Source organism: Salmo salar, chromosome 27 (assembly GCF_965601325.2).
Source record: "Salmo salar chromosome 27, fSalSal1, whole genome shotgun sequence".
Taxonomy (NCBI): domain Eukaryota; kingdom Metazoa; phylum Chordata; class Actinopteri; order Salmoniformes; family Salmonidae; genus Salmo; species Salmo salar.
The window spans coordinates 29,037,027-29,109,115 of NC_138317.1; positions in this window are offsets into that span (position 1 = coordinate 29,037,027).

Here is a 72,089-nt window from a genome sequence, read left to right on the forward strand (position 1 = left end):
TCGATCACGTGGACTGGGATATGTTCCGGATAGCGTTGAACAACAACATTGATGTATACGCTGATTCGGTGAGCGAGTTTATTAGCAAGTGCTCGGTGATGTTGTACACACGGCGACTATTTAAACCTTCCCCAACCAGAAACTGTGGATTGATGGCAGCATTCGCGCAAAACTGAAAGCGTGAACCACTGCTTTTAATCAGGGCAAGGCGACCGGAAACATGATCGAATACAAACAGTGTAGCGATTCCCTCCGCAAGGCAATCAATCAAGCTAAGCGTCAGTATAGAGAAAAAGTAGAGTCACAATTCAACAGCTCAGACACGAGAGGTATGTGGCAGGGTCTACAGTCAATCACGGACTACAAAAAGAAAACCAGCCCTGTCACAGACCCCGATGTCCTGCTCCCAGACAAACTAAACAGCTTCTTTGCTCGCTTTGAGGACAATACAGTGCCACTGACATGGCCCGCTATCAAAACCTGCAGGCTCTCCTTCACCGCAGCCAACGTGAGTAAAACATTTAAATGTGTTAACCCTCGCAAGGCTTGCAGCCCAGACGGCATCCCTAGCCGCATCCTCAAAGCATGCGCAGACCAGATGGCTGGTGTGTTTAAGGACATATTCATTCAATCCCTATCCCACTCTGCTGTTCCCACATGTTTCAAGAGGGCCACCACTGACCATTGTTCTTGTTCCCAAGAAAGCTAAGGTAACTGAGCAAAATGATTACCGCCCGTAGCACTCACTTCCGCCATCATGAAGTGCTTTGAGAGAGTAGTCAAGGATCATATCACCTCCACCCAACCTGACACCCTAGACCCACTCCAATTTGCTTACCGCCCCAATAGGTCTACAGACGACGCAATCACAATCACACTGCACACTGCCCTAACCCATCTGGACAAGAGGAATACCTATGTAAGAATGCTGTTCATCAACTACAGCTCAGCATTTAACACCATAGTACCCTCCAAACTCGTCATTAAGCTCGAGACCCTGGGTCTCGACCCTGCCCTGTGCAACTGGGTCCTGGACTTTCTGATGGTCCGCCCCCAGGTGGTGAGAGGTAGGAAACAACATCTCCACCTCGCTGATCCTCAACATTGGGGTTCTCAGCCCTCTCCTGTATTCCCTGTTCACCCATGACTGCGTGGCCATGCACGTCTCCAACTCAATCATCAAGTTTGCAGACGACACTACAGTGGTAGGCTTGATTACCAACAACAACGAGACGGCCTACAGGGAGGAGGTGAGGGCCCTCGGAGTGTGGTGTCAGGAAAATAACCTCACACTCAACATCAACAAAACAAAGGAGATCGTGGACTTCAGGAAACAGCAGAGGGAACACCCCCTATCCACATTGACAGGACAGTAGTGGAGAAGGTGGAAAGTTTTAAGTTCCTCTGCGTTCACATCACGGACAAACTGAAAAGGTCCACCCACACAGACAGCGTGGTGAAGAAGGTGCAAAAGCCTCTCTTCAACCTCAGGAGGCTGAAGAAATTTGGCTTGTCACCAAAAACACTCACAAACTTTTACAGATGCACAATCGAGAGCATCCTGTCGGGCTGTATCACCGCCTGGTACGGCAACTGCTCTGCCCACAGCCGTAAGGCTCTCCAGTGGGTAGTGAGGTCTGCACAACACATCACCTGGGGCAAACTACCTGCCCTCCAGGACACCTACACCCCCCGATGTCACAGGAAGGCCAAAAAGATCATCAAGGACAACAACCACCCGAGCCACTGCCTGTTCACCCCGCTATCATCCAGAAGGCGATGTCAGTACAAGTGCATCGAAGCTGGGACCGTTAGACTGAAAAACAGCTTCTATCTCAAGGCCATCAGACTGTTAAACAGCCATCACTAACATTGAGTGGCTGCTGCCAACATACTGACTCAAATCTCTAGCAACTTATTAACCTGTTGGGGCTAGGGGGCAGTATTTGCACGGCCGGATAAAAAACGTACCCGATTTAATCTGGTTACTACTCCTGCCCAGTAACTAGAATATGCATATAATTATTGGCTTTGGATAGAAAACACCCTAACGTTTCTAAAACTGTTTGAATGGTGTCTGTGAGTATAACAGAACTCATTTGGCAGGCCAAAACCTGAGAAGATTCCTTACAGGAAGTGGCCTGTCTGACCATTTCTTGCCCTCCTTGATCATCTCTAACAAATACAGGGGATCTCTGGCATGACGTGACACTTCCTACGGCTCCCATGGGCTCTCAGAAGGCGGGAAAAAGCTGAACGATGTAATTCCATCCCCAGGCTGAAACACATTAGCGCGTTTGGCAAGTGCTCTATCAGAGGGCCATTAGACTGAGGCTCGTGCATGAGGGGATAGCATGCTTTTACTTTCACTCTCTTTGTAATAAAAAACGATTTCCCGGTCGGAATATTATCGCTTTTTTACGAGAAAAATGGCATACAAATTGATTTTAAACAGCGGTTGACATGCTTTGAAGTATGGTAATGGAATATTTCGGAATATTTGTCACGAAATGCGCCGTGCTCGTAACCCTTCTTTACCCTTTCGGATAGTGTCTTGAACGCACGAACAAAACGCCGCTCTTTGAATATAACAATGGATTATTTGGGACCAAACCAACATTTGTTATTGAAGTAGAAGTCCTGGGAGTGCATTCTGACGAAGACAGCAAAGGTAATAACATTTTTCTTATAGTAAATCTGACTTTGGTGAATGCTAAACTTGCTGGGTGTCTAAATAGCTAGCCCTGTGATGCCGGGCTATCTACTGAGAATATTGCAAAATGTGCTTTCACCGAAAAGCTATTTTAAAATCGGACATAGCGAGTGCATAGAGGAGTTCTGTATCTATAATTCTTAAAATAATTGTTATGTTTTTTGTGAATGTTTATCGTGAGTAATTTAGTAAATTCACCGGCAGTGTTCGGTGGGAATGCTAGTCACATGCTAGTCACATGCTAATGTAAAAAGCTGGTTTTTGATATAAATATGAACTTGATTGAACAAAACATGCATGTATTGTATAACATAATGTCCTAGGGTTGTCATCTGATGAAGATCATCAAAGGTTAGTGCTGCATTTAGCTGTGGTTTGGGTTTATGTGACATTATATGCTAGCTTGAAAAATGGGTGTCTGATTATTTCTGGCTGGGTACTCTGCTGACATAATCTAATGTTTTGCTTTCGTTGTAAAGCCTTTTTGAAATCGGACAGTGTGGTTAGATTAACGAGAGTCTTGTCTTTAAAATGGTGTAAAATAGTCATATGTTTGAAAAATTGAAGTTTTTGCATTTTTGAGGTATTTGAATATCGCGCCATGGGATTACACTGGCTGTTGAGTAGGTGGGACGCAAGCGTCCCACCTAGCCCATAGAGGTTAATAAAAAATTGGATGTAATAAATGTATCGATAGTCAGTTATATAATGTTTACATACCCTACATTACTCATCTCACATGTATATACTGTACTCTATACCATCTACTGCATCTTGCCTATTCGGTTCGGCCATCGCTCATCCATATATTTATATGTACATATTCTTATTCATTCCTTTACACTTGTGTGTATCAGGTAATTGTTGTGAAATTGTTAGATTACTTGTTAAATATTACTGCGTGGTCGGAACTAGAAGCACAAGCATTTTGCTACACTCGCATTAACATCGGCTAACCATGTGTATGTGACCAATAAAATTTGATTTGATTTGAAATAGTACTTTAAAGTATTTTTAACTTAAGTACTTTACACCACTGCGTATGATAGTTAATCACGTTCTACATTCTTTCTCATCCTATTCTAACTATTTTCCCCATATTTTTCTCTACCGTCAGTATATCACTATATCTCCAGAAGGATACCACAATTTACTTAAATCAGTCCTTTCTGTCACTGTCACGACTTCCGCCGAAGTTGGTGCCTCTCCTTGTTCGGGCGGCGTTCGGCGGTTGACGTCACCGGCTTTCTAGCCTCCACCGATCTACATTTATTTTTCCATTTGTTTTGTCTGTATTGTACACACCTGGTTCCCATTTCATTTTAATTATTTCCCTATTTAACCCTCTGGAGCCATCATGGTTTTGTGCGTGTTTATTGTTGTTCTGTTGTCTCGTTTATGTGATTCTGGATTTTCGTTCTCCTTGTTGGAGGATTATTTTTGAGTAAACTTACTAATATTACTTATCTCTGTGTCCTGCGCCTGACTCCGCCTTACCCACATCACCTAGACTCTGACAGTCACATCTCTCCTGCATTACCCTCTACTAATCATCCTGTGTCTCCTTGACCTGCCGCCACTCCCCCAGTACTGTCTTCCTCTCCCTCTCTCTCTCTCTCTCTCTCTCGTGTGATTGTCTGGGCGGAGACAGGTGTGCTGGAGTCAGAGCAGATGCCCACCAGCTGCAACCTGTTCCATAATCAAGACCTCTACAAATACTCAGCCCTGCCACTTTCACGCTGCCAGATAGTAATCTCTGCTCAGTCAGTCTGTGTTTCTAGCCGTTTGTTACGATCCGGTTATCCTGTTTTCCTTGCCTGCTGCCGTTTTCCTCTCCGCTACAGTTCTGCCTGCTCTGACTCTGGTCCCTGTCTCCAGTCCCACATCTTGTCATCCTGTTACTCTGTCCTGGATTCCCCACTCTACTACTCCCTTGGACCCACTTACCCTGTCTGAACCCCTCTCGTTCCAGCCTCCACCCTTGGTTTCCAGCAACCTGCCCAAGCTTCCCCTGACTTGCTCTCTATCTCCACGCTGTGTTTTAATAAATACCTTGGTTTCTTCATCCCAGTCTCCTCGTGAGTCTGCTCCTGGGTTCCCTTGTTCCACTCCGCGTAACACTTTCTCTCCAACTGTCACTAACAATGGCCACAATCCCCAAGGGGTGTCGACCTGTCTGTTTTTTTTCTGTCTACTTCTGTGTCCATCTGTCTGTCTACTTGTCTCTCTGTTTGCAACTGTCACAGTAAGTATTTCCATGTTTCTTTGGTTTCCTGTTGTTGACACACACCCCAAAATATGGACTAACGGAATAGTAAACGGTGTAAAACACATACATCAAGGTAAACATAAACACACATCTTCCTAAACTTGGACACACAAATACTGTGCATTCACAGACACACAGAGAACATTAACATGCAAGCAGGGGAAGCACAAACGCACAGACATATTACTGGTTATCATGTCTTTTTTGACTGAGGAAATCACTTTATCATTCAGGTGTTTTTTGTGAGATGTATCATTATCTCCCATTAAACAACAAAGCAACTGCTTGAATAGACACAGAGTTCTGTAAGTAAATCACATTATTCTGAATCAATAAACTATTTTCCTTACAACCTATCTATATCCTGACTCATACTGGCAGAAAGATGTCTGAGAAAGAGTGGAGGAAATAGAGAGATAGAGAAAATGAAAAAGAGTGGCAGGGTGTGAGAAGGATTGTCCAAAAGGAGGGAGGGCTTAAGAGGAGGGCAGATAAAGAGGAAAATAACACCCCCCCCCAAAAAAAGAGAGAGAGAGAGAGAGTGATAGAAAGAGAAAAGACATGGACAGTGTCCATCAAAGTCACAGCCACCACTGTGCACAGCATCTCAACACACAGAGGAGATGGAGCCGGGAAACAACAGCAGAAAACAACAACAGAGAAGCAATGAAAAAAAGTAAAGGGATACAAAAAAAACACTGACTTTCCTTTTTTGTCGGCCAGAGGAGAGTGAATGATCCGTATCTCAATTTTACATCATCAGGTAATGAGCATGAGGACAAGTGGACCTCTCCTGTCTCCTCTCCTCCACCCCTCCTGTCTTTCTTTCCTCTTCTCTCTCTTTCTCTCTCTCTTCTGTTCTCTCACCCGCAGGCTGCTGTGGTAATTGGCTGTCCAACAGAGCTGGAGTGGAAATGTGTAGGGGTTGAAATTGTGTGTGTTTGTCTGTGTGTGTGCGTGCGTGCGTGCATGCATGTGTTTGTGATTAACATCTACGAGTGCATATTGTATCTTTATGACTATTGATGACGAAGATGGAGATTATTTAAGAGGAAAAAATGTAGAAATGTCCATGGTTGCTATAGGTCTCCACTAAACTATGTTTTGATTGCAACCAAACATGTACAGTTGAAGTCGGAAGTTTACATACACCTTAGCCAAATACATTTACACTCAGTTTAAATCCTGACATTTAATCCTAGTAAAAATTCACTGTCTTAGGTCAGTTAGGATCACCACTTTATTTTAAGAATGTGAAATGTCAGAATAATAGTAGGGAGATTGATTTATTTCAGCTTACATTTCTTTCATCACATTCCCAGTGGGTCAGAAGTTTACATACACTCAATTAGTATTTGGTACCATTGCTTCTAAAATGTTTATCTTGGGACAAACGTTTCGGGTAGCCTTCCACAAGCTCCCACAATAAGTTGAGTGAATTTTGGCCCATTCCTCCTGACAGAGCTGGTGTAGCTGAGTCAGGTTTGTAGGCCTCCTTGCTCGCACATGCTTTTTCAGTTCTGCCCACAAATGTTCTATAGGATGAGGTCAAGGCTTTCTGATGGCCAATCCAATACCTTGACTTTGTTGTCCTTAACCTCTATGGGCTAGGTGGGACGCTTGCTAGTTCTGAACGTCACATGCTAATGTAAAAAGCTGTTTTTTGATATAAATATGAACTTGATTGAACAAAACATGCATGTATTGTATAACATAATGTCCTAGGGTTGTCATCTGATGAAGATCATCAAAGGTTAGTGCTGCATTTAGCTGTCTTCTGGGTTTTTGTGACATTATATGCTAGCTTGAAAAATGGGTGTCTGATTATTTCTGGCTGGGTACTCTGCTGACATAATCTAATGTTTTGCTTTCACTGTAAAGCCTTTTTGAAATCGGACAGTGTGGTTAGATTAACGAGAGTCTTGTCTTTAAAATGCTGTAAAATAGTCACATGTTTGAAAAATGGAAGTTTTCGTATTTTAGAGGAATTTGTATTTCGCGCCACGCCCATCATTGGATATTGGAGCAGGTGTTCCGCTAGCGGAACGTCTAGATGTAAGAGGTTAAAATCAATTTTTATGCCATTTTTCTCGTAAAAAAGCGATAATATTCCGACCGGGAATCTGCAATTAGGTAAACAGCCGAAAGAAAATACAGCATGTGGTCGACTCGGGCATGCGCCTAATTCCTTTGTCCTCTGATCGGCCACTTGGCAAAGGCGATTATGTGTTTCAGCCTGGGGCTGCCTCGACATCGTTCACCTTTTTCCCGGGCTCTGAGAGCCTATTGGAGCCGTTGGAAGTGTCACGTTACAGCTAAGATCCTGACTCTTCAATAAACAGAGGCAAGAACAACAACACCTTGTCAGACAGGCCACTTCCTGCATGAAATCTTCTCAGGTTTTTGCCTGCCATATGAGTTCTGTTATACTCACAGACACCATTCAAACAGTTTTAGAAACTTTAGGGTGTTTTCTATCCAAAGCCAATAATTATATGCATATTCTTGTTACTGGGCAGGAGTAGTAACCAGATTAAATCGGGTATGTTTTTTATCCGGCCGTGTAAATACTGCCGCCTAGCCCTAACAGGTTAATCTAACCACACTGTCCGATTTCAAAAAGGCTTTACAACGAAAGCAAAACATTAGATTATGTCAGCAGAGTACCCAGCCAGAAATAATCAGACACCCATTTTTCAAGCTAGCATATAATGTCACATAAACCCAAACCACAGCTAAATGTAGCACTAACCTTTGATGATCTTCATCAGATGACAACCCTAGGACATTATATTATACAATACGTGCATATTTTGTTCAATCAAGTTCATATTTATATCAAAAACCAGCTTTTTACATTAGCATGTGACTAGCATGTGACTAGCATTCCCACCGAACACTGCCGGTGAATTTACTAAATTACTCACGATAAACGTTCACAAAAAGCATAACAATTATTTTAAGAATTATAGATACAGAACTCCTCTATGCACTCGATATGTCCGATTTTAAAATAGCTTTTCGGTGAAAGCACATTTTGCAATATTCTCAGTAGATAGCCCGGCATCACAGGGCTAGCTATTTAGACACCCAGCAAGTTTAGCACTCACCAAAGTCAGATTTACTATAAGAAAAATGTTATTACCTTTGCTGTCTTCGTCAGAATGCACTCCCAGGACTTCTACTTCAATAACAAATGTTGGTTTGGTTCAAAATAATCCATAGTTATATCCAAATAGCGGCGTTTTGTTTGTGCGTTCAAGACACTATCCGAAAGGGTAAATAAGGGTGACGAGCATGGCGCAATTCGTGACAAAAAAAATCTAAATATTCCATTACCGTACTTCGAAGCATGTCAACCGCTGTTTAAAATAAATGTTTATGCCATTTTTCTCATAAAAAAAGCGATAATATTCCGACCGGGAATCTGCGTTTAGGTAAACAGACGAAAGAAAATAAAGCATGGGGTCGACTCGGGCACGCGCCTAAGCCCATAGTACTCTGATTGGCCACTTGCCAAACGCGATAAAGTGTTTCAGCCAGAGGCTGCCTCGATATCGTTCAGCTTTTTCCCGGGCTCTGAGAGCGTATGGGAGCCGTAGGAAGTGTCACGTTATAGCAAAGATCCTCAGTCTTCAATAAAAAGAGCCAAGATGAAACACAACTTGTCAGACAGGCCACTTCCTGCATGGAATCTTCTCAGGTTTTGGCCTGCCATATGACTTCTGTTATACTCACAGACACCATTCAAACAGTTTTAGAAACTTTAGGGTGTTTTCTATCCAAAGCCAATAATTATATGCATATTGTAGTTACTGGGCAGGAGTAGTAACCAGATTAAATCGGGTAAATTTTTTATCCGGCCGTGTCAATACTGCCCCCTAGCCCTAACAGGTTAAGCCATTTTTCCACAACTTTGGAAGTATGCTTGGGGTCATTGTCCATTTGGAAGACCCATTTGCGACCAAGCTTTAACTTCCTGACTGATGTCTTGAGATGTAGCTTCAATATATCCACACAATTTTCCTGGCTCATGATTCAATCTATTTTGTGAAGTGCTCCAGTCCCTCCTGCAGCAAAGCACCCTCACAATATGATGTTGCCACCCCCATGCTTCACGGTTGGGATGGTATTCTTCGGCTTGCAAGTCTCAGCCTTTTTCCTCCAAACATATCGAAGGTAATTATGGCCAAACAGTTCTATTTTTGTTTCATCAGACCAGAGGACATTTCTCCAAAAAGTACGATCACCTTTGCAAACCATAGTCTGGCTTTTTTATGGCAGTTTTGGAGCAGTGGCTTCTTCCTTGCTGAGCGGCCTTTCAGGTTATGTCGATATAGGACTCGTTTTACTGTATTGATTTGCACCTTTCTCACCAAAGTACGTTCATCTCTAGGAGACAGAACTCATCTCCTTCCTGAGCAGTATGACGGCTGCTTTGTCCCATGGTGTTTATACTTGCGTACTATTGTTTGTACAGATGAACGTGGTACCTTCAGACGTTTAGAAATTGCTCCCAAGGATGAACCAGACTTGTTGAGGTCTACAATGTTTTTTTCTGAGGTCTTGGCTGATTTTATAGGTTTTCCCATGTTGTCAAGCAAAGAGGCACTGAGTTAGAAGGTAGGCCTTGAAATACATCCACAGGTATGCCTCCTATTGACTCAAATGATGTCAATTAGCGTATCAGAAGCTTTTTTAGACATGACATAATTTTCTGGAATTTTCCAAACTGTGTAATGGCATAGTCAACTCAGTGTATGTAAACTTCTGACCCACTGGAATTGTGATACAGTGAATTATAAGTGAAATAATCTGTCTGTAAACAATTGTTGGAAAAATTACTTGTGTCATGCACAAAGTAGATGCCCTAACCGACTTGCCAAAACTATAGTTTGTTGACAATACATTTGTGGACTGGTTGAAAAACGAGTTTAATTGGCTCCAACCTAAGTATATGTAAACTTCCGACTTCAACTGTATACTCATGTACATTTGCTGTGATACATGCCTATATCTGCTATGATGGTGATGCATTCCACTAGTAGGAGTTAGACCTATATGGTACAGCATGATGCCATTACTGTCTCTAAACCAAATAAGACATTCATAAACACACAGCAGCATATATAACATAATTCCTTGGCCTTAAAAAGCATGGGATCGATGACAGTTTATGATGTGGTTTTCCCTTGGTTCAATGGGAGAGACTTTATTAGGGTCAGTGCAGGCATGCATCACAGGCTCAGATGTCAAAGGTAATGGAGGTCATTTTTAAAGTGTTCAGTCGAATTTCCACACACTCAAATCAATACTTGCTCTCTAGTTCATGTCTCATTGCTCCATGTGATGCCAATTTGTCTTCAATTGCGGTGTGGTGTATAGTTGAAATACTTGTATTATCTGTCTTTCTAAGCATTATATGTTGCTTCTTGCTTTGTATGAAGTCAAAAGCAGTCATTATGTTAGCCCTGGTCAATGTTAATATGGGGTTGCGTGTGTCTAGAGAGGAGTTGTTTTCAGCCCAGTCTGTGAAAATGGCCACAATGTGTTTTCTTTTCACCTTTACTCTCTTCTTATTTATGAAAGATAACTCTTAGCGGCATCTGACACTTTGAGTTAATCTAAGACTTATTCACTGAGTGTTCAAAACACTACTATTGAGATGCACCCCCTTTTGCCCTGAAAACATCTTCAATTCGTCAAGACATTGTCATAAGATTCGATCATGCAGGAGGGGTGAAGTCAGGCGCAGGAGACTAAGCTACGTGGGAAAACACATTTTAATGAATACAGTCCAAAGTGCCGAAAAAAACAAGGCAGGGTACAGAACTCCAACGATAGGTAACAGCTCTAAATCGAGTCGGGACGCAGCCCAGCAAACCCTAATGCCTAATACGAAACGGCAGAGGAAAATCAAATCCCCAACCTCCAATAAAATGACACGAAACAATCCCGCACAATCCCAAACCAAAAACAGACAGACTAAATACCCTCACAAATGAACTAACTAAAAACAGGTGCTCACAAAAACAGACATCACCAAATGAAAAAGAAAAGGAGATCGGTGGCAGCTAGTAGGCCGGTGACGACGACCGCCGAGCGCCACCCGAACGGGGAGAGACGCCACCTTCTGTGGATGTTGTGACACTACCCCCCCTGATGCACGGCTCCCGCAGCGTGCCGACGCCGGCCTCGAGGACGACCCGGAGGGCGAGGCGCAGGGTGATCCGGATCGAGGCTGTGGAATTCCCGCAACAGTGATGGACCCAAGATGTCATCCACCGGTACCCAGCACCTCTCCTCCGAACCGTACCCCTACCAGTCCATGAGGTACTGCAGGCCCCCTACCAAACGCCTGGAGTCCAAGATGGACTGGACTGTGTACGCCGGGGCCCCCCCGATGTCCAGGGGGGGCGGAGGGACCTCCCGCACCTCAGCGTCCTGCAGAGGACCAGCAACCACCGGCCCGAGGAGAGACACAAGAAACGAGGGGTTAATACGTTAATACGAAGGGAGCTGCAACCTATAACACACCTCGTTTATTCTCCTCAGGACTTTAACCTGTTGGGGCTAGGGGGCATTATTGAGAATTTTGAAAAAAATATGTGCCCATTTTTAAATGCCTCCTACACCAACTCAGAAGCTAGAATATGCATATTATTGTTCCGGTTTGGATAGAAAACACTCTGAATTTTCTAAAACTGTTTGAATGGTGTCTGTAAGTATAACAGAACTCATATTGCAGTCAAAACCCTGAGACAAATTCTGACAGGAAGTGGATACCTGATGTGTTGAATTACCTTTAACCTCTTACATCTAGACGTTCTACTAGCGGAACACCTGCTCCAATATCCAATGATAGGCGTGGCGCGAATTACAAATTCCTCAAAAATACAAAAACTTCAATTTTTCAAACATATGACTATTTCACAGCATTTTAAAGACAAGACTCTCCTTTATCTAACCACACTGTCCGATTTCAAAAAGGCTTTACAGCGAAAGCAAAACATTAGATTATGTCAGCAGAGTACCCAGCCAGAAATAATCAGACACCCATTTTTCAAGCTAGCATATAATGTCACAAAAACCCAGAAGACAGCTAAATGCAGCACTAACCTTTGATGATCTTCATCAGATGACAACCCTAGGACATTATGTTATACAATACATGCATGTTTTGTTCAATCAAGTTCATATTTATATCAAAAAACAGCTTTTTACATTAGCATGTGACGTTCAGAACTAGCATACCCCCCGCAAACTTCCGGGGAATTTACTAACAATTTACTAAATTACTCACGATAAACGTTCACAAAAAGCATAACAATTATTTTAAGATTTATAGATACAGAACTCCTCTATGCACTCGATATGTCCGATTTTAAAATAGCTTTTCGGTGAAAGCACATTTTGCAATATTCTCAGTAGATAGCCCGGCATCACAGGGCTAGCTATTTAGACACCCAGCAAGTTTAGCACTCACCAAAGTCAGATTTACTATAAGAAAAATGTTATTACCTTTGCTGTCTTCGTCAGAATGCACTCCCAGGACTTCTACTTCAATAACAAATGTTGGTTTGGTTCAAAATAATCCATAGTTATATCCAAATAGCGGCGTTTTGTTTGTGCGTTCAAGACACTATCCGAAAGGGTAAATAAGGGTGACGAGCATGGCGCAATTCGTGACAAAAAAAAATCTAAATATTCCATTACCGTACTTCGAAGCATGTCAACCGCTGTTTAAAATAAATGTTTATGCCATTTTTCTCATAAAAAAAGCGATAATATTCCGACCGGGAATCTGCGTTTAGGTAAACAGACGAAAGAAAATAAAGCATGGGGTCGACTCGGGCACGCGCCTAAGCCCATAGTACTCTGATTGGCCACTTGCCAAACGCGATAAAGTGTTTCAGCCAGAGGCTGCCTCGATATCGTTCAGCTTTTTCCCGGGCTCTGAGAGCGTATGGGAGCCGTAGGAAGTGTCACGTTATAGCAAAGATCCTCAGTCTTCAATAAAAAGAGCCAAGATGAAACACAACTTGTCAGACAGGCCACTTCCTGCATGGAATCTTCTCAGGTTTTGGCCTGCCATATGACTTCTGTTATACTCACAGACACCATTCAAACAGTTTTAGAAACTTTAGGGTGTTTTCTATCCAAAGCCAATAATTATATGCATATTGTAGTTACTGGGCAGGAGTAGTAACCAGATTAAATCGGGTAAATTTTTTATCCGGCCGTGTCAATACTGCCCCCTAGCCCTAACAGGTTAAGCCATTTTTCCACAACTTTGGAAGTATGCTTGGGGTCATTGTCCATTTGGAAGACCCATTTGCGACCAAGCTTTAACTTCCTGACTGATGTCTTGAGATGTAGCTTCAATATATCCACACAATTTTCCTGGCTCATGATTCAATCTATTTTGTGAAGTGCTCCAGTCCCTCCTGCAGCAAAGCACCCTCACAATATGATGTTGCCACCCCCATGCTTCACGGTTGGGATGGTATTCTTCGGCTTGCAAGTCTCAGCCTTTTTCCTCCAAACATATCGAAGGTAATTATGGCCAAACAGTTCTATTTTTGTTTCATCAGACCAGAGGACATTTCTCCAAAAAGTACGATCACCTTTGCAAACCATAGTCTGGCTTTTTTATGGCAGTTTTGGAGCAGTGGCTTCTTCCTTGCTGAGCGGCCTTTCAGGTTATGTCGATATAGGACTCGTTTTACTGTATTGATTTGCACCTTTCTCACCAAAGTACGTTCATCTCTAGGAGACAGAACTCATCTCCTTCCTGAGCAGTATGACGGCTGCTTTGTCCCATGGTGTTTATACTTGCGTACTATTGTTTGTACAGATGAACGTGGTACCTTCAGACGTTTAGAAATTGCTCCCAAGGATGAACCAGACTTGTTGAGGTCTACAATGTTTTTTTTCTGAGGTCTTGGCTGATTTTATAGGTTTTCCCATGTTGTCAAGCAAAGAGGCACTGAGTTAGAAGGTAGGCCTTGAAATACATCCACAGGTATGCCTCCTATTGACTCAAATGATGTCAATTAGCATATCAGAAGCTTTTTTAGACATGACATAATTTTCTGGAATTTTCCAAACTGTGTAATGGCATAGTCAACTCAGTGTATGTAAACTTCTGACCCACTGGAATTGTGATACAGTGAATTATAAGTGAAATAATCTGTCTGTAAACAATTGTTGGAAAAATTACTTGTGTCATGCACAAAGTAGATGCCCTAACCGACTTGCCAAAACTATAGTTTGTTGACAATACATTTGTGGACTGGTTGAAAAACGAGTTTAATTGGCTCCAACCTAAGTATATGTAAACTTCCGACTTCAACTGTATACTCATGTACATTTGCTGTGATACATGCCTATATCTGCTATGATGGTGATGCATTCCACTAGTAGGAGTTAGACCTATATGGTACAGCATGATGCCATTACTGTCTCTAAACCAAATAAGACATTCATAAACACACAGCAGCATATATAACATAATTCCTTGGCCTTAAAAAGCATGGGATCGATGACAGTTTATGATGTGGTTTTCCCTTGGTTCAATGGGAGAGACTTTATTAGGGTCAGTGCAGGCATGCATCACAGGCTCAGATGTCAAAGGTAATGGAGGTCATTTTTAAAGTGTTCAGTCGAATTTCCACACACTCAAATCAATACTTGCTCTCTAGTTCATGTCTCATTGCTCCATGTGATGCCAATTTGTCTTCAATTGCGGTGTGGTGTATAGTTGAAATACTTGTATTATCTGTCTTTCTAAGCATTATATGTTGCTTCTTGCTTTGTATGAAGTCAAAAACAGTCATTATGTTAGCCCTGGTCAATGTTAATATGGGGTTGCGTGTGTCTAGAGAGGAGTTGTTTTCAGCCCAGTCTGTGAAAATGGCCACAATGTGTTTTCTTTTCACCTTTACTCTCTTCTTATTTATGAAAGATAACTCTTAGCGGCATCTGACACTTTGAGTTAATCTAAGACTTATTCACTGAGTGTTCCATACACTACTATTGAGATGCACCCCCTTTTGCCCTGAAAACATCTTCAATTCGTCAAGACATTGTCATAAGATTCGATCATGCAGGAGGGGTGAAGTCAGGCGCAGGAGACTAAGCTACGTGGGAAAACACATTTTAATGAATACAGTCCAAAGTGCTGAAAAAACAAGGCAGGGTACAGAACTCCAACGATAGGTAACAGCTCTAAATCGAGTCGGGACGCAGCCCAGCAAACCCTAATGCCTAATACGAAACGGCAGAGGAAAATCAAATCCCCAACCTCCAATAAAATGACACGAAACAATCCCGCACAATCCAAAACCAAAAACAGACAGACTAAATACCCTCACAAATGAACTAACTAAAAACAGGTGCTCACAAAAACAGACATCACCAAATGAAAAAGAAAAGGAGATCGGTGGCAGCTAGTAGGCCGGTGACGACGACCGCCGAGCGCCACCCGAACGGGGAGAGACGCCACCTTCTGTGGATGTTGTGACACTACCCCCCCCTGATGCACGGCTCCCGCAGCGTGCCGACGCCGGCCTCGAGGACGACCCGGAGGGCGAGGCGCAGGGTGATCCGGATCGAGGCTGTGGAATTCCCGCAACAGTGATGGATCCAAGATGTCCTCCACCGGTACCCAGCACCTCTCCTCCGAACCGTACCCCTACCAGTCCACGAGGTACTGCAGGCCCCCTACCAAACACCTGGAGTCCAAGATGGACTGGACTGTGTACGCCGGGGTCCCCCCGATGTCCAGGGGGGGCGGAGGGACCTCCCGCACCTCAGCGTCCTGCAGAGGACCAGCAACCACCGGCCCGAGGAGAGACACAAGAAACGAGGGGTTAATACGTTAATACGAAGGGAGCTGCAACCTATAACACACCTCGTTTATTCTCCTCAGGACTTTAACCTGTTGGGGCTAGGGGGCAGTATTGAGAATTTAAAAAAAAATATGTGCCCATTTTTAAATGCCTCCTACACCAACTCAGAAGCTAGAATATGCATATTATTGTTCCGGTTTGGATAGAAAACACTGAATTTTCTAAAACTGTTTGAATGGTGTCTGTAAGTATAACAGAACTCATATGGCAGTCAAAACCCTGAGACAAATTCTGACAGGAAGTGGATACCTGATGTGTTGAATTACCTTTAACCTCTTACATCTAGACGTTCTACTAGCGGAACACCTGCTCCAATATCCAATGATAGGCGTGGCGCGAATTACAAATTCCTCAAAAATACAAAAACTTCAATTTTTCAAACATATGACTATTTCACAGCATTTTAAAGACAAGACTCTCCTTTATCTAACCACACTGTCCGATTTCAAAAAGGCTTTACAGCGAAAGCAAAACATTAGATTATGTCAGCAGAGTACCCAGCCAGAAATAATCAGACACCCATTTTTCAAGCTAGCATATAATGTCACAAAAACCCAGAAGACAGCTAAATGCAGCATTAACCTGTTAGGGCTAGGGGGCAGCATTGACACGGCTGGATAAAAAACATACCCGATTTAATCTGGTTACCACTCCTACTCAGTAACTAGAATATGCATATACTTATTACATATGGATAGAAAACACCCTAAATTTTCTAAAACTGTTTGAATGGTGTCTGTGAGTATAACAGAACTCAAATGGCAGGTCAAAACCTGAGAGATTCCTTTACAGGAAGTGGCCTGTCTGACCATTTGTTGAACTTCTTTTCCATCTCTATCATTTACTAAGGATCTCTGCTCTAACGTGACACTTCCCACGTCTTCCATAGGCTCTCAGAGCCCGGGAAAAAACAGAATGTCGTCATTCCAGCCCCAGGCTGAAACACATTATCGCCTTTCTCAAGTGGCCCATCAAGAGACACTAGCTTATGCGCGTGACCCCGACCGCCCCCGCCTTTGGGATTTTTTCCTCTGTTTGCCGAAAAGGAGATTCCCTGTCGGAATATTATCGCTTTTCTACGAGAAAAATGTCGTAAAAATTGATTTTAAACAGCGGTTGACATGCTTCGAAGTACGGTAATGGAATACTTAGAATTTTATTGTCACGAATTGCGCCATGCGCGCGACACTTCTTTACTATTTCGGATAGTGTCTGGAACGCACGAACAAAACGCCGCTATTCGGATATAACGATGGATTATTTTGGACCAAACCAACATTTGTTATTGAAGTAGCTGTCCTGGGTGTGTATTCTGACGAAGACAACAAAAGGTAATGACATTTTTATAATAGTAAATATAATTATGGTGAGTGCTAAACTTGCCGGGTGTCTAAATAGCGAGCCCGTGATGCCTGGGCTATGTACTTAGAATATTGCAAAATGTGCTTTCACCAAAAAGCTATTTTAAAATCGGACATATCGAGTGCATAGAGGAGGTCTGTATCTATAATTCTTAAAATAATTGTTATGCTTTTTGTGAACGTTTATCGTGAGTAATTTAGTAAAATGTTAGCGAATTCCCCGGAAGTTTGCGGGGGGTATGCTAGTTCTGAACGTCACATGCTAATGTAAAAAGCTGGTTTTTGATATAAATATGAACTTGATTGAACAAAACATGCATGTATTGTATAACATAATGTCCTAGGGTTGTCATCTGATGAAGATCATCAAAGGTGAGTGCTGCATTTAGCTGTCTTCTGGGTTTTGGTGACATTATATGCTGGCTTGAAAAATGGGTGTCTGATTATTTCTGGCTTGGTACTCTGCTGACATAATCTAATGTTTTGCTTTCGTTGTAAAGCCTTTTTGAAATCGGACAGTGTGGTTAGATTAACGAGAGTCTTATCTTTAAATGGCTGTAAAATAGTCATATGTTTGAGAAATTGAAGTAATAGGATTTTTAAGGTTTTGAAAATCGCGCCACAGGATAGCCGTGGCTGTTACGTAGGTGGGACGAATTCGTCCCGCCTAGCCTAGAGAGGCTAACCTTTGATGATCTTCATCAGATGACAACCCTAGGACATTATGTTATACAATACATGCATGTTTTGTTCAATCAAGTTCATATTTATATAAAAAAAACAGCTTTTTACATTAGCATGTGACGTTCAGAACTAGCATACCCCCCGCAAACTTCCGGGGAATTTACTAACAATTTACTAAATTACTCACGATAAACGTTCACAAAAAGCATAACAATTATTTTAAGAATTATAGATACAGAACTCCTCTATGCACTCGATATGTCCAATTTTAAAATAGCTTTTTGGTGAAAGCACATTTTGCAATATTCTAAGTACATAGCCCAGCCATCACGGGCTAGCTATTTGGACACCCGGCAGGTTTAGCCTTCACCAAAATCAGATTTACTATAACAAAAATGTTATTACCTTTGTTGTCTTCGTCAGAATGCACTCCCAGGACTGATACTTCAATAACAAATGTTGGTTTGGTCCCAAATCATCCATCGTTATTTCCGAATAGCGGTGTTTTGTTCGTGCGTTTCAGAAACTATCCGAAATGGTAAATCAGGGTCGCGCGCATGGCGCAATTCGTGACAAAGAAATTCTAAATATTCCATTACCGTACTTCGAAGCATGTCAACCGCTGTTTAAAATCAATTTTTATGCAATTTATCTCGTAAAAAAGCGATAATATTCCGACCGGGAATCTCCTTTTCGGCAAACAGAGGAAAAATCACAAAGACGGGGGCGGCCAGGGCACGCGCCTAATTCCACAGTCCCTTGATCGGCCACTTGAGAAAGGCGATAATGTGTTTCAGCCTGGGGCTGGGATGACGACATTCAGGTTTTTCCCGGGCTCTGAGCGCCCATGGAAGACGTAGGAAGTGTCACGTTAGAGCAGAGATCCTTTGTAAAAGATAGAGATGGCAAAGAAGTTCAAGAAATGGTCAGACAGGCCACTTCCTGTAAAGGAATCTCTCAGGTTTTGACCTGCCATTTGAGTTCTGTTATACTCACAGACACCATTCAAACAGTTTTTGAAACTTTGGAGTGTTTTCTATCCAAAGCCAATAATTATATGCATATTCTAGTTACTGGGCAGGAGTAGTAACCAGATTAAATCGGGTACGTTTTTTGTCGAGCCGTGAAAATACTGCCCCCTAGCCATAACAGGTTAAGCCTATGCCATTGAAACACACAGGGGCTTATTAATTGTTGAGCACTTCCTATGGCTTCCACTAGATGTCACCAGTCTTTAGAAAGTGGTTTGAGTCTTCTACTGTGAGAACTGAACGAACAAGAGCCTTGGAACGGTGGTGGCCGATTAGACTCTGGCGCGCGAGTTCATGTTGGGTACTCTCGTTCCAAAACGTTTTAAAAGAGAATGCAATCGTCCGCCTTGAATATTATTCATGTTCTGGTTAAAAAAGGCACTAATGATTTATGCTATACAACGTTTGACATGTTTGAACGAACGTAAATATTTTTTTCCCCCTCATTTATGAAGACAAGTCCGGCGAGCATAGATCATGTGCTAACAACATGGAGCTTTTTGGACATAAATTATGAGCTTTTTCGAACAAAACTACATTTGTGATGGACCTGGGATTCCTGGAAGTGACATCTGATGAAGAGAATCAAAGGTAATGGATTATTTACATAGTATTTTCGATTTTAGATCTCTCCAACATGGCGGTTAGTCTGTATCGCAAAGCGTATTTTTCTGGGCGCAGTGCTCAGATTATTGCAAAGTGTGATTTCCCAGTAAGGTTATTTTGAAATCTGGCAATCCGGTTGCGTTCAAGAGATGTAAATCTATAATTCTTTGAATGACAATATAATATTTTACCAATGTTTTCGAATAGTAATTATTTAATTTGTTGTGCTGCTTGACTGGCGGTTATTGGAGGGAAACAATTTCCTCAACATCAACGCCATAGTAAAACGCTGTTTTTGGATATAAATATGAACTTGATAGAACAAAAAATGCATGCATTGTCTAACATAATGTCCTAGGAGTGTCATCTGATGGAGATTGTCAAAGGTTAGTGCTTTATTTTAGCTGGTTTTCTGCTTTTGGTGACGCCTGTCTTTGAATTGACAAAACATTACACACAGCTATTGTCAATGTACTCTCCTAACATAATCTAACTTTATGCTTTTGCCGTAAAGCCTTTTTGAAATCGGACAACGTGGTTAAATTAAGGAGATGTTTATCTTTCAAAGGGTGTAAGATAGTTGTATGTTTGAGAAATTTGAATTATGACATTTAATTGTTTTCAAATTTGGCGCTCTTGATATTTCACCTGTTGTTGATAGGGTGTACCAGGGGTGGGACGCTTGCGTCCCACATAGCCCATAGAGGTTAAACGGCCCCACAAATCGCAGACCCAACTTCCGGCAGGGCAGGCGGAGGGGCAGGTTCCGGTTTGAGAGCCAGACCCTGTCCCCCGGGGTAAACACGGGGGCCTCACTGCGGCGGCGATCAGCGCTCTCCTTGTGCCGTCCCACAGCCCGTTTAAGGGATTCCTGGACGGTGCTCCAGGTCTCCTTACAGCGCTGTTCCCAATCCTCCACCGCAGGAGGCTCAGTCTGGCTCTGATGCCAGGGCACCAGGACTGGCTGGTAACCCAACACCACCTGAAAGGGTTAGTAGAGGAGTGGCGGAGAGAGTTCTGCGCCATCTCGGCCCATGGCATGATCCTCGCCCATTCTTCCGGCCGGTCCTGGCAATAGGACCGCAGAAACCTGCCCACATCCTGATTAATTCTCTCTACCTACCCATTACTCTCGGGGTGAAAACCTGAGGTCAAACTAACTGATACCTCCAGTTGCTCCATAAACGCCCTCCACACCCGGGACGTAAACTGGGGACCTCGGTCCGAGACGATGTCCTCAGGCACCCCGTAGTGCCGGAAGACATGAGTAAACACGGCCTCCACGGTCTGTAGAGCCGTAGGAAGACCGGGCAAAGGGAGCAGACGGCAGGACTTAGAGAACCGATCCACAACGACCAGGATCGTGGTGTTCCCCTGAGACGGCGAGAGATCCGTGAGGAAATCCACCAACAGGTGGGACCATGGCCGCTGTGGAACGGGGAGGGGCTGTAGTTTCCCTCTAGGCAGGTGTCTAGGGGCCATACACTGGGCGCACACCGAACAGGAGGAAACATAGAGCCTCACGTCCTTCAACAAAGTGGGCCACCAGTACTTCCCTCTAAGAGCCTGCACTGTCCGCTCAATCCCTGGATGACCCGAGGAGGGTAGCGTGTGCGACCACCGGATCAGTCGATCACGGACACCGAGCTGGACGTACTTCCGACCCGCGGGACACTGAGGTGGAGTAGGTTCGGCCTGCAACGCCCGCTCAATGTCCGCATCCACCTCCCAGACAACTGGTGCCACCAGACAGGAGGCTGGAAGTATGGGAGTAGGGTCGATGGACTGCTCCTTGGAGTCGTGGAGACGAGACAGTGCGTCGGCCTCGGTGTTCCGGGAACCTGGAATGTACGAGATGGTGAACTGAAATCTCGTGAAAAACATATCCCACCTGGCTTGGCGAGGGTTCAGTCTCCTCGCCGCCCAGATGTACTCCAGATTACGGTGATCAGTCCAAATGAGAAAAGGGTGTTGCGCCCCCTCAAGCCAATGTCTCCATACTTTCAGGACCCTGACCACAGCTAGGAACTCCCTGTCCCCCACATCATAGTTACGCTCCGCCGGACTCAGCTTCTTAGAAAAGAAAGCACAGGGGCGAAGCTTCGGGGGCGCGCCCGAATGCTGTGACAGCACAGCTCCAACCCCAGCCTCGGACGCGTCCACCTCCACTATGAATGGCAAAGAGGGGTCCGGATGCGCCAGCACTGGGGCTTCGGTAAACAGGGTTTTCAGTCGACAAAAGGCTCCGTCCGCCGACCACCGCAGCCGCACAGGGCACCCCTTCACCAGTGAGGTAATGGGGGCCGCCACCTGCCCAAAGCCCCGGATAAACCTCCGGTAGTAATTGGCAAACCCTAAAAACCGCTGCACCCCCTTAATCGTGGTCGGAGTCGGCCAATTTCGCATGGCCGCAATGCGGTCACATTCCATCACCACCCCGGATGTGGAAATGTGATACCCAAGAAAAGAGACGGCTTGTTTGAAGAAGTCACATTTCTCGGCCTTGATGTACAGGTCATGCTCTAACAGTCGCCCAAGCACTTTACGCACTAGATCAGAATGTCATCGATGTACACCACCACACCCTGACCAAGCAGGTCCCGGAGAATCTCGTCTACAAAGGATTGGAAGATGGCTGGAGCTTTCTTCAACCCATATTTCATGACGAGATACTCATAATGGCCAGATGTGGTACTAAATGCGGTTTTCCACTCGTCCCCATCTCGGATACGCACCAAATTGTCCGCGCTCCTGAGATCCAGTGTTGTGAAGAAGCGTGCCCCATGAAATGACTCCACCGCCATAGCGATGAGAGGTAGCGGGTAAGTGAAACCAACCGTGATGGAATTTAGACCTCTATAGTCAATGCATGGACGCAAACCTTCTCTCCTTCTTGTTCACAAAAAAGAAGCTCGAGGAGACGGGTGATTTGGATGGCCGAATGTATCCCTGCCCCAAGGACTCAGTGACGTATGTCTCCATAGCCACTGTCTCCTCCTGAGACAGAGGATACACGTGACTCCTGGGAAATGCAGCGTTAGCCTGGAGGTTTATCGCACAATCTCCTCATCGATGAGGTGGTAATTGAGTCGCCTTTACTGAAGGCGATAGCCAAATCGGCATATTCTGAGGGAATGTGCACGGTAGAGACTTAGTCTGGACTCTCCACCGTAGTCGCATCGATGGAAACCCCTATACACCTGCCCGAGCACTCCCTCGACCACCCCTTAAGAGCTCTCTGTCTCCACGAAATTTTAGCATTGTGAGTGGCCAGCCAGGGAATTCCCAGTACCACCGGAAACGCCGGGGAATCAATGAGAAAGTGGCTGATACGCTCCTTATGACCCCCCCGCATCACCATAACCAGTGGCACAGTGACTTCCCTAACCAGGCCTGACCCAATTGGTCGACTGTCTAGGGCGTGCACGGGGAAGGGTTGGTCTAACTGAACCAGGGGAATCCCTAACTTATTGGCGACAACACGGTCCATAAAACTCCCAGCCGCGCCTGAATCGACTAGCGCCTTATGCTGGGAGTGAGGGGAAAACTCAGGAAAAGAAACTAAGGCATGCATGTGGCCGACAGGGGGCTCTGGGTGAGGCTGGTGCTGACTCATCTGAGGCATCGAAGTGGTGCTCTGCCTGCCCTCTGAACTCCCGGGCGAGCCTCTCCAGCACCGGTCGGCAGTGTGCCCTCTGCGACCACAGTAGGCGCAGGAGAAGACTCCCCCTCCGGTCTTCCTAGCTGCAGAACCCCCTATCTCCATGGGCATTGGAGCAGGAGGGCTGGGTTGTGGAATGAAAAGGGCTCGATTGGAACGCCTGCGGGCAGCCAGCAGGTTGTCCAGTCTGATGGACAGATCGATGAGCTGGTCCAGGGTGATGGTAGTGTCCCGACATGCCAGCTCCCGGCGGACGTCCTCTCTCAGGCTACAACGGTAGTGATCAATCAGGGCCCTTTCATTCCACTCCGCTCCAGCGGCTAGGGTCCGGAACTCCAGGGCGAAGTCCTGGGCACTCCTCGTCTCCTGTCTCAGATGGAACAGTCGCACACCCGCCGCTTTGCCCTCCGGTGGATGATCGAATACAGCCCGGAAGCGGCAGGTGAACTCCGGGGAATTGTCCCTAGCCGAGTCCGGACCCTCCCAGACGGCGTTGGCCCATTCTAGGGCTCTACCTGTGAGACAAGAGACGAGGACACTCACACTCTCCTCTCCCGAGGGAGTGGGGCGAACGGTCGCTAGGTACAGCTCCAGCTGGAGTAGGAACCACTTACACCCAGCGGCCGTCCCATCGAACTCCCTCGGGAGCGCGAGCTTAATCCAACTGTGGCTGGACTCCGGCGGCGCTGGTAAGGGCACAGGGTGTCGAGCAGCTGCTGGCGTGGTTGCGGAGCGCTTCTCTCCCAGCTCTCCAGATGCGCCAACACCTGGTCCATAGCCGTACCCAGGCGATGGAGGATGTTGGCGTGCTGGGTAACCCGTTCCTCCATGGACGGGGTTGGCGTTTCTGCTCCTGCTGACTCCATGATTTTTGGTGCGGGATTCTGTCATAAGATTCGATCATGCAAGAGGGGTGAAGTCAGGCGCAGGAGACTAAGGTACGTGGGAAAACATGTTTTAATGAATACAGTCCAAAGTGCCAAAGAAACAAGGCAGGGTACAGAACTCCAACGATAGGTAACAGCCCTAAATCGAGTCGGGACGCAGCCCAGCAAACCCTAATGCCTAATACGAAACGGCAAAGGAAAATCAAATCCCCAACCTCCAATAAAATGACACGAAACAATCCCGCACAATCCCAAACCAAAAACAGATAGACTAAATACCCTCACAAATGAACTAACTCAAAACAGGTGCTCACAAAAACAGACATCACCAAATGAAAAAGAAAAGGAGATCGGTGGCAGCTAGTAGGCCGGCGACGACGACCGCTGAGTGCCGCCTGAAGGGGGAGAGGCGCCACCTTCTGTGGACTTTGTGACAGACATAGACTACAAGGTGTTGAAAGCGTTCCACTCAGAACCACATGAATACAGGTGCAGTTCTTGACACATTCAAACCGATGCCCCTGGTACCTACTACCATACCCCGTTCAAAGGCACTTCAATATTTTGTCTTGCCCATTCACCCTATGAATGGCACACATACACAATCCATGTCTTAGTTGTCTCAAGGCTTAAAAATCCTTCTTCAACCTGTCTCCTCCCATTCATTTTCACTGATCGAAGTGGATTTAACAAGTGACATCAACAAGAGATTATAGCTTTCACTTGGATTCACCTGGTCCGTCTATGTCATGGACATTTTTTGTATACTCTATGTATATACACAGCTTTCTGTTCTTTACACCTATACTTACACTGCTATAACATGTGGTAATTCATAAATATATTATTAAGCATCTATAGGATTGCAATAATACATGCACTGATCTTTTCTTCAAGTAATAGTTTTGGGATAATATTTTAAACTTTCTGATGCATTAAGACATTAATTACATGCCTGTGTGTGGTCTCCATCGAATTGCTGCTTTTCCTCAGCTTTGTCCATGATTAAAACCCAGTGTCCCTGCACTCTTTAACCTGTTTAGGATAGGGGGCAGTATTTTCACGGCCGGATAAAAAACGTACCCGATTTAATCTGGTTATTACTCCTGCCCAGAAACTAGAATATGCATATAATTATTTGATTTGGATAGAAAACACCCTAAAGTTTCTAAAACTGTTTGAATGGTGTCTGTGAGTATAACAGAACTCATATGGCAGGCTAAAACCTGAGAAGATTCTATATGGGAAGTGCCCTGTCTGACCATTTCTTGTCCTTCTATAGCCTCTTTATCGAAAATAGGGGATCTCTGTTGTAACGTGACATTTTCTAAGGCTCCCATAGGCTCTCAGAAGGCGCCAGAACGGGGAATGATAACTCTGCAGTCCCTGGGCGAAAAACAGTAGAGGTTTTGGAAAGTGGTCGTTCTGAGAACAATGACACTGGCGCGCGTGCATGTGAAGACTCCATTGTCTATTTTCAGTGTTTGAATGAAAACAAGTTCTCCCAGTTGGAATATTATCGCTATTTTACGAGAAAAATCGCATAAAAATTGATTTTAAACAGCGTTTGACATGCTTTGAAGTACGGTAATGGAATATTTTGAAAATTTTTGTCACGATTTGCGCCGGCGCGTCACCCTTCGGATAGTGTCTTGAACGCAAGAACAAAACGCAGCTATTTGGATATAACTATGGATTATTTGGAACCAAAACAACATTGGGTGTTGAAGTAGAAGTCCTGGGAGTGCATTCTGACGAAGAACAGCAAAGGTAATCCAATTTTTCGTATAGTAAATCTGAGTTTGGTGAATGCCAAACTTGGTGGGTGTCAAAATAGCTAGCTATGATGGCCGGGCTATCTACTCATAATTTTGCAAAATGTTCTTTCACCGAAAAGCTGTTTTAAAATCGGACACCGCGATTGCATAAAGGAGTTCTGTATCTATAATTCTTAAAATAATTGTTATGTTTTTTGTGAACGTTTATCGTGAGTAATTTAGTAAATTCACCGGATGTTTTCGGTGGGTATGCTAGTTCTGAACGTCACATGCTAATGTAAAAAGCTGGTTTTTGATATAAATATGAACTTGATTGAACAAAACATGCATGTATTGTATAACATAATGTCCTAGGAGTGTCATCTGATGAAGATCATCAAAGGTTAGTGCTGCATTTAGCTGTGGTTTTGGTTTTTGTGACATTATATGCTAGCTTGAAAAATGGGTGCGTGATTATTTCTGGCTGGGTACTCTCCTGACATAATCTAATGTTTTGCTTTCGTTGTAAAGCCTTTTTGAAATCGGACAATGTGGTTAGATAAAGGAGAGTCTGGTCTTTAAAATGGTGTAAAATAGTCATATTTTTGAAAAATTGAAGTTTTGGGATTTTTGAGGTGTTTGTAATTCGCGCCACGCTCTATCATTGGATATTGGCGAGGCGTTCCGCTAGCGGAACATCTAGATGTAAGAGGTTTTAACCTCTCTAGGGTAGGTGGCACCAAATCGTCCCACCTACGTAACAGCCAGTGTAATCCCGTGGCGCTTTATTCAAAAACCTCAAAAATGCAAAAACTTCAATTTTTCAAACATATGACTATTTTACACCATTTTAAAGACAAGACTCTCGTTAATCTAACCACACTGTCTGATTTCAAAAAGGCTTTACAACGAAAGCAAAACATTAGATTATGTCAGCAGAGTACCCAGCCAGAAATAATCAGACACCCATTTTTCAAGCTAGCATATAATGTCACATAAACCCAAACCACAGCTAAATGCAGCACTAACCTTTGATGATCTTCATCAGATGACAACCCTAGGACATTATGTTATACAATACGTGCATGTTTTGTTCAATCAAGTTCATATTTATATCAAAAAACAGCTTTTTACATTAGCATGTGACTAGCATTCCCACCGAACACTGCCGGTGAATTTACTAAATTACTCACGATAAACGTTCACAAAAAGCATAACAATTATTTTAAGAATTATAGATACAGAACTCCTCTATGCACTCGATATGTCCGATTTTAAAATAGCTTTTCGGTGAAAGCACATTTTGCAATATTCTAAGTAGATAGCCAGGCATCACAGGGCTAGCTATTTAGACACCCAGCAAGTTTAGCACTCACCAAAGTCAGATTTACTATAAGAAAAATGTTATTACCTTTGCTGTCTTCGTCAGAATGCACTCCCAGGACTTCTACTTCAATAAAAAATGTTGGTTTGATTCAAAATAATCCACTGTTATATCCAAACAGCGGCGTTTTGTTCGTGCGTTCAAGACACTATCCGAAAGGGTAAATAAGGGTGACGAGCATGGCGCAATTCGTGACAAAAAAATTCTAAATATTCCATTACCGTACTTCGAAGCATGTCAACCGCTGTTTAAAATCAATTTTTATGCCATTTTTCTCGTAAAAAAGCGATAATATTCCGACCGGGAATCTGCGTTTAGGTAAACAGACGAAAGAAAATAAAGCATGGGGTCGACTCGGGCATGCACCTAAGCCCATAGTACTCTGATCGGCCACTTGCCAAAAGCGATAATGTGTTTCAGCCAGAGCCTGCAAAGCCACGATTCAGCTTTTTGCCGCCTTCTGAGAGCCCATGGGAGCCGTAGGAAGTGTCACGTAACAGCAGAGATCCTCGGTAATGGATAGAGATAATCAAGAAGGGCAAGAAATTGTCAGACAGGGTACTTCCTGCATGGAATCTTCTTAGGTTTTGGCCTGCCAAATGAGTTCTGTTATACTCACAGACACCATTCAAACAGTTTTAGAAACTTTAGAGTGTTTTCTATCCAAAGCTAATAATTATATGCATATTCTAGTTTCTGGGCAGGAGTAATAATCAGATTAAATCGGGTACATTTTTTATCCGGCTGTGAAAATAGATTTGGATAGAAAACACTCTGAAGTTTCTAAAACTGTTTGAATGGTGTCTGTGAGTATAACAGAACTCATATGACAGGCAAAAACCTGAGAATAATCCAACCAGGAAGTTTGACCTCACATGGTTGTAGTCATTTCAAATGATTTTCTATCTAAACTACAGTGTCTGTGATGTCATATTGCACTTCCTAAGGCTTCCACTAGATGTCAACAGTCATTAGAACCTTGTTTGAGGCTTATACAATGCAATTTGATTGAATAATACCCGGAACAGTAAGTGGTCGGGCTGTGGTCATTGACTTACCTCGTGCGCGCTCACGTAGGGCTAGCCATTATTATTTTTCTTCTGTAATGAATCTGCTACTGTCCGGTTGGAATATTATCAAAATTCTACGTTAAAAACACCCTAAAGATTGATTGTGAACATGGTTTGACATGTCTCTACAAACGCTGAGGGAACTTTATAACTTTTCGTTGACGGTGGATAGATGCATTTTGTAATGGTGATCTGGACGGGCCATCAAAACTGATTTATTTCGACATAAATTATGGACTTTATCGAACAAATGAACATTTCTTGTGGAAGTGGGAGACCTTCCGAGTGCATTCAGCCGAAGAGCAGCAAAGGTAAGATCATATTTTTCACATATTTCAGCATTTTATGGATGCCATGGCTTGACGGCTAACTGAATAGCTTGGGGCTCAGTAGTCAGAATATTGAACAATGTGCTTTCTCCGTAAAATTATTTTGAAATCTGACAACGCGGTTGCATAAAGGAATAGTTCATCTATACTTCTTTAATTAATTGTTATATATTTTGTCAACGTTTATGATGAGTATTTCTGTAAATTATGGTGCACATTCACCGGAAATAGTTGTATGTTTGAGCCTGCCTGCCGTCCTGTTCCTTTGGTCCACCTTTCTGGATTACTGACCTTTGCCTGCCCTGACCCTGAGCCTGCCTGCCGTCCTGTACCTTTGCCCCACCTATCTGGATTACTGACCTCTGCCTGCCCTTGACATGACTTTTGCCTGCCCCTGTTCGATTAATAAACTGTTGTTACTTCGACATTGTCTGAATCTGGGTCTTACCTGAAATGTGTTAGGAACAATGGAACAGAACAAAAAAATAATGTTTCTGTTAAGAACGAAACAATTAGAAAATAATTTAGGTTCCAACCCATGATCTAAAGAGAGCCACTATCAGAACTTAAGTCACATCCCTCTCCTGGTGTCTGAAGGGGTCTACACACTCTCAGGAGTCAGTAGATATAGAGCGTAGGGCAGTGTTGCAATCTCGTTTTTGGTCACCAAGGTGAGGCTCCTTGTTATATGCTGCGGCATTCAATGTGCAGTGCCTTCAGGAAGTTTTCACACCTCTTGACTTTTTCCATATTTTGTTGTGTTACCACCTGAATTAAAAATATATATATTAAATTGGTATTTTGTGTCACTGGCACACAAACAATACCCCATAATGTCAAAGTGGAATCATGTTTTTAGAAATGTTTACAAATCAATGAAAAATTCAAAGCTGAAATGTCTTGAGTAAATAAGTATGCAACCCTTTGATATGGCAAGCATAAATAAGTTCAGGAGCAAAAATGTGGTCAACAAGTCACATAATACGTTGCATGGACTCACTGTGTGCAATAATAAGAGATCATAGCTTTCACCTGGATTCACCTTTGAGAATGGTGAAGTTATAAATTACACCTTGGATGGTTTATCAGTACACCCAGTCACTACAAAGATACAGGCATCCTTCTCAGTTGCCGGAGAGGAAGGAAAAAGCTCAGGGATTTCAACATGAGACCAATGGTGACTTCAAACAGTTACAGAGTTTAATGGCTGTGACAGTAGAAAACTGAGGATGGATCAACAACGTTGTAATTACTCCACAATACAAACAATGTCATACTAAATAACAAAATGAAAATAAGGAAGCCTGTAGAGAATAAAAAAATATTCCAAAGCATCCTATTTGCAATAATGCACTAAATTAAAATTGCAAAAAAATGCTTTAGCTTTATGTCCTGAATAAAAAGCATTATACACAACACATCACTGAGTAAAACCCTTCATATTTTCAAGCATGGTGGTGGCTGCATCATGCTACGGGTATTCTTGTCATCGGCAAGGACTAGAGAGTTTTTAGGGATAAAAAGAAACGGAATAGAGCTAAGCACAAGCGAAATCCTAGAGGAAAACCGGGTTCAGTCGGTTTCCAACATACACTGTGAGACATTCTCCTTTCAGCACTGTGAGACAATAACCTAAACACATGGCAAAATATACACTGGAGTTACTTACCAAGATGAAATTGAATGGTCCTGAGTGGCCTAGTTAGTGTTGACTTAAATTGTCTTGAACATCTTTGACAAGACTTGAACATGGCTGTCTAGCAATGATCAACAACCAACTTGACAGAGCTTGAAGAATTTAAAAAAATGTTTTTTGCAAATATTGTACAATCCAGGTGTGCAAAGCTCTTAGAGACTTACCCAGAAAGACTCACAGCTGTAATTGCTGGAAAAGGTGATTCTAACATCTATTTACTCAGGGGTGTGAATACTTATGTAAATGAGATATTTCTGTATTTCGTTTTCAATACATTTGCAACAATTTCTAAAAACATGCTTTCAATTTTTCATTATGGAGTGTTAATGGATGAGAAAAAAATATTGAATCCATTTTGAATTCAGGCTGTAACACAACAAAATGTGAAATAAGTCAAGGTGTATGACTACTTTCTGAAGGCACTGTACTTTGTGCTGCCTGAAAATGGAGACGCGCCGTATCATTCCTTGTGGAGCCGTGGGGGGCCAGTGTTGTCGCTACGTTCCTTAATCGGATCTATGGGCTATGCATCAAATAAGTCTATTTTGCGTTGATAACCAAATATAATCTCAGCGACTGTTCAAACAATAAACCAAATAACATTGTAGGCTCATTAGAATCCCCCCCAAAATGTATTTTGTTGAGTAATTGCTTACTATTGCTGCATGGTAAAAACAGCTGGTTGTCCAGCGCCTTTTCTCTGTGATATGATGACATTCTATTTTTAGCTGAAATATTGAAGCATCATTGTCACGTCCTGACCAGCAGAGGGAGTAGTTGTTTAGTATTTTGGTCAGGACGTGGCAGAGGGATGTTTGTTTTGTATGGTGGGGGTTTTGTGTGTGTTAGAGAGGGGTGTTTGATTTATGTGTTCCTGGGTTTTGGGTGTATGTTCTAGGTTAGTTGTTCTAGGTTGTATTTCTGCATGTTGTCTAGTTTAGGTTTTCTATGTTTAGGTTTGGGTGCTGGACTCTCAATTGGAGGCAGGTGTTTCTCGTTGCCTCTGATTGAGAGTCCTATATATGGGTAATTGTTTGGTTTAGTGTTTGTGGGAGATTGTTTCTTGTTTTCGTGTGTAAGCCTGACAAGACTGTTGTGTTGATCGTTAGTTCTTCGTTGTTTGTTATTTTGGTGTTCACTTTATTTTTAAAATAAATCAAGATGAGCATCCACATTCCTGCTGCGTTTTGGTCCTCCATTCCAGACGACAACCGTGACAATCATATTAAATTGGGATAATGGTGTAGGTTACACTGGCAAATAGGCAATAACAATATTTGCTAGGGCAATTTATTTATAAATCATTGTTTCAAGTGGGGGAGTTGTGGAAAGCTAAAAAGGCTAGCTTGCTTTGCACAGGGCATCCGCACAAAAACATTTGGAATGGTGACATTTGCGCGATTGGTTTTCTATCACTCATTTGCACGTCAAGTTAATGATATCATGTCACTGTGTGGGACTGTGGGTCAATTAACCTTGTCGGTGTCACGACTTCCGCCGAAGTTGGTGCCTCTCCTTGTTTGGGCGGCGTTCGGCGGTCATCGTCACCGGCTTTCTAGCTGCCACTGATCCATGTTTCTTTGTCCATTTGTTATGTCTTAATTGTTCGCAACTGGTTCCCATTTCGTAATGATTACTTCCCTATTTAAACCCTCTGATATTCAGTATGTTTTGTGCGTTATTGTTTTACTGTTGGTCGTGTTCCTTGTATGTATAATTATTTGTTTTATCCCTGCGTGGATTTTGTATTTGAACTTTTCTTAGAGTAAAATAACGTATGTTTAACTCAGTTTGGTGTCCTGCGACTGACTCATTTTCTCATCTCATATACACGGACTCATGACAGAATAACGCACCATTATGGAGTCAGCAGGCACCTCAGTTCCTCCGGTACCAGTCGAGGAACAAGTCCAGCAGCATGTGAATATGTTACACCATCTCGGCTCAGCCATGGATCGCATGCTGCGCACCATGGAGCGTTGGGAGAAAGAGGGTTTTCCGACGACTCCATCCACCTCACCTCAACCAACACCACCGCTGCCCACCCATCCGTCAAGTGGTCCCAGTGGGATTAAGCTCTCGCTTCCGGGGGCTTATGATGGAACGGCTGCCGGGTGCAAGGGTTTCCTGCTACAGATGGAACTATACTTGGCGACCGTTCACCCAGTGCCCTCGGGATACGAGAGTGTGTCTGCCCTCATCTCCTGTCTGTCTGGGAAAGCCCTTGAGTGGGCCAACGTGGAGTGGGGGAGTATAGACGCTACATTGGTTCGCTACGAGGATTTCACCCGTCGCTTTCGGGCCGTCTTCGATCATCCACCTGAGGGGAGAGCGGCGGGTGAAAGATTGTTCCATCTTAGACAGGGGATGAGGAGTGCTCAAGATTTCGCACTGGACTTTAGGACCCTGGCTGCCAGCGAGGGATGAAATGAGAGGGCCCTGATTGATCATTACCAATGTAGTCTATGAGAGGACGTCCGTCGGGAGCTGGCCTGCAGAGATACCAATCTTACCCTCGACCAGCTGGTGGATTTATCCATCCGGCTGGATAACCTGTTGGCTACCCGCGGACGTCAAGATCGGGGTCCGTTCATTCCATCCCCCAGTTCCTCCGAGGCTACACCGATGGAGCTCGGGGGTACTGCTCTAAGGGAGACCGGAGGGGGAGCTATTTCCTGCACCATCTGTGGCCGCAAAGGACACACTGCTGCTTGGTGCTGGAGAGGTACCCCAAGAAATTGAGGCAGCAGGCAGGGTGCTGGTGGATCATCCCAGGTGAGTAGGCACCAAACTCACCCAGAGCTTCCTGTTGCGCATATGTTTCTCTCTATAGAGTTACCTGAGTATTCCCCGAATTCTCAGCATAAGGCGCTAGTAGATTCAGGCGCAGCTGGGAACTTTATTGATTGTGTGTTTGCTCGTAGTTTAGGGATTCCTATTGTTTCTGTTGTGCCCTTCCCTGTACATTCTTTAGATAGTCGTCTTTTAGGATCGGGTCTTATCAGGGAAGTCACGGTTCCACTATATGAGAACACGGGGGGGGGGGGTCACAAGGAGAGAATTCATTTTTTCCTGATTGATTTTCCTGCGTTTCCAGTGGTATTGGGATTTCCCTGCTTAGCTTATCATGACCCCACTATTTCGTGGCAACAGAAGGCTCTTACAGGATGGTCACATCAGTGTTCAGGGAGGTGTATAGGTGTTTCCATAGGTGCAACTACGGTGGAAAGTCCAAACCAGGTCTCCACCATGCACATCCCCTCTGAATATGCCGATTTGGCTCTCGCCTTCTGTAAAAAGAAGGCGACTCAATTACCACCCCATCGACAGGGGGAATGTGCGATAAATCTCTTGGCAGACGCTGCACTTCCCAAGAGTCACGTGTTTCCGCTGTCACAGGAGGAGCCGGCAACTATGGAAACATATGTCACCGAATCTCTGGGACAGTGACACATTCGGCCTTCCATTTCACCTGCCTCCTCGAGTTTCTTTTTTGTGAAGAAAAAAGATGGAGGTTTGCGCCCGTGCATTGACTATAGAGGTTTAAATCAGATCACTGTGAAATATAGTTACCCTCTGCCTCTTATAGCCAGTGTGACTGAGACATTGCATGGGGCGCGTTTCTTCACCAAATTGGATCTCAGGAGTGCTTACAACCTGGTGCGTATCCGGAAAGGGGATGAATGGAAGACGGCATTTAGTACCACATCTGGGCACTATGAGTACCTTGTCATGCCGTACGGGTTGATGAATGCTCCATCCATTTTCCAATCATTTGTTGATGAGATTTTCAGGGATCTGTATGGACAGGGAGTAGTGCTGTATATTGATGACATTCTAATATACTCCACTACTCGCAACGAGCATGTGGCTATGGTGCGCAAGGTGCTTGGTCGACTGCTGGAGCATGACCTGTATGTGAAGGCTGAAAAATGTTTGTTCTTTCAACAGTCCGTCTCCTTTCTAGGGTATCGTCTGTCAGAGTCAGGGGTGGAGATGGAGAATGACCGCATCTTAGCCATGCGTAATTGGCCGACTCCAACCACGGTAAAGGAAGTGCAGCGGTTCTTAGGGTTTGCCAACTACTACAGGAGATTTATCCGGGGCTTTGGCCAGGTAGTGGCTCCCATTACCTCACTGCTTAAGGGAGGACCAGTGCGACTGCAGTGGTCAGCTGGGGCAGACAGGGATTTTAATCAACTGAAGGATCTGTTTACTTCGATTCCTGTGTTGGCTCATCCTGATCCCTCCTTACAGTTCATAGTAGAGGTGGACACGTCCGAGGCTGGGATAGGAGCTGTACTATCTCAGCGCTTGGGTACGCCACCAAAACTCCACCCCTGTGCGTTCTTCTCAAAGAAGCTCAGCCTCAGTGGAGAGAAACTATGATGTGGGGGATCGGGAGTTGTTGGCTGTAGTTGGAGCTCTGAAAGCATGGAGGCATTGGCTTGAGGGGGCTAAACACCCTTTTCTCATTTGGACTGAACACCGCAATCTGGAGTACATCCGAGCGGCGAGGAGAATGAATCCTCGCCAGGCAAGGTGGGCCATGTTTTTCACCCGTTATGTGTTTACTCTATCCTACCGACCAGGTTCCCAGAACGCTAAGGCAGACGCACTGTCTCACATGTATGACTTTGAGGAACGATCCATGGAGCCCACTCCCATAATCCCGGCTCCTTGCCTGGTGGCACCGGTGGTATGGGAGGTTGACGCGGACATCGAACGGGCGTTACGTGCGGAACCCACTCCCCCCAGTGCCCAGTTGGACGTAAGTACGTTCCACGTGATGTTCGTGATCGATTGATCTGTTGGGCTCATACGTCACCTTCCTCTGGTCATCCTGGCATCGATCGGACAGTGCGCTGTCTTAGTGAGAAGTACTGGTGGCCCACTTTAGCTAAGGACGTGAGGGTGTATGTTTCCTCCTGCTCGGTGTGCGCTCAGTGTAAGGCACCTAGACATCTGCCCAGAGGGAAATTACAACCCATACCCGTTCCACAACGGCCATGGTCACATTTATCGGTGGATTTCGTGACGGATCTTCCTCCGTCACAAGGAAACACCATGATTCTGGTTGTTGTGGATCGGTTTTCTAAGTCCTGCCGTCTCATTCCTTTGCCCGGTCTCCCTACGGCCCTACAGACTGCGGAGGCTCTGTTTACACACGTTTTCCGGCACTACGGGGTGCCTGAGGATATAGTGTCTGATCGGGGTCCCCAGTTCACATCTAGGGTCTGGAGGGCGTTCATGGAGCGTCTGGGGATCTCGGTCAGCCTGACTTCGGGGTTTCACCCCGAGAGTAATGGGCAGGTGGAGAAAGTTAACCAGGATGTGGGCAGGTTTCTGCGGTCTTATTGCCAGGACCGGCCGGGGGAGTGGTCGGTGTTTATCCCCTGGGCAGAGATGGCCCAAAATTCCCTCCGCCACTCCTCCACTAACCTGTCTCTATTTCAGTGTGTACTAGGTTATCAGCCGGTTCTGGCACCGTGGCATCAGAGCCAGATTGAGGTACCTGCGGTGGATGATTGGTTTAGGCGCTCGGAAGACACCTGGAATGCTGCCCATGTATGCCTGCAACGGGCCATCAGGAGACAGAAGGCGAGCGCCGATCGCCACCGTAGTGAGGCCCCGGTATATGTACCGGGAGACCGGGTCTGACTCTTGACCCGAAACCTGCCCCTTCACCTGCCCTGCCGGAAGCTGGGTCCGCGGTTTGTGGGGTCATTTAACCTGTTTGGGCTAGGGGGCAGTATTGAGAATTTTGGAAAAAATATGTGCCCATTTTTAACTGCCTCCTACACCAACTCAGAAGCTAGAATATGCATATTATTGTTCAGGTTTGGATAGAAAACACCCTAAAGTTTCTAAAACTGTTTGAATGGTGTCTGTGAGTATAACAGAACTCCTATGGCAGGCAAAAACCTGACAAGGTTTCATGCAGGAAGTGGCCTGTCTGACAAGGAGTCGTGCGTCTTGCATCTGTTTATTGAAGAGTAAGGATCTTAGCTGTAACGTGACAATTCCCAGGGCTCCAATAGGCTCTCAGAACCCGGGAAAAACCTGAAGGATGACGAGGCAGCCTCTGGCTGAAACAGATTATCGCCTTATCCAAGTGGCCGATCAGAGGACCATTGAATGAGGCGCGTGCACGATTCGCCCCCGTGGAGAAATTTCATTCGGCTGTTTAGCTTATTGCACATTCCCGGTCGGAATATTATCGCTTTTCTACGAGATAAATGGCATAAAAATTGGTTTTAAACAGCGGTTGACATGCTTCGAAGTACGGTAATGGAATATTTAGACATTTTTTGTCACGCCATGCGCCATGCGCACGACCGTTATTTACCATTCGTAGTGTCTAGAACGCACGAACAAAACAGAGGATATTTGGATATAACGATGGATTATTTGGGACCAAACCTACATTTGTTATTGAAGTAGAAGTCCTGGGAGTGCATTCTGACGAAGAACAGGAAAGGTAAGAACATTTTTCTTATAGGAAATAGGATTTTGGTGAAGGCTAATCTTGCCGGGTGTCTAAATAGCTAGCCGTGATGGCTGGGCTATGTACCTAGAATATTGCAAAATGTGCTTCATCCGAAAAGCTATTTTAAAATCGGACATATCGAGTGCATAGAGGAGTAATGTATCTATAATTCTTAAAATAATTGTTATGCTTTTTGTGAACGTTTATCGTGAGTAATTTAGCAAACTGTTAGTAAATTCCCCGGAAGTTTGCGGGAGGTATGCTTTTTCTGAACGTCACATGCTAATGTAAAAAGCTGTTTTTTGATATAAATATGAACTTGATTGAACAGACATGCATGTATTGTATAACATAATGTCCTAGGTGTGTCATCTGATGAAGATTATAAAAGGTTAGTGCTGCATTTAGCTGTGGTTTGGGTTTTTGTGACATTATATGCTAGCTTGAAAAATGGGTGTCTGATTATTTCTGGCTGGGCACTCTCCTGACATAATCTAATGTTTTGCTTTCGTTGTAAAGCCTTTTTGAAATCAGACAGTGTGGTTAGATTAAGGAGAGTCTTGTCTTTAAATAGCTGTAAAATAGTCATATGTTTCAGAAATTGAAGTAATAGTATTTCAAACGATTCAAAAATCGCGCCACTGAATTCAGCTGGCTGTTACGTAGGTGGGACGAATTCGTCCCGCCTTGCCCATAGAGGTTAAAGTCCTGAGGAGATTGAACGAGGTATGTTATAGGTTACAGCTTCCTACTAATTATCGTATTAACCCCTCATTCCATGTGTCTCTCCTCAGGCCGGTGGTGGCTGGTCCTCTCCAGCAATCTGAGGTACGGGAGGTCCCCCCACCCCCTCTGGACATCGAGGGGGCCCCGGCGTATACTGTGAGAACGATCATGGACTCCAGGCGTCAGGCTAGGGGTCTTCAGTACCTCGTGGATTGGGAGGGGTACGGTCCGGAGGAGAGAAGCTGGGTGTCGGCGGATGACATACTAGACCCTTCCTTGATGCAAGATTTCCACCGTCGCCGCCCAGATCGCCCTGCGCCTCGTCCTCCGGTTCGTCCCCGAAGCCGGTGTCGTCGCACTGCTGGAGCCGCGCGTCGGGGGCGGGGGGGATACTGTCACGACTTCCGCCGAAGTTGGTGCCTCTCCTTGTATGGGCAGCGTTCGGCTGTCATCGTCACCGGCTTTCTAGCTGCCACCGATCCATGTTTCTTTGTCCAGTTGTTATGTCTTAATTGTTCACACCTGGTTCCCATTTCGTTATGATTACTTCCCTATTTAAACCCTCTGATATTCAGTATGTTTTGTGCGTTATTGTTTTACTATTGGTCGTGTTCCTTGTATGTATAGTTATTTGTTTTATCCCTGCGTGGATTTTGTATTTGAACTTTTCTTAGAGTAAAATAACGTATGTTTACTCAGTTCGGTGTCCTGCGACTGACTCATTTTCTTATCTCATATACACGGACTCATGACAGTCGGAGTGAGCGCCCTGATTCTAGTTTGTGAGGGAAGGTCTCCTACTCAGAAGTACGAGATGGGGAGGCGGGCGGGGGTAGGTTGACCTCAGGTCTCCCCACTGGAAGCCCGGGGTAGGGGGAGCGGGGGAATCTATCAAATAGCTCACCTCTAACTTTGTACAGTACTAATGCAATTAGGAAAATCAGTCACATTACGAGATGCGAAATCATTAAGAATAATATAAAACCAGTCTGCACACCACCAATGTGAATAGGTTTGGTCTTGACTGTTGGTTGACAGTGTTGTGGGATGTGTAACGTATTGATGCTCCAGTGCCAAATCAACACAAATTTGTTTCTATTTGTCTTTGTCTTCTTTTTGATATTTATGAGTCTTATTATAGTTTTAAATTATATGATTATTTTTTTGTGTTCGTCCAAATGTCTGTATAAAAACAAGCTAGAAGCGCCACTGCTCACATAGATCTATGCACGTGAAGCACATAGCAAGCATACCCCTTTCCTGCAATCAAATGGGTGGAATATTATTAATATATATTTTTTTATTTATCAATTAATATACATCATTTTTTAATGGCGAAAATCCTGTGTTTCTATGCAAAATGGTTTTGTTATTATTCAGTCTTCTGTGATGTATATAAAGTGTAAAATTGGATGCAAACTCAAAATGGAATACATTTCAACTCTATATCTGACATAGTACAGGTGTCTTCTTTTTTTTATACAATAAATAACCATGTGTGTGAGGTTTATACTTTTGCTTCAAAGTACTGTATATTTGTTTACGACTACAAAGAATCACTCTGTGTGACCCTGATTTATCCCACTGCAGTAAAGGTTAACAGTTACAAATCACCTCTATCTATTAGCTATACATATCCCATCTGTCTCAGGGCTTTATTTGTTAAATATCCTTCGCATGGGGGGACACAGGCATATGTGTGTGGGGGTAGGGTGTGTGTGTTTGTATGTGTACATACATATTTTTGCATATGCGTGTGTTTGTGTGTGCGTGCGTGTGTGTGAGACTGGTTACATGCACCCGTCCATGTGTATGTTAGTGTTTCTGTGTGTGTGTCTGTGTGTGTGTGTTCATGTTTAAATGCAGTCCTCACCTAGCAGTAAACAGCAGGGTAGAAGACAGACAATAAATACTGCCATTAAAACAGTGTTTTAGCCCGCCTGTCTGTAATGAAGATAGAAGGAGTTGTCTTCTGGAAGAAACAGGTCCATTGGAGTTTGGAGTACACATCATTCAGAAGGTAGCTGGGCAGGGGGGTAACTGATGGAGAGAGAGTTGTTGTGATTGGCCCGGACGACGCTGGGCCAATTGTGCGCCACCCTATGGGATTCCCAATCAAGGATGGTTGTGATACAGCCCGGGATCAAACCAGGGTCTGTAGTGACGCCTCTAGCACTGAGATGCAGTGACTTAGACCAACATCACGCAAACATAAGCTACATCACACCTGCCCAGACTCACTAGCACACCCCCATCTCCAACACCCGCATCACTTTCCACTAAACTGCCTGAAACTGCACCTTTTTGTTTCTCTTTGTAACCGCACTTTCAATATTTAAATAATAAATAGATTTTTGTATTGTGTTAATGATTGCGGATTGATTGACTTCCAAGTTTTTAGTATACGTTTTTTCAATATGTGTGATGAGAAGAGAATTGTCCAAACCATCGGGTATCTCACTACCCTTTATGCCATTTCTTGAAATATGCAGACAGATGGATTCAGATTTTACATTGTAATACTTCTGACAACCAACTTTCCAGCTCTGCCCACAACTTCTGGACTTTATAGAAATCCCAGAAAGTATGGATTATTGAGTCATTATTAGTTTTACATGTGACTCTGCCGTTGAATAGTTGAATTTGTGAATTTTGTCTTTTATAATAATTCTATACATTTGCTAATACTTGTTTAACCTCCCTGGGCAAGGTGGGACGTTTGCGTCCCACCTTAGTCAACAGCCAGTGGAATGGCGTGGCGCGAAATAAAAATACCTATAAAAAAAATGCTATAACTTCAATTTCTCAAACATATGACTATTTTACACCATTTTAAAGACAAGACTCTCCTTTATCTAACCACATTGTCCGACTTCAAAAAGGCTTTACAACGAAAGCAAAACATTAGATTATGTCAGGAGAGTACCCAGCCAGAAATAATCACACACCCATTTTTCAAGCTAGCATATAATGTCACAAAAACCAAAACCACAGCTAAATGCAGCACTAACCTTTGATGATCTTCATCAGATGACACTCCTAGGACATTATGTTATACAATACATGCATGTTTTGTTCAATCAAGTTCATATTTATATCAAAAACCAGCTTTTTATATTAGCATGTGATGTTCAGAACTAGCATACCCACCGAAAACTTCCGGTGAATTTACTAAATTACTCACGATTAACGTTCACAAAATACATAACAATTATTTTAAGAATTATAGATACAGAACTCCTTTATGCAATCACGGTGACAGATTTTAAAATAGCTTTTCGGCGAAAGCACATTTTGCAATATTCTGAGTACATAGCCCGTCCATCACGGCTAGCTAATTTGACACCCACTAAGTTTGGCCCTCACCAAACTCAGATTTACTATAAGAAAAATTGGATTACCTTTGCTGTTCTTTGTCAGAATGCACTCCCAGGACTTCTACTTCAACAACAAATGTTGTTTTGGTTCCAAATAATCCATAGTTATATTCAAATACCTCCGTTTTGTTTGTGCGTTCAGGTCAGTATCCGAAGGGTGACGCACGAGCGCATTTCGTGACCAAAAAATTCGAAATATTCCATTACCGTACTTCGAAGCATGTCAAATGATGTTTAAAATCAATTTTTATGCTATTTTTCTCATAAAATAGCGATAATATTCCAACCGGGCGACGTTGTATTCATTCAAAGTATGAAAGAAAAAAAATGTAGAATTCTCCTGAACGCGCAACTCCAGTGTCACTGTTCTCAGCCTGACCACTCACAAAATCTCCTGCTGTTTTTCGCCCAGAGACAGGAGAGACGTCATTCCACTTTCTTCCGCCTTCTGAGAGCCAATGGAAGCCTTAGAAAATGTCACGTTACAGCAGAGATGCTGTATTTTTGATAGAGATGCCACAGAAGGAGTACAAATTGTCAGACAGGGCACTTCCTGTATGGAATCTTCTCAGGTTTTGGCCTGCCATATGGGTTCTGTTATACTCACAGACACCATTCAAACAGTTTTAGAAACTTTAGGGTGTTTTCTATCCAAAGCCAATAATTATATGCATATTCTAGTTACTGGGCAGTAGTAATAACCAGATTAAATCGGGTACGTTTTTTATCCGGCCGTGTAAATACTGCCCCCTAGCCCTAACAGGTTAACAGCAGAAGACAAGGCATATTGACATTAGAGAGAGGCATGTGTAGCCGATTGATCATAGTGTCCAATGAGCAGCAATATGTGAGTCCGGGAGCTGTTTTTGTAGTCGCTACTATGCTAGGCGAGTGGGAGGCACGGCGTTCAGAAAGCTAGCTCGCCGAGGCTTGCAGATGGGTCTTAAGTAACATTGCAACGGAAAAGCCTGTTGAAACTACATTGAACAATTACGGCGGCAGACCAGTCGTGATGCATTGGCGTGCTCCGTGTCGGCAATACGGGTCCAGACCAATTGACAAAAGAGGTATATGAGCCCACGGATTAGCGGGTATGCCTCTTCGGTTATCAGGAGATGGGCCTAGCTCGAGGCTAGCTCAAGGCTAACTGGTGCTTGCTTCAGGACAGAGGCGTTAGCCAGCGGTAGCCACTCGGTTGCAGCTAGCTGCGATGATCCGTGTAATGGCCCAGAGCTTGCGGCAAGAACCCGGTAATGTGGTGGAGAAAAGCAGTCCGGTATGCTCTGTGTTGATATCGCGCTGTGCAGAATGGCAGGTATTGACTGAGCTAAAGCTGGCTGGTGACCGAGCTGAAGGTGAAGACCGCAAATTGTGGCTAACAGTGACTACCAGCTAGTAGCTAGTTAGCTGACTAGCTGCTGATGGAGGTTCCTGTTATAATGTATAAAATTAGCAGATCCATACCACATTGGGTGAGGCGGGTTGCAGGAAAGTATATTTAGATCGTAGGTGGAAAGTGAGATTAAAATAAATACGGAAAAAAACTATGAGACCGACTATTTACATGGGACGAGATGGGACAAGTCAAACACACGTCCGACTACTACGCCATCTTGGATTTATGTGTGTCTGTTAGGAGAAATATATTCTAGCAGCCCCAGTGGCAGCCAGACAGAGGCCCTGGCTCACAGAGTGGATGAGATTTAACAAAGATCAGGAAACTATTTATATTTTTGGAGATATATATTTATTTTAGGCTCTAAACTATATCCGTATATAATTCCATAAAAAATGTTAACTGGTACCGGGGACCTTCAGATTAGTCTTGTGAGGCGTGTGTGCATCCAAGAGCAAAACAGAGAACACTATCGTGTCTCAAGAGTCTCATCTTTCAATAGAGTGGTCATAATGGTAGGCAAAACCGTTCAGACACTACAGATGTTTTTGTGAGAAGACGGATTTTCAGGATGTCTAATGGGATGTATGTGACCAACCATCTCGATTCAGTCTTACAGTTGAAGTCGGAAGTTTACATACACCTTAGCCAAATATTTCACAATTACTGACATTTAATCCCTTTAAAATCCCTGTTTTAGGTCAGTTAGGATCACCACTTTATTTTAAGAATGTGAAACGCCGGAATAATAGTAGAGCGAATTATTTATTGCCGCTTTAATTTCTTTAATCACATTCCCAGTGGGTCAGAAGTTTACACACACTCAATTAGTATTTGGTAGCATTGCCTTTAAATTGTTTAACTTCGGTCAACCATTTCGGGTAGCCTTCCACAAGCTTCCCACAATAAGTTGGGGGAATTTGGCCCATTCCTCCTGACAGGGCTGGTGTAACTGAGTCAGGTTCATAGGCCTCCTTGCTCGCACACACTTTTTCTGTTCTGCCCACAAATTTTCCTAGGGAATGAGGTCAGTGCTTTGTGATGGCCACTCCAATACCTTGACTTTGTTGTCCTTAAGCCATTTTGCCACAACTTTGGAAGTATGCTTGGGGTCATTGTCCATCTGGAAGACCCATTTGCGACCAAGCTTTAACTTCCTGACTGATATCTTGAGATGTTGCTTCAATATTTCCACATAATTTTCCTTCCTCATAAATGACATCTATTTTGTGAAATGCACCAGTCCCACCTGCAGCAAAGCACCCCCACAACATGGTGCTGCCACCCCCGTGCTTCACGGTTGGAATTGTGTTCTTCGGCTTGCAAGACTCCCCCTTTTTCCTCCAAACATAACAGTGGTCATTATGGCCAAACAGTTCTATTTTTGTTTCATCAGACCAGAGGACCTTTCTCCAAAAAGTATGATCTTTGTCCCCATGTGCAGTTGCAAACTGTAGTCTGGCTTTTTTATGGCGGTTTTGGAGCAGTGGCTTCATCCTTGCTGAGCGGCCTTTCAGGTTATGTCGATATAGGACTCGTTTTACTGTGGACATAAATACTTTCGTACCGGTTTCCTCCAGCATCTTCACAAGGTCCTTTGCTGTTGTTCTGGGATTGATTTGCACTTTTCGCACAAAAGTACGTTCATCTCTAGGAGACAGAATGCGTCTCTTTCCTGAGCGGTATGACGGCTGCGTGGTCCCATGGTGTTTATACTTGCATACTATTGTTTGTACAGATGAATGTGGTACCTTCATGCGTTTGGAAATTGCTCCCAAGGATGAACCAGACTTGTGGAGGTCTACAATTTTTTTTCTGAGGTCTTTGCTGATTTCTTTAGATTTTCCCATGATGTCAAGCAAAGAGGCACTGAGTTTGAAGGTAGGCCTTGAAATACATCCACAGGTACACCTCCAATTGACTCAAATGAGGTCAATTAGCCTATCAGAAGTTTCTAAAGCCATGACATCATATTGTAGAATTTTCCAAGCTGTTTAAAGTCCTGTTTGGGCTAGGCAACCTGCTAGCGGGACAACTTCCGGTGAACCTGGAGGGCGCGCAATTCAAATAAATAAGCATAAGAATTATGGAAATTAAACATTTTGGTATATACAATTTTCTTATATCGGTTGAAAGCTTAAATTATTGTTAATCTAACTGCACTGTCCGATTTACAGTAGCCATTACATCGAAAACATGCCATGCGATTGTTTGAGGACAGCGCCCCACATCAAAATATTTTTCCACCGGGCACAGGTTTCATAAATTCACAAATAGCGGTTACAAATTCACTTACTTTTTGAAAATGTTCCTCTGATTTGTCATCCAAAGGGTCCCAGCTTTAACATGTAGTGTCGTTTTGTTAGATAAAATCCTTCTTTATATCCCCAACAGTCTGTTTAGTTGGCACGGTTTGAGTAATCCACTCGTTCAACATGCAGAGAATGGATTCTGAAAATCTACCGCTAAACTTTGTTTTAGAAAGTCAAAATACGTTTCTATTTATTCCTCAGATACCCTGACATGTAATCAAATTATAATATATTTTTTCTGAAAAAGTATGTTCAATAGGAAACCGATTTTAGCAGGTGCGTCTTGTCTTCATCTCGCGCCCAAACACGAATTCCCAAGACTGTGTCCCTCTACTAAAAGTCATATTTCTTATTCGTTTTGGAAGTTACAAGCCTGAAACCTTGAACATAGACTGTTACCCCCTGTGGAAGCCATAGGAATTGCATCCTGGGAGCTAGAATTCAGTATGCCCCTATACTTTCCATTGTAAGAGCTTGGGCTCTCAACAAAAAAAAGTCCTACATTATTTTAACATTTCTACAAACTTCAAAGTGTTTTCTTTCCAATGGTACCAATTAAATGCATGTCCAGGTCAGTCACATACTTAAACTTCTGTAAACTTCTGACCCACTGGAATTGTGATACAGTGAATTGTAAGTGAAATATTCTGTCTGTAAACATTTGTTGGAAAAATGACTAGTGTCATGCACAAAGTAGATGTCCTAACCCACTTGCCAAAACTATAGTTTGTTAACAAGAAATTTGTGGAGTGGTTGATAAACGGGTTTTAATGACTCCAACCTGAGTGTATGTAAACTTCCGACTTCAACTGTATGTAGCAAAATTTGAAATTGTGTTTTTTGCATTGGATTCAAGTAGAGACTCAGAGCTAGAAAGCTACAGTTGAGGAACAACGGGAAAGTAATTCTGCTTTGAAAGTTGATAAACTAGTAATCTCACTTTTGAGAAAATGGCCCTGGAATATTTTGGTACCTACAGGAGAGCTCTTCTTTGTCTACACCCATTCAGTATGTTCACACCCTCTTAAGATTCAGCCCCACCCATTTCTTTAAGGATTCATGTGAGGCTATGTATTATTAAACAACCAAAGATTTCAAGACTAAAGTCTGGCTTATACTACGAGTGTATTCATACATTTAATCTGGTGTGCCAGAGTGTGCTAGCTAGCTAACCGTACACTTTAACTTGAAATGGAAACGACTTTCTAACAAAATTAGCAACGTGTAATATCTGAAAATGTAGCAAACTAGACTCTCTTACCCATGTACATGGATGGATGCTTCTCCCTCTCTGTCATGGATACCATGGTTGCCCTTAGTTTTGAAGATGTAATCTGGAGACTATTCAACAGCCTTCTGTGTGTTCTCTTTTTGACTTGTTTGTATATTCATCTGCATATTTGCAATCAAACGCCAAAATGTATCTCCTTAGCTGTCATATTCTAATTCCGCTGATTTCAAAACTCTGTCCTATCTTTCAAAAAAGCCACGTTAGAAAGGATTACATAGACATACTGACCAGCTCATATTATAGACAGTAGCGTGCTACATGGCAGACCAATCCGAACTCATCTTTTGGCATGTCCAGCCCTCTCATTATCTCAGCCAATCATAGCTAGCAGGAAGGTTGCTGGCTTTTTCCATGGCTAAACCAACTAGGCTCATAATTTAACAATTGTATTAGTATTTACAGATGGCATACACGGCACATGAAGGTTTACATGTTCTAGAAAGCTTTTCTGATCAAAAACGCATTTTGATTTAAAAAAAAAGTTTACATTCAAGTGAAGTAGTGGCGAGCGACATACACCTAGTTTCTTAAAACGAGTCACATATGCAGTCTTTTGACATCATACAGGGGATTTTGGTGTGTGTTTGTGTGTGTGTACGTGCATGTGTAAATGCATGTTACGTTGTTTCAGAGAGAGTTTATGTGTATCTCTCAGGCAGAGGCCCTGGCTCACAGAGGGGATGAGGTATATTTCCACACACACACGCACACAAATAGATGCTCCAGCTCACAGGGGAGTGTGTCCCAGGCATGACCTTTGGGCCTTCTCTGTGGTGTTCATCAGGCCTGACCTTTGGGCCTTCTCTGTGGTGTTCATCAGGTCTGACCTTTGGGCCTTCTCTGTGGTGTTCATCAGGCCTGACCTTTGGGCCTTCTCTGTGGTGTTCATCAGGCCTGACCTTTGGGCCTTCTCAGTTTTGTTAATCAGGCCTGCAGTATCTTCTCAGTGGTGTTCATCAGTTTGAGGGTTATAAAAGAGAAGAGAGTGATATTACCTTGAAACAGAGAACAGGTGCTTTCCCTTGAGAGGGGATAATGCTTGTAAGAGATGTTAGAGGGGTGATGGAGCATTGATGATGGTTAACTAGGATGGGGTAAGTAGTAGGTCAGGTCAAAGGAAGGAGGTTAGGGGGGATGAGTAGGTAATGGAAGAGAGATAAACTGGAGGTGAGACTGTGTTACAGCTCTTTTTGGTCTGTAGATTGCGTAAAAGGGTGAAGGGTGGAATGTGGGAAAGAAAGGGTGGAATTGAAGTGTAAAGCCTGAACCTCACTTGACGACAGAGGGAAAAGGGGACAGGTGAGGGGAAATAGAAAAGAGAGAGGTCATGGCTGAAAATGGGTTACTGTATGACTGGGCCAATGGTAGAGGGGTGGTGGAACTGCCATGTAGCTGGTTAATGTACTGGTCCAACTGTAGTGGGGTGGTCGAACTGCCATGTACTGGGCCGATGGAAGTGAGGTGGTGTCACGATTGACGTAAGGAGTGGACCAAAACGCAGCGGGAAAATGTATACTCATCTTTTTTATTTGAAGAAGGAAAAACAAAATAAACACGTATACAAAACAAACAACTCCAAACAGTCCCGTCAGGTGCAACAAACACTAAACCAGGAAATAACTACCCACAAACCCCCATAGAACAAACACCTCTATAAATAGGACCTTCAATCAGAGGCAACGAGAAGCAGCTGTCTCCAATTGAAGGTCAACCCAATAAACACCACATAGAAATAGACCAACTAGAAATAACATAGAAATACACTAACATAGAACATAACCCAAACAACCCAGAAACACCCTAAACAAACACCCCCTGCCACGCCCTGACCAAACTACAATAACAAACAGCCCCTTTACTGGTCAGGATATCCAAGGCCTGAGGTCATCTGCCTTTGGCCGAAAGAGCAGGAACCTGGACTTCACCAAAGAAATCCGAAATACAGACATTGTTATTCTACAAGAAACATGGTATAGAGGAGACGGACCCACTGGTTGCCCTCTAGGTTACAGAGAGCTGGTAATCCCCTCTATGAAACTACCAGGTGTGAAAAAGGGAAGGGACTCAGTGGGCTTGCTAATTTGGTATAGAGCAGAACGAACTCATTCTGTTAAATGAATCAAAACAGGAACATTTTACAATTGGCTAGAAATTCAAAAGGAAATTATCTTTACAGAGAAAAATGTCCATCTGTGTGCTACCTATATCCCCCCACCAGAATCCCCATACTTTAATGAAGACAGCTTCTCCATCCAAATCAGATCAATGTTATTGAAGAATCCATTGACTCTAACTACTTCTGGGAAAATTGGAAAACAATAAACAAACAACACGAAGAGTTATCTAAACAAAATGGAGATGTATGGGTAAACCACTTCTCCAATCTTTTTGGCCCTACAAAAAAGAACAAACAGCAAAAACATATACATGATCAAATACAAAATGTAGAATCAACTTTTAAGGACTACCAGAACCCACTGGATTCTACAATTACATTGGATGAACTACAGGACAAAATACAAACCCTCCAACCCAAAAATACTTGTTGTGTTGATGGTATCCTAAATGAAATGATAAAATATACAGACAACAAATTCCAATTGGCTATACTTAAACTATTTAACATCATCCTCAGCTCTGGCATATTCCCCAATATTTGGAACCAAGGACTGATCACCCCAATCCACAAAAGTGAAGACAAATTTGACCACAATAACTACCGTGGGATATGCATCAACAGCAACGTTGGGCAGATACTCTGCATTATCATTAATAGCGGACTTGTACATTTCCTCAGTGAAAACAATGTACTGAGCAAATGTCAAATTGGCTTTTTACCAAATTACCATACGACAGCCAACGTATTCACCCTGCACACCTTAATTGACAAAACAAATCAAAGGCAAAGTCTTCTCATGCTTTGTTGAATTCAAAAAAGCTTTAGACTCAATTTGGCACGAGGGCCTGCTGTACAAATTTATGGAAAGTGGTGTTGGGGGAAAAACAAATGATATTGTAAAATCCATGTACACAAACAACAAGCGTAAAGTTAAAATTGTCAAAAACACAGATTTCTTTCCACAGGGCCGACAGGGATGCAGACAGGGATGCAGCTTAAGCCCCACCCTCTTCAACATATATATTAACGAATTGGCGAGGGCACAAGAACATTCTGCATTACCCGGCCTCACCCTACTAGAATCTTAAGTCAAATGTCTACTGTTTGCTGATGATCTGGTGCTACTGTCCCCAACCAGGGAGGGCCTACAACAGCACCTAGATCTTCTGCACAGATTCTGTCAGACCTGGGACAGGAAATCTCAGTAAGACCATGATAAAGGTGTTCCAAAAAAGGTCCAGTTCACAGGACCATGAATACAAATTCCATCTAGACACCATTGCCCTAGACCAGGAGTTCCAAAACTGGGGTACGTGTACCCCCAGGGGTACACACAATTCTGTCAGGGGTATGCCAAATAAAATGGTGATTCACATTTTCTAACAGTCCATTTATGTTTTCTAATGGGGCTATACATTTGGGTGAGTTTTTTTTCTTCTCCTAAGTAGCCTTGTTTCACTACCAATTTCTTTTTTTAACCATCTTGTGTTCAGCGAAATAACAACACAATGTCAAATACAGGTAGCTTAGTCAAATAATTAACATCCAATCACATTAACCTTTACACTCTCGCGGGAATTCCACTAACGGTCTGTATGTAGCCAAATGTAGCTGCTGCTCTTGTTGGTACCTGTACTGATGACACAAAAGCCATGACAGGGAGACATAGTGGAGTGGTAACACGCGGGCAAGCAGTTGCTCCCGACGCCACTTGGGTACACTGCAGCATCCACTGAGAGGCTCTTGTTGCCAAGGTAATGCCTGACAGTTTGAAAGACGTTTTGGACACTACAGTGAAAATAGTTAACTTTGTTAAAACAAGGCCCCTGAACTCTCGTGTATTTTCTGCACTGTGCAATGATATGAGCAGCGACCATGTAACGCTTTTACAACATACAGAAGTGCGCTGGTTAACAAGGGGCAAAAAATATATACATTTTTTTGAATTGAGAGACGAGCTTAAAACTTTTTACGGCTAGGCGTTCCTCTAGCGGTGAAATGACAGAGCGCGAAATCCCCAAAAATGATTAGAAATATTTTACTTTCATACATTCACAAGTGCAATACACCAAATTAAAGCTTAACTTCTTGTTAATCTAGCCACTGTGTCAGATTTCAAAAAGGCTTTTCCGGCGAAAGCAAACCATGCTATTATCTGAGGACAGCACCCCATCAAACAAACACATGACAATCATAATTCAACCCGCCAGGCGCGACACAAAACTCAGAAATAACGATATAATTCATGCCATACATTTGAAGATCTTCTTCTGTTGACACTCCAATATGTGCCATAAACATCATAAATTGTCCTTTTGTTTGATAAATTCCGTCATTATATCTCCAAAATGTCCATTTATTTGCCGCATTTGATTTAAAAAAACACCGGTTCCAACTCACGCAACATGACTACAAAATATATAATAAGCTACCTGTAATCTTGATCCAAACATTTCAAACAACTTTCCTAATACAACTTTAGTTATTTTTTTAACATAAATAACCAATAAAATTTAAGACGGGATAAACTGTGTTCAATACCGAACGAAAACAAAGTGGAGCGAGCTTTCAGGTCGCGTGCCCCAACCACAACAGTACACTAGACTCAACCCTCATTCTGAACAGCCATACTTCTTCATTACTCAAAAGAAAAACATCAACCAATTTCTAAAGACTGTTGACATCCAGTGGAAGCGATAGGAACTAACTGCAAGCAACATAGAAAACCCATTGAAAACACTGTCACCTCAACAAACAAAAAAATCCTGGATGGTTTGTTCTCGGGGTTTCGCCTGCCGAATAAGTTCTGTTATACTCACAGACATTATTTTAACAGTTTTAGAAACTTTCAGAGTGTTTTCTATCCAAATCTACCAATTATATGCATATCCTAGCTTCTGGGCCTGAGTAGCAGGCAGTTTACTTTGGGCACGCTTTTCATCCAAAATTCCGAATGCTGCCCCCATCCTAAAAAAGTTAAAGTTTTCTTTACTGACCATATTTTCACTTGTCTGACCGCTTGCATTATGACGAGTTTCTCACACGACTGGCCTATCTGGGTGATGTTTTTTCTCACTTGAATGATCTGAATCTAGGATTACAGGGACTCTCCGCAACTACATTCAATGTGCGCGACAAAATTGAGGCTATGATTAAGAAGTTGGAGCTCTTCTCTGTCTGCATTAACAAGGACAACACACTGGTCTTTACATCATTGTATGATATTTTGTGTGCAAATGAACTCAAGCTTACGGACAACGTCAAATGTGATATAGCGAAGTACCTGAGTGAGTTGGGTGCGCAATGAAGCAAGTACTTTCCGGAAAGTGCCCTGCCTCCAGTCCACTTACCGATATCTTAACAATAGAGCCTCATCGAAATTGCAACAAGTTGTTCTATGAAAATTTAATTTAATCAGAAGCCACTGCCAGATATCTGGATTGGGCTGCGCTCAGAGTATCCTGCCTTAGCAAATTGCGCTGTTAAGACACTGATGCCCTTTGCAACCACGTACCCATGTGAGAGTGGATTCTCGGCCCTCAGTAGCATGACAATAAAATACAGGCACAGACTGTGTGTGGAAAATTATTTAAGACTGAGACTCTCTCCAATTCAACCCAACATTGCAGAGTTATGTACATCCTTTCAAGCACACCCTGTGGTGAGTCATATGTAAGATGGTTAAATAAAGACAAAATTATTGATTATTATTTGTGCACTGGTCCTATAAGAGCTCTTTGTCACTTCTCACGAGTCGGGTTGTGACGAAAACTCACACTCATTCTTATGTTTAATAAATGTTTCGTACAGTGTGTATGTGGTAGGCTTACAATGATGGCAAAAAACAACATTTGAGAGCGTGCTGACCCTGGTGCTAGAGGGAGTACACAGCTGGAAGTTGAATGTTTGAAGGGGTACGGGACTATAAAAAGTTTGGGAAGCACTGCCCTAGAGCACACAAACAATACATACCTCAGCTTAAACATCAGCGCCACATGTAACTTCCACAAAGCTGTGAACAATCTGAGAGACAAGGCAAGAAGGGTCTTCTATGCTATCAAAAGGAACATAAAATTCGACATACCAATTAGGATCTGGCTAAAAATACTTATAGAACCCATTGCCCTTTATGGTTGTGAGGTCTGGGGTCCACTTACCAACCAAGAGTTCACAAAATGGGACAAACACCAAATTGAGAATCTGCATGCAGAATTCTCCCAAAATATCATCCGTGTACATCATAAAACACCAAATATTGCATGCAGAGCAGAATTAGGCCGATACCCGCTAATGATCAAAATCCAGAAAAGAGCCTACAACCACCTAAAAGGAAGCAATTCCCAAACCTTCCATAACAAAGCCATCAACTTCAGAGAAATTAACATGGAGAAGAGTCCCCTAAGCAAGCTGGTCCTGGGGCCACTGTGACTGACCCAAAATGAAGGAAATCTTTGACTATGTACAGACTCAGTGAGCATAGCCTTGCTATTGAGAAAGGCCGCCGTAGGCAGACCTGGCTCTCAAAAGAAGACAGCCTATGTGCACACTGCCCACAAAATGAGGTGGAATCTGAGCCACACTTCTTAACCTCCTGCTAAATGTATGACCATATTAGAGACACATATTTCCCTCATATTACACAGACAAATCCAATTTTGATAAACTCCCATATGTATTGGGTGAAAGCCATAGTGTGCAATCACATCACCAACATTTGTGACCTTTTGCCACAAGGAAAGGGCAACCAGTGAAGAACAAACACCATTGTAAATACAACCCAAACTTATGATTATTTATTTTCCCTTTTGTACTTTAACCATTTGCACATCATCACAGTTCTGTGTATATAGATAACATGACATTTGAAATGTCTTTATGCTTTTGGAACTTTTGGAAGTGCAATGTTTACTGTAAATGTTTTATTGTTTATTTCACTTTTGTTTATCATCTATTTCACTTGCTTTTTCAATGTAAACATATGTTTCCCATGCCAATAAAGCCCCTTTAATTGATTTGAATTGAAAGAGAGAGATGAGCAACCATAAGGAGCAGGGGAGATAAGGAGATAAGGATGGAGAGAGAGATGAGCAACCATAAGGAGCAGGGGAGTTAAGGAGATAAGGATGGAGAGATAAAGAGAAAGATAGAGAAAGAAGTTCCTTGTCTCTTCACAGTCGGGGGAGATAAAATCAGTAAGCAGGGCTGGAAGGTGGGAGGAGAGGGTGGTGAGGGGAAGGGGATGGTGAGGAGGGGTGAGGAAGATGGTGAGGAAAAGGTGAGGAGGAGGGGTGGAGAGGGGGGGAGGAGGAGTGGGAGGAGGGGAGGAGGAAGGGGAGGAGATTTCCTAACCACAATTAAATCTCTCTTTACAATAAGAGAAAAGTGGAACTGCAGAAGAGGAGCGCAGGAGAGAAATAAACAGGGCTATAATCCTCAACCCCATATTCATAGCAAAATGGGGCCATAATACTCACCCCCATATTGATAAAAAGATTGGGCCATAATCTTCACCCCCATATTGATAGCAAGATAGGGCCATAATCCTCACCCCCATATTGATAAAAAAGATGGGGCCATAATCTTCACCCCCATATTGATAGCAAGATAGGGCCATAATCCTCACCCCCATATTGATAGGAAGATGGGGCCATAATACTCACCCCCATATTGATAGCAAGATGGGGCCATAATCCTCACCCCCATATTGATAGCAAGATGAGGCCATAATACTCTCCCCCATATTGATAGCAAGATGGGGCTGTAAGTATCAACCCAAAAAATCTTGAGAAAATGTTTTTGTAACATTTTAGTACACTTGACACAACTAAGTTAACAGCAAGAAATTGAAAAGGTGGTTCCTGGTCCTATCAGGGTTACAGCAGCAGCAATTATTTACATCACAGAGCCAAATACAAGTCCACCTTAAAGCTGGTATCCATAGCGGTGAAACTGCCACTTCTGTTTGCAATATTACAACAACAAATAAATTATTTCAAACAGTTGTTTTCCCTCCGACATCATTGAACAGCAGTGTATGTACTATATAGTGGAATGAATGGAAACATCTATAGCACACACACATACAAAGACACACACACAGACTAGTCTCGCACTGCACCCTGTTCGCTGGACACACACAAATTGAGCCATTTCAAGCAGCATGAAGTGTGTCTCAGTGTGCAATACCTTGCACTTGGGATAATAATCACGTCTGTGGTAGGCAGAGGACTGTAAAATAAAATACAATTCTAAAATCTGGGCTCTCCATGAAGTTGGACACACACACACACACGCACACACACAGCACAGGAATAGAGAGAACCTGCTGTCATCACTGTTCCGACTCCACTCCTCTCAGGAGGAATCTACATCCTGTTCTGAGGGCGGTAAGTTCACGCTGGCTAGACAAAGTTGTCATTGTTTTATTTTTGCTTTGCTCTGAATTCCCTCAGCTACTGCATGCTTTTCTAAGTTACTTGGTCGCTGTGTGTGTGTGTGTGTGTGTGTGTGTGTGTGTGTGGTGTGTGTGTGTGTGTGTGTGTGTGTGTGTGTGTGTGTGTGTGTGTGTGTGTGTGTGTGTGTGTGTGTGTGTGTGTGTGTGTGTGTGTGTGTGTGTGTGTGTGTGTGTGTGTTGAGTCTTCATACGCTGGTGTCATGGTAATGCATTTCCCATGTCCCTGAGGTGCGCGTCGTGACTTGTGACTTTGTGTGTGTGTGACAGAAAAACTCAGACAGACAGATAAAAGCCAGAGCAGATAAACACATGCAGACATGCCTGAGAGGAAGCCTGTATGTGGTGTATACTGTAAACACTCATTATGAAGCAGTGATTTCTGAAAGGCTTTATTAGTAGAAGATCAACAAAGGTTAACAAAGTTCAAGTGTTATGTAAGACAATATGTGTTGATGCCTGGTAACATTATATACAACATACTTCAATTACCGAGGAGCATTTCTTTTAAAGTTTGGGCTGGTTTGACTATAACACATTGTTTATTGTTCAAGGAGAATGTTGAATTTTATGACATTTTGACTGTGGATTAAAAATTGTCTGGGTGGAAAACCTAAAAGTATTTATTAATGCTAATTAGTATGTATTCTTTGCCTTGAACTTTGGTTGGGTAGGCCACAGGTGACCTGCAAAAATACTTATGGATTTTGCCTTATTGGGCTACAAGATGCAGAATACCTTGCTAAAGGAGATCAACTTTTTTCTGAATAGACAGGTTGATTGTTTAGCAACAAGACTGATGCGTGCACAACTTTGGGGCAAAACAGACACGGTTTGCTTAGAATTCAAGTATTGTTGACAATATGTAAACTACACTGAGTGTACAAAACACAGTTGGCTAGATTTCCTTTAGGTGGAAGACCATTCTTGATACACATGGGAAACTGTTGAATGTGAAAACCTGGCAGCGTTGCAGTACTTGACACAAAACTGGTGCGCCTGGCACCTACTACCATAACCCATTCGAAGGCACCCTCTGAATTGCATACATACACAATCCATGTCTCAATTGTCTCAAGGCTTAAAAATCCTTCTTTAAACTGTCTCCTCCCCTTCATCTACACTGATTGAAGTGGATTTAACAAGAGACATAAAATCAAATCAAATTGTATTTGTCGCATGCGCCGAATACAACAGGTGTAGACCTTATAGTGAAATGCTTACTTACAAGCCCTTAACCAACAATGCAGTTTTAACCTGTTAGGGCTAGGGGGCAGTATTGACACAGCTGGATAAAAAACGTACCCGATTTAATCTGGTTACTACTCCTGCCCAGTAACTAGAATATGCATATCATTATTGGCTTTGGATAGAAAACACTCCAACGTTTCTAAAACTGTTTGAATGGTGTCTGTGAGTATAACAGAACTCAAATGGCAGGTCAAAACCTGAGAAGATTCTGTACAGGAAGTACCCTGTCTGACCATTTCTTGGCCTTCTTTGCCATCTCTATCCATTACAAAGGATCTCTGCTGTTACGTGACACTTCCTACGGCTGCCATAGGCTCTCAGAAGGCGGCAAAAAGCTGAATCGTGGCTTTGCAGGCTCTGGCTGAAAAAAAGTAGTGCGTTTGGGTAGTGGCTGGTTACAGTACTGTGAGACTCAGGCGTGTGCCCGCGTCGACCGAATGCTTTGTTTTCTTTCCTCTGTTTACCTAAACGGAGATTCCCGGTCGGAATATTATCGCTTTTTTATGAGAAAAATGGCATAAAAATGGATTTTAAACAGCGGTTGACATGCTTCGAAGTACGGTAATGGAATATTTAGAATTCTTTTGTCACGAATTGCGCCATGCTCGTGACCCTGATTTACCATTTCGGATAGTGTCTGGAACGCACGAACAAAACGCCGCTATTTGGATATAACAATGGATTATTTTGGACCAAACCAACATTTGTTATTGAAGTAGCAGTCCTGGGAGTGCATTCTGACGAAGACAACAAAGGTAATCAAACTTTTGTAATAGTAAATCTGACTTTGGTCAAGGCTAAACTTGGTGGGTGTCTAAATGGCTAGCCATGATGGCTGGGCTATCTACTGAGAATATTGCAAAATGTGCTTTCACCGAAAAGCTATTTTAAAATCGGACACCTCGATTGCACAAAGGAGTTCTGTATCTATAATTATTAAAATAATTGTTATGTTTTTTGTGAACGTTTATCGTGAGTAATTTAGTAAATTGTTAGTAAATTCACCGGAAGTTTGCGGGGGGTATGCTAGTTCTGAACGTCACATGCTAATGTAAAAAGCTGGTTTTTGATATAAATATGAACTTGATTGAACAAAACATGCATGTATTGTATAACATAATGTCCTAGGTGTGTCATCTGATGAAGATCATCAAAGGTTAGTGCTGCATTTAGCTGTCTTCTGGGTTTTTGTGACATTATATGCTAGCTTGAAAAATGGGTGTCTGATTATTTCTGGCTGGGTACTGTGCTGACATAATCTAATGTTTTGCTTTCATTGTAAAGCCTTTTTGAAATCGGACAGTGTGGTTAGATTAACGAGAGTCTTGTCTTTAAATAGCTGTAAAATAGTCATATGTTTGAGAAATTGAAGTAATAGGATTTTTAAGGTTTTGAAAATCGCGCCACAGGATAGCAGTGGCTGTTACGTAGGTGGGACGAATTCGTCCCGCCTAGCCTAGAGAGGTTAACCTGTTTGGGCTAGGGGGCAGTATTGAGAATTTTGGAAAAAATATGTGCCCATTTTTAACTGCCTCCTACACCAACTCAGAAGCTAGAATATGCATATTATTGTTCAGTTTTGGATAGAAAACACCCTAAAGTTTCTAAAACTGTTTGAATGGTGTCTGTGAGTATAACAGAACTCCTATGGCAGCCAAAAACCTGACAAGGTTTCATGCAGGAAGTGGCCTGTCTGACAAGGAGTCGTGCGTCTTGCATCTGTTTATTGAAGAGTAAGGATCTTAGCTGTAACGTGACAATTCCCAGGGCTCCAATAGGCTCTCAGAACCCGGGAAAAACCTGAACGATGATGAGGCAGCCTCTGGCTGAAACATATTATCGCCTTATCCAAGTGGCCGATCAGAGGACCATTGAATGAGGCGCGTGCACGATTCGCCCCCGTGGAGAAATTTCATTCGGCTGTTTAGCTTATTGCAGATTCCCGGTCGGAATATTATCGCTTTTCTACGAGATAAATGGCATAAAAATTGGTTTTAAACAGCGGTTGACATGCTTCGAAGTACGGTAATGGAATATTTAGACATTTTTTGTCACGCCATGCGCACGACCGTTATTTACCATTCGTATAGTGTCTAGAACGCACGAACAAAACAGAGGATATTTGGATATAACGATGGATTATTTGGGACCAAACCTACATTTGTTATTGAAGTAGAAGTCCTGGGAGTGCATTCTGATGAAGAACAGGAAAGGTAAGAACATTTTTCTTATAGGAAATAGGATTTTGGTGAAGGCTAATCTTGCCGGGTGTCTAAATAGCTAGCCGTGATGGCTGGGCTATGTACTTAGAATATTGCAAAATGTGCTTCATCCGAAAAGCTATTTTAACCTGTTGGGTCTAGGGGGCAGCATTTGCACGTCTGGATAAAAAAAATGTACCCGATTTAATCTGGTTACTAATCCTACCCAGTAACTAGAATATGCATATACTTATTATATATGGATAGAAAACACTCTAAAGTTTCCAAAACTGTTTGAATGGTGTCTGTGAGTATAACAGAACTCATTTGGCAGGCAAAACCCTGAGACATTTTCTGACAGGAAGTGGATACCTGATGTGTTGTATTGACTTTAAACCTATCCCATTGAAAAACACAGGGGTTTAGGAATATTTTGGCACTTCCTATTGCTTCCACTAGATGTCACCAGCCTTTACAAAGTGTTTTGAGTCTTCTGGAGGGAGATCTGACCGAACAAGAGCCATGGAACGGTGATGTCCCATTAGACACCTGGCGCGCTACTTCATGTTGGGTACCCTCGTTCCAATACGTTATAAAAGGCTATGCATTCGTCCACCTTGAATATTATTCATGTTCTGGTTAAAAAAGGCCCTAATGATTTATGCTATACAACGTTTGACATGTTTGAACGAACGGAAATATATTTTTTCCCCTCGTTCATGACGAGAAGTCCGGCTGGCTTACATCATGTGCTAACGAGACGGAGATTTTTGGACATAAATGATGAGCTTTTTTGAACAAAACTACATTCGTTATGGACCTGTGATACCTGGAAGTGACATCTGATGAAGAGAATCAAAGGTAATGGATTATTTACATAGTATTTTCGATTTTAGATCTCCCCAACATGACGTCTAGTCTGTATCGCAACGCGTATTTTTCTGGGCACAGTGCTCAGATTATTGCAAAGTGTGATTTCCCAGTAAGGTTATTTTTAAATCTGGCAAGTTGATTGCGTTCAAAAGATGTAAATCTATAATTCTTTAAATGACAATATAATATTTTACCAATGTTTTCTAATTTTAATTATTTAATTTGTGACGCTGACTTGACTGCCGGTTATTGGAGGGAAACGATTTCCTCAACATCAATGCCATAGTAAAACGCTGTTTTTGTATATAAATATGAACTTGATAGAACTAAAAATGCATGCATTGTCTAACATAATGTCCTAGGAGTGTCATCTGATGGAGATTGTAAAAGGTTAGTGTATCATTTTAGCTGGTTTTATGGTTTTGGTGACCCTGTCTTTGACTTGACAAAACATTACACACAACTCTTGTAAATGTACTGTCCTAACATACTCTAAATTTATGCTTTCGCCGTAAAACCTTTTTGAAATCGTAAAACGTGGTTAGATTAAGGAGATGTTTATCTTTCAAATGGTGTAACATAGTTGTATTTTTGAAAAATTTGAATTTTGACATTTATTTGGATTCAAATTTGCCGCTCTTGAAATGCACCTGCTGTTGATGGAGTGCACCACAGGTGGCACGCTAGCGTCCCACCTAGCCCCAAGAGGTTAAAATCGGACATATCGAGTGCATAGAGGAGTAATGTATCTATAATTCTTAAAATAATTGTTATGCTTTTTGTGAACGTTTATCGTGAGTAATTTAGCAAACTGTTAGTAAATTCCCCGGAAGTTTGCGGGGGGTATGCTTTTTCTGAACGTCACATGCTAATGTAAAAAGCTGTTTTTTGATATAAATATGAACTTGATTGAACAGACATGCATGTATTGTATAACATAATGTCCTAGGTGTGTCATCTGATGAAGATCATAAAAGGTTAGTGCTGCATTTACCTGTGGTTTGGGTTTTTGTGACATTATATGCTAGCTTGAAAAATGGGTGTCTGATTATTTCTGGCTGGGCACTCTCCTGACATAATCTAATGTTTTGCTTTCGTTGTAAAGCCTTTTTGAAATCGGACAGTGTGGTTAGATTAAGGAGAGTCTTGTCTTTAAATAGCTGTAAAATAGTCATATGTTTGAGAAATTGAAGTAATAGTATTTCAAACGATTCAAAAATCGCGCCACTGAATTCAGGTGGCTGTTACGTAGGTGGGACGAATTCGTCCCGCCTTGCCCATAGAGGTTAATCTTTTCTTTTTATTGGCCAATCTGAGATATAGCTTTTTCTTTGTAACTCTGCCTAAAAGGCCGTCATCCTGGAGTTGTCTCCAAATGATTATTGAAAGCATAAATACATTTACACAACAAGCTATTTTTTGCCATATTAGCATAGATGTGACATCAGTCAAAACACCTCAAAACAAGACATAGTGTCAATAACAAGATCAAACTAGCTAAATCAAGCCATCTACTATGCTCCACAAGGCAGCTTCTTGTCATTGTTGCTAGCTATCTGACCGTTGCGAATCATAACAGACCTTCTGCCCCATTGATCATCACGCATAATTTCCGCAACATCATGTAACCCCGCCTGTGAATCCAGCAAGTTAATAGCAATGCCTTCACTAACTACCTTTCCTTTATTGTTTTACTCAACCTAAAGTTGTAAAATGTAACATGAATGATTGAATTCACTATAATAACCTTTTTTATATCAGAAACAACGTTCTGAGTCATTACTTTGAAGATAGTTTATCTATAGTCTTAGGGACTGTGGATTGAAGACAGTCTGGAATTCTTTCCACACTGACACAAACCCTCTGTGGATTTCTATGCAACATCCATCCTCTCCTCTGCAATCCACCAGCACTGTGTGTGTTTACAGATAAAATGGTACATTTCTGTTTAGTCATTGAGGAGACAAAAAAGATAAGGTGTTGTGGCGAGCTAACTCGCAGATTTGGACCATGATAAAACGTTGCATTTGTTCTGTGTCAAAGACAGGGTTTGGATTGTGAAAAGATAAGTGTTTTTTTGTTGTTGAAAGATTATGTAATCATTCATTAAGGTTAGTGTAGCACTGATAAAAAGTTACATTACAGCTTTGTCATTGTTGAGTTAATGGAGAGACTATGTGGCAGCCATTTAGATTTTCCTCCATGTTTCTTTCTTCTGACCTAAACTTTGTTTGTCTAAGCCAACAGACAAGAGAGCACAGTGTTTGCTTAGAATAATTATTGTCAACATTCCAGTCAAAAGGCTCAGATACTGTATCTCCGTAGAAATAAGTTGAGTTGACTACGAGTTTGTTGACAAGTATGACAGATATAATCATTTGTATTTATTTAATGCTTTTAACTTCAGCTATACCCTATGGTATACAACCCATGCCATACAAGGATTTGCCAGCAGTCTCTTGGGACATTCACTGGGACCTCTTCATCTGCAGACAGGCTTCTGCAGCTCTCCGTATCTGAGGACAGACATCACAAAGAAACTGGTTTCATTGTATGACAATTAGACAGCCCTGACTATTATCTCTGTCTTTTTTCATAGTTTTCCTCTCTAGGGACTAAAACTGGAGAATATGTTCATAATGTCCTCCCACAACATGCCCTGTCTAACTAGCAAACCTACTCCCTTTTCTGACAGCTGGAGCAGAACATCCTTTCACCCTCTTCCATGGCTGTTTTCTACAAATACATTTGGATTATGAGTTTTTAACTTACAATGATAAATAGGCCTACATCAAGATAACAAGCTAGTATGAAGTGAACTAGCTGATGATATTTCACTTAGCTATTGTATGTAAAGTTGGCTAGCCAACTAGCTAACAAGCAGGCCATTAGCCTACACATGGTGACCTGCTGTAGCTAGCTATTTTCAAATGTATTTACTTACTTGAATAGCTTCACGCTCAATTTTTTTGCAGCAAAGAGTTGTCAAGAGGAGGCATCATTTCTGATCGAAACGTACCGTGAGGCCAACAAACTTCACCTCTCCACTTAATGACAGGCGCCACCAGGGATTGTGGGTCCCATGAAAAGATATCACATTGGGCCCCACCAGCACAGGCCACACCAACCCTGCGCAATTGCTGTAACCACACACTTCCAGAACGCAATCGACCCATTCAAAGCCTCAAATAACTCTACCTTTGCAGTCTTGCAACTCTCTTGTAGTCCAATATTTACTGTACAATATTTATTGACAGTGAGCTGTGAAAATATAACTCTGTGCGCACATGCATGCAACATTCTGCATGCAGTGAAATTCACTATTTGATGCAAGACTGATACCCTCTATAAGAAATGTGCTAAAGGCCATCTTTTACAGTTTAAATGTCATTTTAATGGTAACATTTTGAATGGAAAATTCTCTTAAAATTAACGAATAACTTAAAATAAATATAACCATTAAAATGAATTAACATTTTCATCTACAGAATGCTATAACAAACAAAATAATAAAATCAGCAGCATATTTTTGAACTAAGTATACATACCAACTAGAAAATAAGCAGCTGTAAAAGTGAAAATGGAAAATGGAAAACTAAATGAAAATGCTGTCTATATTGAGACGCAATCACTGGACACTTTAATAAATGAATCACTAGTCACTTTAAACAATGCTACTTTAAATAATGCCACTTTAATAATGTTTACACATCTTACATTACTCATATCACATGTATCTACTGTATTTTGTACCATCGACTGCACCTTGCATATGCAGCTCAGCTCAACCCTTTAGATTTGTGTGTATTAGGTAGATGTTGGGGAATTGTTGGGGAATTACTTGTTAGATATCAATGCACTGCATTACTGCATCGGAACTAGAAGCACAAGCATTTTGCTACACTTGCATTAACATCTGCTAACCATTTGAATGTGACCAATAACATTTTATTTGATTTACAGAGGCCCTCTGGATGTTTACTTTTTGCCAAAAACAAGAAAAGAAAAGAACATGAAACCGTCAGTTCTTTCTAAAATGATCTGACGAAATTGTTGCAACCCCTATTACTAGCCTGTTCAACCTCTCTTTCGTATCGTCTGAGATTCCCAAAGATTGGAAAGCTGCCGTGGTCACCCCCCTCTTCAAAGGGGGTAACACTCTAGACCCAAACTGCTACAGACCTATATCTATCCAACCCTGTCTTTCTAAGGTCTTCGAAAGCCAAGTTAACAAACAGATTACCGACCATTTCGAATCCCACCGTACCTTCTCCGCTATGCAATCTGGTTTCAGAGCTGGTCATGGGTGCACCTCAGCCACGCTCAAGGTCCTAAACGACATCATAACCCCCATTGATAAGAGACATTACTGTACAGCCGTATTCATCGACCTGGCCAAGGCTTTCGACTCTGTCAATCACCACATTCTTATTGGCAGACTCGATAGCCTTGGTTTATCAAATGATTGCCTCGCCTGGTTTACCAACTACTTCTCTGATAGAGTTCAGTTTGTCAAATCGGAGGGCCTGTTGTCCGGACCTCTGGCAGTCTCTATGGGTGTGCCACAGGGTTCAATTCTCAGGACGACTCTCTTCTCTGTATACATCAATGATGTTGCTCTTGCTGCTGGTGATTCTCTGATCCACCTCTACGCAGACAACACCATTCTGTATACTTCAAATCAAATCAAATCAAATTTATTTTTATATAGCCCTTCGTACATCAGCTGATATTCTCAAAGTGCTGTACAGAAACCCAGCCTAAAACCCCAAACAGCAAGCAAAGCATGTGAAAGAAGCACGGTGGCTAGGAAAAACTCCCTAGGAAAAACTCCCTAGAAAGGCCAAAAACCTAGGAAGAAACCTAGAGAGGAACCAGGCTATGAGGGGTGGCCAGTCCTCTTCTGGCTGTGCAGGGTGGATATTATAACAGAACATGGTCAAAATGTTAAAATGTTAAAATGTTCATAAATGACCAGCATGGTCAAATAATAATAATCATAGTAGTTGTCGAGGGTGCAACAAGCACGTCCGGTGAACAGGTCAGGGTTCCATAGCCGCAGGCAGAACAGTTGAAACTGGAGCAGCAGCACGGCCAGGTGGACTGGGGACAGCAAGGAGTCATCATACCAGGTAGTCCTGAGGCATGGTCCTAGGGCTCAGGTCCTCCGAGAGAAAGACAGAAAGAGAGAAAGAGAGAATTAGAGAGAGCATATTTAAATACACACAGGACACCGGATAAGACAAGAGAAATACTCCAGATGTAACAGACTGACCCTAGCCCCCCGACACATAAACTACTGCAGCATAAATACTGGAGGCTGAGACAGGAGGGATCAGAAGACACTGTGGCCCCATCCGATGATACCCCCGGACAGGGCCAAACAGGCAGGATATAACCCCACCCACTTTGCCAAAGCACAGCCCCCACACCACTAGAGGGATGTCTCCAACCACCAACTTACCGTCCTAAGACAAGGCCGAGTATAGCCCACAACGATCTCCGCCATGGCACAACCCAAGGGGGGGGGGGGGGGGGGGCGCCAACCCAGACAGGAAGACCACGTCAGTGACTCAACCCACTCAAGTGACGCACCCCTCCCATGGACGGCATGGAAGAACACCAGTAGGCCAGTGACTCAGCCTCTGTAAAAGGGTTAGAGGCAGAGAATCCCAGTGGAAAGAGGGGAACCGGCAAGGCAGAGACAGCAAGGGCGGTTCGTTGCTCCAGCCTTTCCGTTCACCTTCACACTCCTGGGCCAGACTATACTTAATCATAGGACCTACTGAAGAGATAAGTCTTCAGTAAAGACTTAAAGGTTGAGACTGAGTCTGCGTCTCTCACATTGGTAGGCAGACCATTCCATAAAAATGGAGCTCTATAGGAGAAAGCCCTACCTCCAGCCGTTTGCTTAGAAATTCTAGGGACAATTAGGAGGCCTGCGTCTTGTGACCGTAGCGTACGTGTAGGTATGTACGGCAGGACCAAATCGGAAAGATAGGTAGGAGCAAGCCCATGTAATGCTTTGTAGGTTAGCAGTAAAACCTTGAAATCAGCCCTTGCCTTAACAGGAAGCCAGTGTAGGGAGGCTAACACTGGAGTAATATGATCAAATTTTTTGGTTCTAGTCAGGATTCTAGCAGCCGTATTTAGCACTAACTGAAGTTTATTTAGTGCTTTATCCGGGTAGCCGGAAAGTAGAGCATTGCAGTAGTCCAGCCTAGAAGTAACAAAAGCATGGATTAATTTTTCTGCGTCATTTTTGGACAGAAAATTTCTGATTTTTGCAATGTTACGTAGATGGAAAAAAGCTATCCTTGAAACAGTCTTGATATGTTCTTCAAAAGAGAGATCAGGGTCCAGAGTAACGCCGAGGTCCTTCACAGTTTTATTTGAGACGACTGTACAACCATCCAGATTAATTGTCAGATTCAACAGAAGATCTCTTTGTTTCTTGGGACCTAGAACAAGCATCTCTGTTTTGTCCGAGTTTAAAAGTAGAAAGTTTGCAGCCATCCACTTCTTTATGTCTGAAACACAGGCTTCTAGCGAGGGCAATTTTGGGGCTTCACCATGTTTCATTGAAATGTACAGCTGTGTGTCGTCTGCATAGCAGTGAAATTTAACATTATGTTTTCGAATGACATCCCCAAGAGGTAAAATATATAGTGAAAACAATAGTGGTCCTAAAACGGAACCTTGAGGAACACCGAAATTTACAATTGATTTGTCAGAGGACAAACCATTCAAACCAAACCATACTTCTGGCCCCTCTTTGGACACTGGGTTAACTAACCTCCAGACGAGCTTCAATGCCATACAACTCTCCTTCCGTGGCCTCCAACTGCTCTTAAACGCAAGTAAAACTAAATGCATGCTATTCAATCGATCACTGCCCGCACCTGCTCGCCCGTCCACCATCACTACTCTGGACGGCTCTGACTTAGAATACGTGGACAACTACAAATACCTGGGTGTCTGGTTAGACTGTAAACTCTCCTTCCAGACTCACATTAATAAGCATCTCCAATCCAAAATGAAATCTAGAATAGGCTTCCTATATCGCAACAAAAAATCCTTCACTCATGCTGCCAAACATACCCTCATAAAACTGACCATCCTACCGATCCTTGACTTTGGTGAAGTCATCTATAAAATAGCCTCCAACACTCTACTCAACAAACTGGATGCAGTCTATCACAGTGCCATCCGTTTTGTCACCAAAGCCCCATACACTACCCACCATTGTGACCTGTACGCTCTCGTTGGTTGGCCCTTGCTTCATTCTCGTCGCCAAACCCACTGGCTACAGGTTATCTACAAGTCTCTGCTAGGTAAAGCCCTGCCTTATCTCAGCTCACTGGTCACCATAGCAGCACCCACTCGTAGCACGCGCTCCAGCAGGTATATCTCACTGGTCACCCCCAAAGCCAATTCCTCCTTTGGTCGTCTTTCCTTCTAGTTCTCTGCTGCCAATGACTGGAACGAACTGCAAAAATCTCTGAAGCTGGAGACTCATATCTCCCTCACTAGCTTTAAGCACCAGCTGTCAGAGCAGCTCACAGATCATTGTACCTGTACATAGCCCATCTGTAAACAGCCCATCTATCTACCTACCTCATCCCCATACTGTATTTATTTATTTATCTTGCTACTTTGCACCCCAGTATCTCTATTTGCACATTCATCTTCTGCACATCTACCATTCCAGTGTTGAATTGCTATATTGTAATTACTTCGCCACCATGGCCTATTTATTACCTTAACTTACCTCATTTGCACTCACTGTATATAGACTTTTTGTTTTCTTTTGCTCTACTGTATTATTGACTGTATGTTTTGTTTATTCCATGTGTAACTCTGTTGTTGTATGTGTCGAATTGCTATGCTTTATCTTGGCCAGGTCGCAGTTGCAAATGAGAACTTGTTCTCAACTAGCCTACCTGGTTAAATAAAGCTGAAATAAAAAAAAATGTAAAAAAAAATTGTACATTGTAAATAAAATATTATATTAACGATGATAGGTTAATAATTGAATATTGAAAATGTTTTACCTAATGTTCTAATCATTTTTTAGGGCCCCTGTCAGTCACAGGCCCTTAGAATCTTCCTAACTTTTATTTAACCCCCATACGGCGCCCCTGCCTACAGAGATGCCCTCAGTGCTGCCAGGTCTGCCAGGTCTACCTACTTCTCCAATATCATCAACAGCTCCAATAATAAATCATGGACTCAGTACTCCACTGTCAGCAAATTACTTCAGCCCCGTGATGACACCTTTTCTACTTCCTCCACTGTACTCTTCATCTCCTTCGTTCAGTTTTTCAAAGACAATATCACCAAAATACACGCATCACCGACTGATCAATCTCCCTCATTCTTCCACCTCCGCAAGATCAGGTCCACCTCCACCAAAATCAGGTCCTCCTTCTCCTGTCCTGCCGCTGAAACCCTCATATATGCATTTATTTCTTCCCGTCTTGACTACTGCAACTCACTACTCTCCGGCATCAACTCAAACTCCCCTAATGAGCTCCAAATGGTTCAAAACTCTGCAGCCTGACTCCTCACCCACACTAAGTCATGGCAGCATATCACCCCTGTCGTTAGTGAACGCCACTGGCTCCCTTGCTCCCTCGCTCCCAACGCATTGAATACAATTTCCTCCTTCTGACCTACAAAGCCCTTCACCTCCTTGTCCCCCCTTTACCTCTCAGACCTTCTTCTTCCCAACCAATCCACATGCGCACTCTGTTCCATCACTGCAGGCCACCTTGTCATCCCCAGGTAGAAGCTCCTGAGTTTTGATGGCAGGGCCATTTCCAGGGTTGCTCCTAGGGTCTGGAAGTCCCTCCCAAAGTCCCTAAACCGGATTCGTATCCTAACCCCAATCCTGCCCCTTATCCTATACCGGGTTCATATCCTAACCCCAACTTTATCCTCCCCATACACTGATATGTCACACTCTTTCTCATCCTTGAGCTCACTCCTCTCTTTACTCATGTTGTTGTTTAGTCTGATGTTGTTTTGTTTCGTCGTACATTTTTTGGAAAAGCGACTTTGGGTCTTTGAAAAGTGCTATATAAGTCCAATGTATTGTTGATATTTTTATTATTACTATTATTATTAATATTTTCTTAAGTGGATTTTCTCTCAACTTGTTTAAAGACCCTATTTTATAAATACAGATAATTGCAGAATGTAATTTGTACATTATATTTTGTTTTTCAAATTCAACCTTCCAGTGACTTTCTGAGCTGACAAAGGGAAACATACATTTTGTTTTGTGTGCCTTTTTTCTTTTGCATTTTAAATGCATTTCAAAAACATTATTGCACATATATCATCATATATTATGGACTACGTATTACTCATATATACAAATATACAGTATGTATTATTCATATATAAATATATTGACCATAAACAATCATGTATACAGTTAAATATATTTAAATACATGTAAATATATGAATAGCACCTGTATGTCAAATGAAAACTATTACATATGGATAATAAATACATGTACATATATTTACATATTTGTAAATAATATTAAAAAATATTTAAAAACAGATATATATATATATAACAAATATATGTGGCATAAATTATTAATAAAGGTATTTAGATATATTTATTTCAAATATTAGTACAGATTTTACATTTATGTATTAGAAAATATATGTTAATGTACTGTATTTGTCACAACCTTATCTGTTTCACCTGTCCTTGCACTTGTCTCCACCCCCTCCAGCTGTCACCCATCTTCCCCACTTATCCCCTGGGTATTTATACCTGTGTTTTCTGTCTGTCTGTGCCAGTTCGTCTTGTTTGTCAAGTCAACCAGCGTTTTTGTGTCTCAGGTCCTGCTATTTCTAGTCTCTCTTTTTCTCGACCTCCTGATTTTGACCCTTGCCTGTCCTGACTCCGAGCCCGCCTGCCTGACCACTCTGCCTGACCCTGCCACTGACCCTGAGCCTGCCCGCTGACCTGTACCTTGCCCCACTCTGGATTACCGACCTCTGCCTTACCCTGACCCTGAGCCTGCCTGCCGCCCCGTACCTTTGCCGCTACTCTGGATTATCGACTCCTGCCTGCCTTGACCTGTCGTTTGTCTTCTCCTGTTGTTGCAATAAACATTGTTACTTCAACACAGTCTGCACTTGGGTCTTACCTTCATATCTGATAGTATTAGGCTTCAATATGAGGAGTTAGAGCAGCCTTTTGCAGTGTAATTGCTATAGTGTCTGCAGTACACTTTGCAACTTATGTACGCCCATTGTGTCTGCGGTGTGTGTTTGTGTGTATCGAAATTTGGATGGTATATTGTTTGCATTTATGTCATGATTTTCACTTGGTTTTATATGACGCATTATAATTTTCAAATAACTTCAATAACTCAGGTTCCTAATCCCCCCATATGCTCATTTAGACTATTCCTCCCATTCATTCCTTCCAATTACATGGGGAGGGTTCCGGCTTATTTGACGTGGTGGTGGTGGTTAGGTTGGGTTGAGATGGAGCAGCATTTTGCTGTTGTGTCTGCAGTACACTGTGTAAATGATGGACTCCCATTGTGTCTGCAGGGTTTGTCTGTCGAAGTGTGTGTTTGAGATGTACTTCCATTGTACCGCACAACCCCCCCCCACACTCTATAATCAATTCCTGTAATTACACTGTCGCTGCGACAACCAAAGCCTTAATCAAATGGCGCAACATCCACATCCTCTCATTCTAGAGAGAGAAATAGAGAATGAGAGTTAGCCCATTAGAGAGAGAGAGAGAAACTATTAGAGAGCGAGAGAGAGAAAAAGAGAATGAGAAAGCCCATTATAGAGAGAGAGAGAGAGAGAGAGAGATCAGGTCAGATGAGCTCCTGCATTTTTCAGCATTTTCTTAAAAAAAATATAGATTTAGAGTTAGATAAACTTGGATTTTTTGTCAGGAACATATACAGGATGCTACCCTCTACAACATAACCTTCACTCCAAATCAAAACTTAAAACCTACAACCTGATTTTGGACGGAATTACAGAATCACCTGGAAGGCCTTGCAACCACCAAAGATTATTGTTCCAATGCTATACAGCAAATTCTCTAGAAAACTACAGAATGCTGAAAACACCATCCAACCTGGAACTGAGTGAGCAATGTTTAGTCTGAAGATATATTTTACTTCCAAAAGCCAAGACGAAAAATACATGACATTACTTTATAAGGACTGAATGCTAAATTAAGGCTGCCAAGCTTGATACAACTTCAATTAGCACTGACGTGTCAAGTGAGAGGTGTCAAAGCCCTTTAGCCCAACAATGGCAGGAGAGTCGAACAGTCTACTCCAACCAAATGGAGAGGCCTTAGAAGCTACCTCCCGCTGTTCAGAGGTAATTAAAATACAGTACCATGTATGTAAAGAATGAAAAGGCATGAAAAGATCACAAAATGAAGCTCCTTATGAAAAATCAAGACACACTTTTTGCTGACTATTATAAAAATGGGAACATCAGAAACCTCATCTTCTACACTAACCATCCGCTGGCATGGCACAGTGCTATATTAGCACACTACCCCTTTGTTAAGAGAGGGGGTGTTAATGAGAGGTGGAAACTCAGGATACTTGACAACGAGGACCCTGAGTCAGCTAATATAAATCTCTATAAGTCTGGAACAGTAATGGTACAGGGCAACCCAAACACAGTGTGTCTAAACTCTGGTGTCCAAACACCCAGCGCGCCCTAGACCTTCTGTCTGAGGACCAACTAGGGTCACCCAGCCACATAATAATACACACAGGCACAAATGACCTGAGAACACAGCAGGAAAGGGTGGCCACAGCACTGAAGGGAGTGATTGAAAAAGCTTCTTCTGCTCAACATGGAAGTCATACACACGCCCAGGCCGTGAGTGGGCAAACAGGCCCAACCCCCACTCTTACACTAGCCCAAGCCAATGGTATGTACCAGATGCTAAGCAGGCTCTGCTCACACTTACTGGCCTGAGGCCAAACCACACGACCAACAACATTGAACACTTTATGGAACACAAAGAATTCACTATCTGATCCTGGAATATCCAAGGCCTGAGGTCATCTGCCTTTGGCCGAAAGAGCAGGAACCTGGACTTCATCAAAGAAATCGGTAATACAGACATTGTCATCCTGCAAGAAACCTGGTATACAGGAGACGGACCCACTGGTTGCCCTCTAGGTTATAGAGAGCTGGTAGTCCCATCCACGAAACTACCAGGTGTGAAACAGGGAAGGGACTCAGGGGGTATGCTAATTTGGAATAGAGCAGACCTAACTCACTCCATTAAATTAATCAAAACAGGATCATATTACATTTGGCTAGAAATTCAAAAGGAAATTATCTTAACAGAGAAAAATGTCCTCCTGTGCACTACCTATATCCCCCACTAGAATCCCCATACTCAATGAAGACAGCTTCTCCATCCTGGAGGGGGAAATCAATCATTTCCAGGCCCAGGGACATGTACTAGTCTGTGGCGACCTAAATGTCAGAACCGGAAAAGAACCTGACACCCTCAGCACACAGGGGGACAAACACCTGCCTGCAGGTGACAGCATTCCCTCCCCCATATGCCACCCTAGGCACAACTATGACAACATAACCAACAATAACGGGTCACAACTCCTGCAGCTCTGTCGCATGCTGGGTATGTACATAGTCAATGGTAAGCTTCGAGGGGACTCCTATGGTAGGTACACCTATAGCTCATCTCTTGGCAGTAGTACTGTAGACTACTTTATCACTGACCTCAACCCAGAGTCTCTCAGAGTGTTCACAGTCAGCCCACTGACACCCCTATCAGACCAAAGCAAAATCACAGTCTACTTGAACAGAGCAATACTCAATCATGAGGCATCAAAGCCAAAGGAACTGAGAAACCTACCAAAAAACAATTAGGCAACAACAAATTCAATCCCTTTTAGACAACTTCCTGGGTAAAACGTTCCACTGTAATAGCGAAGGTGTAAACTTGGCAGTAGAAAATCTTAACAGTATATTTGACCTCTCAGCTTCCCTATCAAATCTTAAAATCTCAAATAGAAAACCAAAGAAAATGAAACACAAATGACAAATGGTTTGATGAAGAATGCAAAAATCTAAGAAAGAAATTGAGAAACCTGTCCAACCAAAAACATAGAGACCCGGAAAACCTGAGTCTACGCCTTCACTATGGTGAATCACTAAAACAATACAGAAATACACTACGGA